Raw genomic sequence first — 68,581 nt, forward strand, 5'->3', positions numbered from 1 at the left:
CCATCTCTCTGCCAAGGAGCTGGTGCGTCACTGCCGCCGCTACACGCGCGGCGCGGCAGAGACGGAGAGGCTGATCCAGGAGCTCCTGGATCAGTTCTGGGACCTGCAAAACAATCTGGGCGTCGTCCTCATCCACCGTGAGAGGATGGAGGCAATTTGGAGCGTGCAGCGTCGTCACCTGAGCTGCATCCAGGATCCTCCGGGAGTGGCGCTCTACAGGGGGAGCTGACCAAGGGAGGGATCCGGCTCCCCGTCTACCGCTGCGCCCGAGGATCCACTTCACTGGAGTTCTTCCACCTTCACCTGAACGGCTTCATACCTGGTGAGAAACAAAAGGGGAAACAAACGGCTGTTTAGTTTTTTTCTTGTTACTAGTGTTGTGTTGTTGTGAGATGTTGAAGTTGAGATTGTTTTCCAAATAGTGGAATTTTTTTGTCTCTCCCTGTCTCCAGGCACGTCAGCCAGTGCCCTGCACTTTCAGGTGTACTTGCTGGAGGGCCTGGTACGATGGAATGAAGACCGCGGCAGAGCTTCAGTGGAAGGAGTCCAGAGGCTGGTCCCGCGCAGCTACGATGCCCGGCGGCAGAATTACCTCAATCGGCTGACCCAGAAGTACATGGGTAGGACGCTGGTGGAGACATACACCCAGCCTGGAGAGTACACAGGTAGTGGACTGGAAGTCACAGCATCACACCCCGAGTGATGAGTACATGAGTGAAAACATGTAAACTCATGTCGCCTTGTGTTTCTTTCAGGTGAGCTGATTGGGGTGGAGTACCTGTTTTCTCAGACGGGTGCCGTGCTGGAGGATTTGGGCCGGGATCCAGATGCTCCCAACGGCCTGGATGAGGCTGACGTGGAGGTTGTGGATGAGGAGGAACAGGATGAGGGATTTGAGGAGCTGCAGGACATCCAGTTCCTGCAGGACCAGCAGGCTGCTGCTGCTGCTGCTGCTGATGATGATGCTTCTTCAGATGACACCGACCCCGTCTCACGGGAAGAATCCGCCGTGGAGACGGGAATGGATGTCGCAGAGGGTGACGGCCCTGTAAGTGTAACACATTACACATAACCTAGCATTTTATTGTGTCTTTTTGGTTACGATGTGGATATTTATTCTTTTGCATTTACAGGATGCACTTGGCCCAGATGGACGTAGCGGGTACCAACACGTCACCGCTCTGGCCCACGCCCTAGTAGAGCTGTGTCATCACACGTATGTGACGCAGCTAAAGGCCAGAGAGATCGTCGCCTTGTGGGAGAAGCTGCTGGATCATGACAAGGCACCAGTTGCCCCCCCGCGCCAGTTGGTGACAGGCCACTTTAGGAGCTTGCGGTCCAGCAGCATTGCCGGCATGGACAGCGTGCAGCGGTAAGATTTAAATCATAGATATGAGTCATAGATATTAAATGTGTCTCCTCATGTCTGTTCTGTCCTTGAACACTGGGTTCTGGTTGTGTGCAGTTCCTTTCTAGGCAAAGCTGCTCAGTCCCCTAAAGTCAGCAGGCTGGTGGAGGCCATCATCATGGAGCTGTGTGACGTCCACAGTGAGGGACGTTCACTGGGCGGGGTCCAGGACAGTAGTAGTCCTGAGGGACTGCAACACTATCCGGGACGTTGTAGTCAGCTGCCCCACGCTGATGGCCAGCACCTCCATCCACCTCTACAATGTCAACCAGAAGACGCAATGTATGTATGTCAACCAGAAGAAGTGGTAGGATCCATCTCACCTCACTGGAACTGTAGACGAGGCAGCAGATGATTGAAACCTGTCATGATAAGGGATGTTTGTTTTTACCCAGGCACACAGAGAGGAGCAAGGGAATGAGCACCACCTTCCTCCTCAGTACTGTCCTCAGACCAGGCGGACCTGCTGCTGGTACACAGGATGTCCCATCACAGTCTCTGAAGGGGAACCCTGTGCTACCTCAGAGGCCGTTGCAGCACCCACAACCTGAAGACCCCTCAGGGCTGGCAACCACACACCGTGGGCCCTGTATGACCTGATCGTCTTTCCTGCCATGACCTCTGCAGCCTCCACCACCGTCACTGCTCCTTCTGACACAATCACCACTACCACCCACCATGCCATCTCCATCACCTGCTGCTGCTGCTGCTGCTGCTCCTGCCGCTGCCGCTGCTGCTGCGCCTGCTGCTCCTGCACCCGCTTCTGCTGCCGTTGTTCCTCGCTCCACAGCCTGGCAGAGGAGGATTAGAGAGGAGGAGCTGCGTCGTCAGCGAGAGAGGAGTCTCCCTCTTAAAGAGAGGAAGATCTTTCAGCATGTCCGCTGTCGCTGCTGTGGTCAGCCCAAGAACAAACGGTATGGCCACAGCCGTTACAGGGGAGAGTTCTTCTGTGCCACATCGGAGGGTCGCTCTGTGGATGACAGGTTGAAAGAGAAGAGACGACTGGACCCGAAATGTAGGTCTTTAGATGATTATATTTGCCTGTGTGAGTGGAGCGTCTGTCTGACCTCTGACCTGTTTTATTCTCTACAGACCAGCAGTCGCGCAGGTGAGGTGCATGACAATGCATGTGACTCCTTTTCATCTTTTTTCTGACTGCAGGAGACACCAACTTCACGTGCAGCATAGTGTCACCTGTATATAGTTTGTGTAATTTTGCTTATATATATATTTTGTGTGTATTTTGAAAATCTAGCTAATTTTAATAGAGTATTTTGTTACAAATTTGTAATGTACATAGTTTAATTTTACTGTTGACAATGTTCTCAAGCTTCAAATTCAATTGATGTTTTTGTTACATAAAAATCTTTTCAAAGGATCAGTTCAGTGTTGACATCTTTTCTTTGTAATTACATAATGTATAATTTATAAATCTGATGTGAACCAGGTGAATGATGATGATCGCACATGATCGTATTGATCCATCAGGCCAGATCTAGTGAGAGTGTAGAACATTTGATCTGATCTGTGTGTTCCTCACTGACAGCTGTGTGACAGCTGATCATGAGTCAGAGCCACCAGGAAGACACTCGCCCAATCACCAGCTCCCAATCACGTTCCCTTTATTCCAGGAAGACGATCGTTCAGGGTAAAAGGCCCATCTCCTGCCGACGGCCCCAGGTGGTCTAGGCGGCTCACGATACCCATTGTATGTCCTGTAGGTGTGACTCTGTGGGGGGCAGGTAGGAGCTCCATGAAGGCTGCCTGGATGAGGCTGAAGTGTCAGGCTGCACCAACTTTAGGGAACTCCACAAAGAAGAAATGGAAGACTTAGGAAGGCGAGATTTCACTGGATTCTAAGTGAAAGAGCTAAACACAGACAGTTGACAGCACAAAATTTCTTCAATGTCATTCATCACATGCTAAACTATTCTTTACAGAACCTCCTCTCAGAAAAACTAAGAGAGAGTGTATAAAGGAGCCTTGTATTGTATTTATTTATTGTTATTATTATGTATTTTTTGTTACTTCCCTATTGTGATTAACTTGCTTCTGTTTTCACTTATACACATCAAGGGCATCTTCTGAGGATGAGTCACTGTCCTTTTCTTCAAAATCTCTGGTCTTGTCCTCCTCATGGTCACCATGAGGAGGATACAAAGTGTAATAAAACAAAGTTTTAACTTTGTCAAATTTTGTTGCTTCAAATTAAAAACTTACTGTGACGTCAACTCGTTCGACTCATGGGAAGGTTCAGATTCACTGTGAAGAAAATGATTTCCAAGCTATCTTTCCTTCACGATTGCACCAAAAGTCAAATACATTCATTTTAAGATAGTTTATCAGCCCTTAGCTACACTGTGAATGCTTTGCCTCTGAAATGATTTAGATCTCTTATTATTCATTACATGGGCATTGTTCTGATTGCAGTCCCTTCCATTAAACAGCTACAACTGCAGCTTTGTGCTCCTACTGTGATCCTTCCTGTAGATTTGCTTTTGAGAACATTTGTCGTAATTTTGTAACATATTACCGTAAGGGACCAAAGAGTGTGTGGATAAATCATTCAACTTTTGGTCAGACATTAAGGTCAATACTAATGAGAGAGTTCAGACTTTGAAGCTTTTCTTCTTGCGGGTTTGCGCATCTGGTGGGTTTGAATCACACATGGTTCATCTAGAAATATTTTGAAAATTTGCACTGCGCTTTATCATAAGTTATTGTCCTGTTAGTAAAGCCACACAACCGTTCTAGTGCAGTGTATTTATTATGTTAAGAGCTACATGTCTGAAAATTCATGAGAGGTTGATGGTTGCAAAAAACACACAATCTACTGCTCCGAGGCAATCGCTTATGTTTGTCATTTTCTATATTATCAAAGCATACAGCTAATTTATGATACTGTCATTGTCACTTTATTTGCGTGCTATGACATGCATAGGATACATACTAAGAGATTCATAGTGATACTTATGAAAACGGTGAAGAAAATTCAAGCCATGGATTCAGGTAGGTCCACTCAAGTCCCTGTGCCCTTTGTTGTCACCTGCTGCTGTCCAGAATGGTTGACATCTGGCCCAGTTACTACGCGGGAACTTGCAGGTAACTTCACCGGGGAGAAAGTTGAATAAGAATAAGAAAACCTTTAATAGTCCCGCAGTGGGGAAATTACTTCTCATAACAGCAGTACAGATAAGCGAGAGTACAGCTACAGAACAGTTTGTGTTGGCACAGTACAAAGCAGTACAGTACAGTTGGAGCGAGTATGAGGTCATTGCAGGGTTATTGCACAGTAATGGGTATAAGATTTGTACCGGTTAGAATATATATGATCGTTCACAGATTTACACAAATATTGTGCAGAGCAGGTTGCTATATAAACCACTGATGCAGTGGGTGAGTGACTGTAGTGGGACGTAGTCAACAGTTCTGATTGTACAGTCTGACAGCAGCAGGTAGAAAGGATCTACAATGTCTCTCCTTTACACAGCGAGGGTGAATCAGTCTGCTACTGAAGCTGCTCTCCAGAGCAGACAGTGAGTCCTCCAGTGGGTGAGAGTCCTGGTCCATGATGGATGCGAGTTTAGCCAGGACCCTTCTCTCACCCACCTCCTGCACCGTGTCCAGGGTGCAGCCCAGGACAGAGCTGGACTTGTTGATGATCCTGTCCAGTCTCTTCCTGTCCCTCACTGTGATGCTGCTGCTCCAGCAGACCACACCGTACAGGATGGCCGATGCATGAACTATGCACATTTGGCTAAGGTAAAGACTTTGTAGTTTATAGCAACACAAATTAAATTATTTATCAATTAAGAGTCCTTCTTGCAAGCAAGTCCAATTAACTGAATGCCCAATTAAATCCTGTACTTATTTACAAGCAATATCATTCATGTGTCTACTGCTCAGATTAGACTGTGCAGGCAATGAGACACAAAATAACAGCACCTCTTGGTGCACTTCCTTTGTAGAAAGCAAGCACAATTTACTCTTCACACACCACACAAAGCACTGCTCATTGATGGTTACTCCCACACACAATCCCCTGACTCGCGGTGTACCACCAGAACCATATCTGTTATTTTTAATCACCGAATGCTCTTCAGCTTATCATTTTGTTAAAATAAAAAAAAAAATTATAAACTCATATTTTAAGCATGCATGTGCTTAATATAAGCATGTGCTTAAAACTTTTAGCTTTATTTTATTATCTTGTTTTGTTATCTACAGCACTCGGTGAATATGTTCTTACATAGCCAAGGAAGGGGCTATTTTCAGTTCTAAAAACTTTTAGCTTTATTTTATTATCTTCTTTTATTATCTACAGCACTTGGTGAATATGTTCTTACATAGCCAAGGAAGGGGCTATTTTCAGTTCTATTTCACTGTTTACACATTGTCAGTGAGTATCAGTCATCTACTACTTTTGATTGTTCCAAGTCATCAGTGATTGGCTGAAGTCACTTTGAATGTATTGGTGGTGGGAAAACGTGGGTGGGGAAAAATTTGCATAGACCAAACGAGACGCGTCTCGTTACGCGTCTCGAAAAAAACCGAGACGCGTCTCGTAACGCGTCACAACCTGACAAAACGCGTTACGAGACGCGTCACAACCTGACAAAGCGCGTTTTAAAAACGCCGTTCTTGTGACCCTCTTGGCTTGCCATACTTCAGCACGCACAGTCTGATATTCGCGGTTAGTTGTATAAGCCAGAGTACAGCGCTGACGAGAAGGATGGGGGTTTTCTCGTGGGTTCTCTTCAGGTTCTCTGGCTTTCTTCCACAGTCCAAAAGCATGCATTAGGTTGATTGGCCTCTCTCCATTGCCCGTAGGTGTGAGTGTGTGTGTGTGTGTGTGAATGGTTGTCTGTCTCTGTGTTGCCCTGCGATGGACTGGCGACAGGGTGTACCCTGCCTCTCGCCCACAGCCAGCTGGGTTAGAAAATGGATGGATGGATGGATCGTGTGCCGCCTGAGTGTGTGTGTGTGTCTCTCCCCCACCCTCACCCTACCGCTTCCCCCCCACCCTCATTTCTGCGTGAGGTTCCAGGTGGCAGTTGTTGGAGGAGGAGCTATGAGTGAGTCTTTTGTTCCGTGACCTGCAGTCCTCCAATCCTGAGCGCCTGACGTAAGGCCTGATTTAAATAATTTCCCATGAGCCCCGTGAGCTCCTGTGCGCAAAGACAGGACAAGATTGCAGTAAATCTGGGTAGGAATGTGTCCTGACGAACAGATCTCTCAAAACATGACCCATGGCTGCGTAGACCAATATTTCTTGGCCTGTTAAAGCCACTAGTTGCTTGGCACTTAAAACGTTTAGCAATACTGCGCCACCACAACACAGAGTGTTCATGGACATAGCCCCTATAAGTAGGGGTGAGTTGCAGTGAGATGTTGTGTTACTTCGGTAGCACATATACTAAAATTGGAACGATACAGAGAAGATTAGCATGGCCCCTGCGCAAGGATGACACGCAAATTCGTGAAGCGTTCCTCATTTTAAATAATATTTTAAATATTTTCGGGTCAACTTCTGGTTACGGCTCTTATTTTGAAATACAGACCACACGAGGAGAGACGCGAAACATCGATGTGATTGGATGAACGCGATCAGGTACCGAGTGTAACGTAAGACCAGAAGAACGTGACTTTCGGTGGGCAGCTGGACGGTTTCTCTAGCGATTCGTAAAATTGCCAATGTATAAAAACAGTTAAAACACGACCGCAACCAGTGTTTAAGATTAGTAGCTTTACAAGTATTGTTGTTTTAACTATAGTCATGTAATAGACGGAGACTCCACACGCAACACAGGGCGATGATCCATTAGCAAAAGAATCAGATTTTATCTGGTTACACCGTGAAAGACACACAATAACTTTATAATTTCCATCTCTGACACTTAAAACATTTTACGTGTACTTTGATGAACTCCTCTTCTACCTGTCTTAAAAGTGGGTGTTATTGTTTTGTTGGATACAAAGTGTAATAAAACAAAGTTTTAACTTTGTCAAATTTTGTTGCTTCAAATTAAAAACTTACTGTGACGTCAACTCGTTCGACTCATGGGAAGGTTCAGATTCACTGTGAAGAAAATGATTTCCAAGCTATCTTTCCTTCACGATTGCACCAAAAGTCAAATACATTCATTTTAAGATAGTTTATCAGCCCTTAGCTACACTGTGAATGCTTTGCCTCTGAAATGATTTAAATCTCTTATTATTCATTACATGGGCAACTTGTGGTGGTTGTACTCCCTCACCTAAATTATTTGACCAATTACTTAAAATCGTTGAACGTGATGGTTAAACATAAGTTCATGGTTTTATGACTTATTATATTTTACTTTTATCTGTATTTCCATATTTGATTATCCCTTGTTGTGCCTAACAACCCTGTTTGTAAAATAAATAAACCTCACAAACGTATCTGTAGAGTTTAGTGATTTACATGAGTTAGTCACATTTTTAAATGTATTTTACAATAAACAACGTGCAGAGAAACAGTTCAAAACATGGTAGCAGCCTGTGCCACCAACATTATCAGACTGAAAAGACAAAAGCTCCACCACCTCGTATTCTTCTCAGTGTTTCACCTTGTAACACAGTCACAGCTAATTATAGTCACTTGTTTAACTCTGGTCTGTTTCTAGCATGTGTGATGTCACAGAAAGACAATAAACAACAATTAAAACAACAACAATAGCCAGTGTTTAGGTTTAGCAGCTTTAGGGTAGTACTATAGTCTAATTTTAACCCTGTTTTAAGTTTAACCGTAAAAGTAAAGTTTTAACAAAGACTTTCAAGAATTCAAAGTCATTCGTAAAATAAATTAGAGTCAAAGAAAGACATTTGCACAGAAGTAAAATCACGTTAACAGTATCTGAGATTAAAATAACGTTCAAATAGGAGAAAAGGGGAATATTGTCCAACTCTAAGGAGATCCAGTTGTGAAAAGTTAAATAAACTTAAACATAAACTTATGAAAAAAAGCATTTACAAGGCAGGCTTTCAGACCAATGAACAAAACCTGTCTCATTTATTTGCTTCAGCTTAGTATTTTATCAGTTCTCTATTGTCACTTGAATAGTAGTAGCTAATTACACCACCTCTTGTTATAATAAGTATTAATACAGTAGCTGCAGCTGCACACATGGCGGGTCCTGGATGCAGCTGAGGTGGCACATCTGCGTAGTTCATATGCTTTCCATACTGGCTGCGGTCAACAACGGGATAGACTCGGTCGGGCCAAGCGTTTGTTGTTGGAAAAGGCAAAATGTTTTTTATACAACTGACATATTTTCAGACGTGAACTTCACAACATAGATTTGTTTTTAATTTATTTCTTTGAATAATGTGTACATAAGTATTTCAGGTATTTATAATGTATTGATCAATTCAATTTAAAACACTTTGTCTCTATTATTTATCCATGAAGGCCAATTAAGGAAAAGCATCCAGGAAAATTAATATTACTAATAAGATCAATTAAAAGCGTCATTGTACAGGACAGCATTCACATAGATAACTACTGCTGGGAATACAGTGTTTCCCCTATTTGGGTCCTGCATCAGGGAGTCTGTGTCCTGATGGGAGCCACTGGAACATGGGACTTAGGATGTGAGGGGTCCCGACAGATTTCTTTCTTTGCAGGCTAATGGAATTAAACCAGGAGGTGACGGAGAAAGCGAGCACACTCAATAACAAAGTAGTAGAAGGAGGCTAAGAGCCGCACAGTTGGCTTCTGTAAATTAAGACGTTGTACTGTAGCTTCAAGTCTGCTTGTACAAATCTCATCAGGACTTCCAGAAAAACAAAGAACATTTAAAGAAGAACAAATGTTGTACAAAAACTTGAAATGTAACTACAGACAAGTCAAAGCTACAATAGAGGAGTGGAACTACTGGTACTATTGTACATTTAGCTACAGTACAGTTATGCCACTTCTTCAGTAGACGTGTCTGTGTAAATGTCTTCAATAAACCTAAACCCATTCTTGGTCAAATCTTAGAGCTTTTGTTTGAAGCAGAATCAAATCGACAAAATTAATGTCAAAACCAAAGTGACTGCGTGAAAAATGCAGCATGTCAAACTCAAGTCAAACCTCAAATTCACACTATGAAGAAACATATTGCTAATAAGACATTTTCTGTAGTATTACCTAATGAATACATCTCATGTTATTACCAACATCAGAATCACAACTGTTTTTTTGTTCCTGTTCTCGGGAACAAACTTCATCCGCTGTCACGTTATTTTTCTTTATCACAGCTCAGATTCAGATGTATTGCAGCCAACGTTTTCTCCACCAAGTATTGAGTTTGTTCCCTTCCATTATCAAACAGTGAAACACACGCTTGGCGTGTAATAATGCAAGCTGCAGAGTAGATCCATGTCCGTCTATAACCAGCAAATCCCAAGTAGGTGGCAGCTCACAGCCCACAACTTTAGGGAGTGCCTTCATCTGCGCTGCGAGGTTCTGTAGGGCGCAGTCTCTGGAAGAAGAGAAAGGACACACGCAGCATCTTAAATGTTCCAAAGTAAGTCTTCACAACATGATGGCTGAGACTGACCTTTTGCTTTCTTGCTGACCTGTAGCTGAGGAGGAAAATCCGTGAGGGGAAGTCCAGCTACAGGAGGAAGAAGGAGGAGCAGCTGCAGCAGAACAATGTCAGTGAGGTGTGGAGGAGCCTGAAAACCATGTCAGGCTTCAAAGCTCCACATCCACAGGCTGAGGGGGACCCGAACTGGGTCAACGAGCTGAACTCATACTTTAATAGGTTTGACCAAGCACCCACTCACACCTCCCAGCAGCTGCCTCCAAACCTTTTGTCACCTCATACCACAGGATTACCAGCCCCCACAGCCCTTCACACCTTTACACAAAGCCCTCTACCCTCAGCCCTGACGACTGGCGACTCATACCAACAACACCCCCTCACTTCACACCACACTGAGACACTCCCTCAACCCCTATCCTTCTCCAGCACCCAGGTGAGAAGTGAGCTCAGGAAGATCAAGGCCAGGAAAGCAGCTGGACCAGACGGCATCAGCTCCAGACTCCTCAAGTCCTGCGCAGGCGAATTGTGTGGAGTTATGGAGCATGTCCTCAACCTGAGCCTCAAGCTGAGGGTGGTACCACAGCTCTGGAAGACCTCCTGCGTGGTACCAGTGCCCAAGACACCGCACGCCAAAGACCCCAGCAGCTTCAGACCAGTGGCTCTGACATCACCCCTGATGAAGACACCGGAGAGACTGGTCCTGGGTCACCTCCGCTCTGCGGTGGGAACCTACCTGGACCCGCTGCAGTTCGCCTACCGACACGGCATAGGAGCAGACGACGCCGTCATCTTCCTCCTACATCGAGCTCTTTCTCACCTAGAGAAGCCCGGCAGCACTGTGAGGATCATGTTCTTTGACTTCTCCAGTGCCTTCAACACCATCCAGCCGGTGCCTTGCATTCTGCAAGGAGGAGGAGATCCCCACTGCTCCCAGCTGCTTCTCAGCCAATATGAGATCCAGTTTGGGCAGTACCGGGGACAGACCTTCAAGTGGCTCCTGAGTCACGACGTGGGCTACGCTGTGGCCCTGCTGGCCTCACACCAGAAGGAGCGGGAGAGTGGTGACACATCCAGCTCACCACTTATGGCCAACAAGGTGCTGTGGAGTACAACACAGAAATATCTCACTCATCCTAGTACAGTAAAAGTAGAGCCATCATTAGAACTATTATACGGATCCCAACTCACACAGGTCAATCAGAGCAATCATCAAGAAATTCCTATTTCTGTCGTAATACACATATTCTGTTCTCCCGCTACACAGGATGCCCTCACCACCTACAGCAAGCTGTTCCCAGAGGTGATGTCAGCCGTGGAGGGACGCCGTGTCACGGAGGGTTCCACGTCTGTCCGGAGCCAAGACAAGAAGTTGGTGAGGTTCGGCCCCCACGGAGCCATGACCTACGCCTCCATGAACGAGGCCACGGGGAAATAGGGTGTGACGTAAGCCTGTGCACAGACAACAAACACCATGTGCTGATGAAATAGTGACATTGAGTCTTTCTGGAACAACCGCGCACACAGTTGTTAGTGATGTTGTTGTTACTGTAGCTACGTGCAGTGGCTGAGGAAGAAGAAGTGCATCCCAGGCAGCAACCTGCATGCTTTAAAGACCTACATACTGGGCCGGGACCAGGAGAAGAACCAGCATCCCTTCCAGCAGCCCCAGTGCCCACCATCTGACAGTAGGTGTTCTGCTCCCAGTTTGCTTTCCTGCTGCCTGCATGCGTGTCTCTGAAAGCTTATTTCTTTGTCTGTTTTTGTGTGAAACAGCTGCTGACGAGCCCTCAGAGGAGACTCAGCGTGAGTTCACTCACACACACAAACACACACGCACACACACAGTGGTTACAACCCTTTAACAAATGTGAATGATCCTATGGTGAATGTGTTTGGACCTGATAATAGCTGTTCTTCTGTTATTCAGAAGCCTCCAATGGATTAATGGTGTAAAACTGTATGTAATCGATCGTTATAAGGTCACTATGAGGTAAGGTTGATGTTTGCTGGACCCTGTAGAGTCCACCGCTTCTGCTTCTAGCTGGTAGTCAGCTGTAGATCATAAAGCCTAACCACCCAAGCTTAGACACTCATGCCTCGCTTTTGTGTCTTTGCATGAGTTTGATTACTTTTATTTATTTTTGCAGAGGTCCCATCTTCAGCCTCCACTCCTGCAGCAGTCGATGACCTGGACCTGCCTTCCAGTGGTGACAGCGGCGTCGCCGTGCAGCACAGGACCAGAGCTCCAGCCGCAGCTGAGGGCTGTCCTAAACCCTTAGGGCCAGTTACTGGCTCAGAGGTGAGTGCCCCCCCTCCCTCTGCAGGGCAGCTCTCCCACTGTGCTTCACATTGTTCAGTTTGTGCTGACCTTTTGTCTGTTCCTGTGGTGAAGCTGCTGCCTCACAGCTGGAGGCAGACTCTGCCGGAGGAGCAGCAGGACTGGGTGGGCCGGGCTCTGTTCACCAGGAACGCCAGGGGCCAGCATGTCCTCACCACCGACCCTTCGCCTCTGGTGGTACCCTCCCGGAGCCCGGCCGCTCTACACCCAGCCCCCTGAATCGTCCCACGGCTTCTTCCAGAGGCCGTTCTTCCTGTGGATGCCCTACAAGATGTGGGCGTGCAGGCTTGTGTGCCCCAGCTGTGACACGAAGCTGACCGGCGCAGGACTCTACAAGACGGTGCGCAGGGTACTGGACAGGGACGGCTGGTACTTTATGGGCACAGAGTACCTGGAATGTCGTTCCTGTGGGAAGAAGATCGCCACCTGGGCCCAAGACATCATCAATCAGTTGGACCTGAGTCACCAGGATCAATTCCCAGCTGTACTCACCTACAAGTAAGTGCTGAGCCTGTGAGACGCCTACATATAAACGTAAAGAGGCGTGTCGGGTCAGGATTTCAACCGTTGACTTGTTGTGCTCCCTTTCAGGCTGTCCTGCCACAAGTCTGTGATCTTGCAGATGAGACAGCAGACTTTGGGCAACAGTGCGACCTGCCTCCGCAAACAGCTGGTGGAGGACCACACAGAGACCTGGATGTCCTGCACTGCAACGTACCTCGGGGTGCTGGAGAAGCTGGGCGTAGCGGGTGCAGCAGTCCAGCCGGTGACTGTCCCACCCCTGCACCCGGTGCCCACCGTGGGCTGGCTCCTCTCTGTCTTTGTCAGGGACGCCCTGTCTAGGCTGGAGGCAACCAAGGCCAGGGTCACGTCTATCTTCGGCAAAATCCTGAAGATGGAATCTACCAAGAAGGTCAATCTGGGTCATAACGGATCAGCAGAGAACACTGGTGATTTATTTATTCATCAGTGCTGATTACATTTTCTTTCTGCCTATTGTCACACGTCCAGATGACCTCCAAGCTGGCTGGCAAAGCTGCGGGCACTGCAGCGTGGGTGACAAACGTGGGCAACGAGTACGGACAGGTATGTGTGTGTGGGGTGGGCATCAGTTTCTTTCCCCTCACCGTGTATGAAATGCATCACTGACCTTTTTGTTCTCTGCTCTCCACCGCTGCCAGGTGCTCATGTCCGTCCTCACGGCTGCCAAAGGGGATGGGCTTTTGCCCTTGGCCGCAGGGCTGATGCGGCGGTACCGAGAAGCCCAGGTGGCCCCTCCAGCGGTGCTGTACGTGGACCGTGACTGCTGCTCCCTCGCTGGCCGGAAGCACGCGGCGGCCATGTTCTCCGAGTGGGACCGGCTGGTGGTGAGGCTGGACGTGTGGCACCTTATGCAACGCTTTGCCAGAGGTGTCACCACTGAGAGCCACCAGCTGTACCCTCAGTTCATGGCGCGGCTGTCCTACGCCATCTACCTGTGGGACCAGGACGACCTGGCTCTGCTGGAGAAGGCCAAGCGCGCAGAGGAGGGCAGAGATTCCTACATCCATCTCTCTGCCAAGGAGCTGGTGCGTCACTGCCGCCGCTACACGCGCGGCGCGGCAGAGACGGAGAGGCTGATCCAGGAGCTCCTGGATCAGTTCTGGGACCTGCAAAACAATCTGGGCGTCGTCCTCATCCACCGTGAGAGGATGGAGGCGATTTGGAGCGTGCAGCGTCGTCACCTGAGCTGCATCCAGGATCCTCCGGGAGTGGCGCTCTACAGGGGGAGCTGACCAAGGGAGGGATCCGGCTCCCCGTCTACCGCTGCGCCCGAGGATCCACTTCACTGGAGTTCTTCCACCTTCACCTGAACGGCTTCATACCTGGTGAGAAACAAAAGGGGAAACAAACGGCTGTTTAGTTTTTTTCTTGTTACTAGTGTTGTGTTGTTGTGAGATGTTGAAGTTGAGATTGTTTTCCAAATAGTGGAATTTTTTTGTCTCTCCCTGTCTCCAGGCACGTCAGCCAGTGCCCTGCACTTTCAGGTGTACTTGCTGGAGGGCCTGGTACGATGGAATGAAGACCGCGGCAGAGCTTCAGTGGAAGGAGTCCAGAGGCTGGTCCCGCGCAGCTACGATGCCCGGCGGCAGAATTACCTCAATCGGCTGACCCAGAAGTACATGGGTAATTTATTCTTTTGCATTTACATGATGCACTTGGCCCAGATGGACGTAGCGGGTACCAACACGTCACCGCTCTGGCCCACGCCCTAGTAGAGCTGTGTCATCACACGTATGTGACGCAGCTAAAGGCCAGAGAGATCGTCGCCTTGTGGGAGAAGCTGCTGGATCATGACAAGGCACCAGTTGCCCCCCCGCGCCAGTTGGTGACAGGCCACTTTAGGAGCTTGCGGTCCAGCAGCATTGCCGGCATGGACAGCGTGCAGCGGTAAGATTTAAATCATAGATATGAGTCATAGATATTAAATGTGTCTCCTCATGTCTGTTCTGTCCTTGAACACTGGGTTCTGGTTGTGTGCAGTTCCTTTCTAGGCAAAGCTGCTCAGTCCCCTAAAGTCAGCAGGCTGGTGGAGGCCATCATCATGGAGCTGTGTGACGTCCACAGTGAGGGACGTTCACTGGGCGGGGTCCAGGACAGTAGTAGTCCTGAGGGACTGCAACACTATCCGGGACGTTGTAGTCAGCTGCCCCACGCTGATGGCCAGCACCTCCATCCACCTCTACAATGTCAACCAGAAGACGCAATGTATGTATGTCAACCAGAAGAAGTGGTAGGATCCATCTCACCTCACTGGAACTGTAGACGAGGCAGCAGATGATTGAAACCTGTCATGATAAGGGATGTTTGTTTTTACCCAGGCACACAGAGAGGAGCAAGGGAATGAGCACCACCTTCCTCCTCAGTACTGTCCTCAGACCAGGCGGACCTGCTGCTGGTACACAGGATGTCCCATCACAGTCTCTGAAGGGGAACCCTGTGCTACCTCAGAGGCCGTTGCAGCACCCACAACCTGAAGACCCCTCAGGGCTGGCAACCACACACCGTGGGCCCTGTATGACCTGATCGTCTTTCCTGCCATGACCTCTGCAGCCTCCACCACCGTCACTGCTCCTTCTGACACAATCACCACTACCACCCACCATGCCATCTCCATCACCTGCTGCTGCTGCTGCTGCTGCTCCTGCCGCTGCCGCTGACGCTGCTGCTGCGCCTGCTGCTCCTGCACCTGCTTCTGCTGCCGTTTTTCCTCGCTCCACAGCCTGGCAGAGGAGGATTAGAGAGGAGGAGCTGCGTCGTCAGCGAGAGAGGAGTCTCCCTCTTAAAGAGAGGAAGATCTTTCAGCATGTCCGCTGTCGCTGCTGTGGTCAGCCCAAGAACAAACGGTATGGCCACAGCCGTTACAGGGGAGAGTTCTTCTGTGCCACATCGGAGGGTCGCTCTGTGGATGACAGGTTGAAAGAGAAGAGACGACTGGACCCGAAATGTAGGTCTTTAGATGATTATATTTGCCTGTGTGAGTGGAGCGTCTGTCTGACCTCTGACCTGTTTTATTCTCTACAGACCAGCAGTCGCGCAGGTGAGGTGCATGACAATGCATGTGACTCCTTTTCATCTTTTTTCTGACTGCAGGAGACACCAACTTCACGTGCAGCATAGTGTCACCTGTATATAGTTTGTGTAATTTTGCTTATATATATATTTTGTGTGTATTTTGAAAATCTAGCTAATTTTAATAGAGTATTTTGTTACAAATTTGTAATGTACATAGTTTAATTTTACTGTTGACAATGTTCTCAAGCTTCAAATTCAATTGATGTTTTTGTTACATAAAAATCTTTTCAAAGGATCAGTTCAGTGTTGACATCTTTTCTTTGTAATTACATAATGTATAATTTATAAATCTGATGTGAACCAGGTGAATGATGATGATCGCACATGATCGTATTGATCCATCAGGCCAGATCTAGTGAGAGTGTAGAACATTTGATCTGATCTGTGTGTTCCTCACTGACAGCTGTGTGACAGCTGATCATGAGTCAGAGCCACCAGGAAGACACTCGCCCAATCACCAGCTCCCAATCACGTTCCCTTTATTCCAGGAAGACGATCGTTCAGGGTAAAAGGCCCATCTCCTGCCGACGGCCCCAGGTGGTCTAGGCGGCTCACGATACCCATTGTATGTCCTGTAGGTGTGACTCTGTGGGGGGCAGGTAGGAGCTCCATGAAGGCTGCCTGGATGAGGCTGAAGTGTCAGGCTGCACCAACTTTAGGGAACTCCACAAAGAAGAAATGGAAGACTTAGGAAGGCGAGATTTCACTGGATTCTAAGTGAAAGAGCTAAACACAGACAGTTGACAGCACAAAATTTCTTCAATGTCATTCATCACATGCTAAACTATTCTTTACAGAACCTCCTCTCAGAAAAACTAAGAGAGAGTGTATAAAGGAGCCTTGTATTGTATTTATTTATTGTTATTATTATGTATTTTTTGTTACTTCCCTATTGTGATTAACTTGCTTCTGTTTTCACTTATACACATCAAGGGCATCTTCTGAGGATGAGTCACTGTCCTTTTCTTCAAAATCTCTGGTCTTGTCCTCCTCATGGTCACCATGAGGAGGATACAAAGTGTAATAAAACAAAGTTTTAACTTTGTCAAATTTTGTTGCTTCAAATTAAAAACTTACTGTGACGTCAACTCGTTCGACTCATGGGAAGGTTCAGATTCACTGTGAAGAAAATGATTTCCAAGCTATCTTTCCTTCACGATTGCACCAAAAGTCAAATACATTCATTTTAAGATAGTTTATCAGCCCTTAGCTACACTGTGAATGCTTTGCCTCTGAAATGATTTAGATCTCTTATTATTCATTACATGGGCATTGTTCTGATTGCAGTCCCTTCCATTAAACAGCTACAACTGCAGCTTTGTGCTCCTACTGTGATCCTTCCTGTAGATTTGCTTTTGAGAACATTTGTCGTAATTTTGTAACATATTACCGTAAGGGACCAAAGAGTGTGTGGATAAATCATTCAACTTTTGGTCAGACATTAAGGTCAATACTAATGAGAGAGTTCAGACTTTGAAGCTTTTCTTCTTGCGGGTTTGCGCATCTGGTGGGTTTGAATCACACATGGTTCATCTAGAAATATTTTGAAAATTTGCACTGCGCTTTATCATAAGTTATTGTCCTGTTAGTAAAGCCACACAACCGTTCTAGTGCAGTGTATTTATTATGTTAAGAGCTACATGTCTGAAAATTCATGAGAGGTTGATGGTTGCAAAAAACACACAATCTACTGCTCCGAGGCAATCGCTTATGTTTGTCATTTTCTATATTATCAAAGCATACAGCTAATTTATGATACTGTCATTGTCACTTTATTTGCGTGCTATGACATGCATAGGATACATACTAAGAGATTCATAGTGATACTTATGAAAACGGTGAAGAAAATTCAAGCCATGGATTCAGGTAGGTCCACTCAAGTCCCTGTGCCCTTTGTTGTCACCTGCTGCTGTCCAGAATGGTTGACATCTGGCCCAGTTACCACGCGGGAACTTGCAGGTAACTTCACCGGGGCGAAAGTTGAATAAGAATAAGAAAACCTTTAATAGTCCCGCAGTGGAGAAATTACTTCTCATAACAGCAGTACAGATAAGCGAGAGTACAGCTACAGAACAGTTTGTGTTGGCACAGTACAAAGCAGTACAGTACAGTTGGAGCGAGTATGAGGTCATTGCAGGGTTATTGCACAGTAATGGGTATAAGATTTGTACCGGTTAGAATATATATGATCGTTCACAGATTTACACAAATATTGTGCAGAGCAGGTTGCTATATAAACCACTGATGCAGTGGGTGAGTGACTGTAGTGGGACGTAGTCAACAGTTCTGATTGTACAGTCTGACAGCAGCAGGTAGAAAGGATCTACAATGTCTCTCCTTTACACAGCGAGGGTGAATCAGTCTGCTACTGAAGCTGCTCTCCAGAGCAGACAGTGAGTCCTCCAGTGGGTGAGAGTCCTGGTCCATGATGGATGCGAGTTTAGCCAGGACCCTTCTCTCACCCACCTCCTGCACCGTGTCCAGGGTGCAGCCCAGGACAGAGCTGGACTTGTTGATGATCCTGTCCAGTCTCTTCCTGTCCCTCACTGTGATGCTGCTGCTCCAGCAGACCACACCGTACAGGATGGCCGATGCATGAACTATGCACATTTGGCTAAGGTAAAGACTTTGTAGTTTATAGCAACACAAATTAAATTATTTATCAATTAAGAGTCCTTCTTGCAAGCAAGTCCAATTAACTGAATGCCCAATTAAATCCTGTACTTATTTACAAGCAATATCATTCATGTGTCTACTGCTCAGATTAGACTGTGCAGGCAATGAGACACAAAATAACAGCACCTCTTGGTGCACTTCCTTTGTAGAAAGCAAGCACAATTTACTCTTCACACACCACACAAAGCACTGCTCATTGATGGTTACTCCCACACACAATCCCCTGACTCGCGGTGTACCACCAGAACCATATCTGTTATTTTTAATCACCGAATGCTCTTCAGCTTATCATTTTGTTAAAATAAAAAAAAAAATTGTAAACTCATATTTTAAGCATGCATGTGCTTAATATAAGCATGTGCTTAAAACTTTTAGCTTTATTTTATTATCTTGTTTTGTTATCTACAGCACTCGGTGAATATGTTCTTACATAGCCAAGGAAGGGGCTATTTTCAGTTCTAAAAACTTTTAGCTTTATTTTATTATCTTCTTTTATTATCTACAGCACTTGGTGAATATGTTCTTACATAGCCAAGGAAGGGGCTATTTTCAGTTCTATTTCACTGTTTACACATTGTCAGTGAGTATCAGTCATCTACTACTTTTGACTGTTCCAAGTCATCAGTGATTGGCTGAAGTCACTTTGAATGTATTGGTGGTGGGAAAACGTTGGTGGGGAAAAATTTGCATAGACCAAACGAGACGCATCTCGTTACGCGTCTCGAAAAAAACCGAGACGCGTCTCGTAACGCGTCACAACCTGACAAAACGCGTTACGAGACGCGTCACAACCTGACAAAACGCGTTTTAAAAACGCCGTTCTTGTGACCCTCTTGGCTTGCCATACTTCAGCACGCACAGTCTGATATTCGCGGTTAGTTGTATAAGCCAGAGTACAGCGCTGACGAGAAGGATGGGGGTTTTCTCGTGGGTTCTCTTCAGGTTCTCTGGCTTTCTTCCACAGTCCAAAAGCATGCATTAGGTTGATTGGCCTCTCTCCATTGCCCGTAGGTGTGAGTGTGTGTGTGTGTGTGAATGGTTGTCTGTCTCTGTGTTGCCCTGCGATGGACTGGCGACAGGGTGTACCCTGCCTCTCGCCCACAGCCAGCTGGGTTAGAAAATGGATGGATGGATGGATCGTGTGCCGCCTGAGTGTGTGTGTGTGTGTCTCTCCCCCACCCTCACCCTACCGCTTCCCCCCCACCCTCATTTCTGCGTGAGGTTCCAGGTGGCAGTTGTTGGAGGAGGAGCTATGAGTGAGTCTTTTGTTCCGTGACCTGCAGTCCTCCAATCCTGAGCGCCTGACGTAAGGCCTGATTTAAATAATTTCCCATGAGCCCCGTGAGCTCCTGTGCGCAAAGACAGGACAAGATTGCAGTAAATCTGGGTAGGAATGTGTCCTGACGAACAGATCTCTCAAAACATGACCCATGGCTGCGTAGACCAATATTTCTTGGCCTGTTAAAGCCACTAGTTGCTTGGCACTTAAAACGTTTAGCAATACTGCGCCACCACAACACAGAGTGTTCATGGACATAGCCCCTATAAGTAGGGGTGAGTTGCAGTGAGATGTTGTGTTACTTCGGTAGCACATATACTAAAATTGGAACGATACAGAGAAGATTAGCATGGCCCCTGCGCAAGGATGACACGCAAATTCGTGAAGCGTTCCTCATTTTAAATAATATTTTAAATATTTTCGGGTCAACTTCTGGTTACGGCTCTTATTTTGAAATACAGACCACACGAGGAGAGACGCGAAACATCGATGTGATTGGATGAACGCGATCAGGTACCGAGTGTAACGTAAGACCAGAAGAACGTGACTTTCGGTGGGCAGCTGGACGGTTTCTCTAGCGATTCGTAAAATTGCCAATGTATAAAAACAGTTAAAACACGACCGCAACCAGTGTTTAAGATTAGTAGCTTTACAAGTATTGTTGTTTTAACTATAGTCATGTAATAGACGGAGACTCCACACGCAACACAGGGCGATGATCCATTAGCAAAAGAATCAGATTTTATCTGGTTACACCGTGAAAGACACACAATAACTTTATAATTTCCATCTCTGACACTTAAAACATTTTACGTGTACTTTGATGAACTCCTCTTCTACCTGTCTTAAAAGTGGGTGTTATTGTTTTGTTGGATACAAAGTGTAATAAAACAAAGTTTTAACTTTGTCAAATTTTGTTGCTTCAAATTAAAAACTTACTGTGACGTCAACTCGTTCGACTCATGGGAAGGTTCAGATTCACTGTGAAGAAAATGATTTCCAAGCTATCTTTCCTTCACGATTGCACCAAAAGTCAAATACATTCATTTTAAGATAGTTTATCAGCCCTTAGCTACACTGTGAATGCTTTGCCTCTGAAATGATTTAAATCTCTTATTATTCATTACATGGGCAACTTGTGGTGGTTGTACTCCCTCACCTAAATTATTTGACCAATTACTTAAAATCGTTGAACGTGATGGTTAAACATAAGTTCATGGTTTTATGACTTATTATATTTTACTTTTATCTGTATTTCCATATTTGATTATCCCTTGTTGTGCCTAACAACCCTGTTTGTAAAATAAATAAACGTCACAAACGTATCTGTAGAGTTTAGTGATTTACATGAGTTAGTCACATTTTTAAATGTATTTTACAATAAACAACGTGCAGAGAAACAGTTCAAAACATGGTAGCAGCCTGTGCCACCAACATTATCAGACTGAAAAGACAAAAGCTCCACCACCTCGTATTCTTCTCAGTGTTTCACCTTGTAACACAGTCACAGCTAATTATAGTCACTTGTTTAACTCTGGTCTGTTTCTAGCATGTGTGATGTCACAGAAAGACAATAAACAACAATTAAAACAACAACAATAGCCAGTGTTTAGGTTTAGCAGCTTTAGGGTAGTACTATAGTCTAATTTTAACCCTGTTTTAAGTTTAACCGTAAAAGTAAAGTTTTAACAAAGACTTTCAAGAATTCAAAGTCATTCGTAAAATAAATTAGAGTCAAAGAAAGACATTTGCACAGAAGTAAAATCACGTTAACAGTATCTGAGATTAAAATAACGTTCAAATAGGAGAAAAGGGGAATATTGTCCAACTCTAAGGAGATCCAGTTGTGAAAAGTTAAATAAACTTAAACATAGCTTAGTATTTTATCAGTTCTCTATTGTCACTTGAATAGTAGTAGCTAATTACACCACCTCTTGTTATAATAAGTATTAATACAGTAGCTGCAGCTGCACACATGGCGGGTCCTGGATGCAGCTGAGGTGGCACATCTGCGTAGTTCATATGCTTTCCATACTGGCTGCGGTCAACAACGGGATAGACTCGGTCGGGCCAAGCGTTTGTTGTTGGAAAAGGCAAAATGTTTTTTATACAACTGACATATTTTCAGACGTGAACTTCACAACATAGATTTGTTTTTAATTTATTTCTTTGAATAATGTGTACATAAGTATTTCAGGTATTTATAATGTATTGATCAATTCAATTTAAAACACTTTGTCTCTATTATTTATCCATGAAGGCCAATTAAGGAAAAGCATCCAGGAAAATTAATATTACTAATAAGATCAATTAAAAACGTCATTGTACAGGACAGCATTCACATAGATAACTACTGCTGGGAATACAGTGTTTCCCCTATTTGGGTCCTGCATCAGGGAGTCTGTGTCCTGATGGGAGCCACTGGAACATGGGACTTAGGATGTGAGGGGTCCCGACAGATTTCTTTCTTTGCAGGCTAATGGAATTAAACCAGGAGGTGACGGAGAAAGCGAGCACACTCAATAACAAAGTAGTAGAAGGAGGCTAAGAGCCGCACAGTTGGCTTCTGTAAATTAAGACGTTGTACTGTAGCTTCAAGTCTGCTTGTACAAATCTCATCAGGACTTCCAGAAAAACAAAGAACATTTAAAGAAGAACAAATGTTGTACAAAAACTTGAAATGTAACTACAGACAAGTCAAAGCTACAATAGAGGAGTGGAACTACTGGTACTATTGTACATTTAGCTACAGTACAGTTATGCCACTTCTTCAGTAGACGTGTCTGTGTAAATGTCTTCAATAAACCTAAACCCATTCTTGGTCAAATCTTAGAGCTTTTGTTTGAAGCAGAATCAAATCGACAAAATTAATGTCAAAACCAAAGTGACTGCGTGAAAAATGCAGCAAGTCAAACCTCAAATTCACACTATGAAGAAACATATTGCTAATAAGACATTTTCTGTAGTATTACCTAATGAATACATCTCATGTTATTACCAACATCAGAATCACAACTGTTTTTTTGTTCCTGTTCTCGGGAACAAACTTCATCCGCTGTCACGTTATTTTTCTTTATCACAGCTCAGATTCAGATGTATTGCAGCCAACGTTTTCTCCACCAAGTATTGAGTTTGTTCCCTTCCATTATCAAACAGTGAAACACACGCTTGGCGTGTAATAATGCAAGCTGCAGAGTAGATCCATGTCCGTCTATAACCAGCAAATCCCAAGTAGGTGGCAGCTCACAGCCCACAACTTTAGGGAGTGCCTTCATCTGCGCTGCGAGGTTCTGTAGGGCGCAGTCTCTGGAAGAAGAGAAAGGACACACGCAGCATCTTAAATGTTCCAAAGTAAGTCTTCACAACATGATGGCTGAGACTGACCTTTTGCTTTCTTGCTGACCTGTAGCTGAGGAGGAAAATCCGTGAGGGGAAGTCCAGCTACAGGAGGAAGAAGGAGGAGCAGCTGCAGCAGAACAATGTCAGTGAGGTGTGGAGGAGCCTGAAAACCATGTCAGGCTTCAAAGCTCCACATCCACAGGCTGAGGGGGACCCGAACTGGGTCAACGAGCTGAACTCATACTTTAATAGGTTTGACCAAGCACCCACTCACACCTCCCAGCAGCTGCCTCCAAACCTTTTGTCACCTCATACCACAGGATTACCAGCCCCCACAGCCCTTCACACCTTTACACAAAGCCCTCTACCCTCAGCCCTGACGACTGGCGACTCATACCAACAACACCCCCTCACTTCACACCACACTGAGACACTCCCTCAACCCCTATCCTTCTCCAGCACCCAGGTGAGAAGTGAGCTCAGGAAGATCAAGGCCAGGAAAGCAGCTGGACCAGACGGCATCAGCTCCAGACTCCTCAAGTCCTGCGCAGGCGAATTGTGTGGAGTTATGGAGCATGTCCTCAACCTGAGCCTCAAGCTGAGGGTGGTACCACAGCTCTGGAAGACCTCCTGCGTGGTACCAGTGCCCAAGACACCGCACGCCAAAGACCCCAGCAGCTTCAGACCAGTGGCTCTGACATCACCCCTGATGAAGACACCGGAGAGACTGGTCCTGGGTCACCTCCGCTCTGCGGTGGGAACCTACCTGGACCCGCTGCAGTTCGCCTACCGACACGGCATAGGAGCAGACGACGCCGTCATCTTCCTCCTACATCGAGCTCTTTCTCACCTAGAGAAGCCCGGCAGCACTGTGAGGATCATGTTCTTTGACTTCTCCAGTGCCTTCAACACCATCCAGCCGGTGCCTTGCATTCTGCAAGGAGGAGGAGATCCCCACTGCTCCCAGCTGCTTCTCAGCCAATATGAGATCCAGTTTGGGCAGTACCGGGGACAGACCTTCAAGTGGCTCCTGAGTCACGACGTGGGCTACGCTGTGGCCCTGCTGGCCTCACACCAGAAGGAGCGGGAGAGTGGTGACACATCCAGCTCACCACTTATGGCCAACAAGGTGCTGTGGAGTACAACACAGAAATATCTCACTCATCCTAGTACAGTAAAAGTAGAGCCATCATTAGAACTATTATACGGATCCCAACTCACACAGGTCAATCAGAGCAATCATCAAGAAATTCCTATTTCTGTCGTAATACACATATTCTGTTCTCCCGCTACACAGGATGCCCTCACCACCTACAGCAAGCTGTTCCCAGAGGTGATGTCAGCCGTGGAGGGACGCCGTGTCACGGAGGGTTCCACGTCTGTCCGGAGCCAAGACAAGAAGTTGGTGAGGTTCGGCCCCCACGGAGCCATGACCTACGCCTCCATGAACGAGGCCACGGGGAAATAGGGTGTGACGTAAGCCTGTGCACAGACAACAAACACCATGTGCTGATGAAATAGTGACATTGAGTCTTTCTGGAACAACCGCGCACACAGTTGTTAGTGATGTTGTTGTTACTGTAGCTACGTGCAGTGGCTGAGGAAGAAGAAGTGCATCCCAGGCAGCAACCTGCATGCTTTAAAGACCTACATACTGGGCCGGGACCAGGAGAAGAACCAGCATCCCTTCCAGCAGCCCCAGTGCCCACCATCTGACAGTAGGTGTTCTGCTCCCAGTTTGCTTTCCTGCTGCCTGCATGCGTGTCTCTGAAAGCTTATTTCTTTGTCTGTTTTTGTGTGAAACAGCTGCTGACGAGCCCTCAGAGGAGACTCAGCGTGAGTTCACTCACACACACAAACACACACGCACACACACAGTGGTTACAACCCTTTAACAAATGTGAATGATCCTATGGTGAATGTGTTTGGACCTGATAATAGCTGTTCTTCTGTTATTCAGAAGCCTCCAATGGATTAATGGTGTAAAACTGTATGTAATCGATCGTTATAAGGTCACTATGAGGTAAGGTTGATGTTTGCTGGACCCTGTAGAGTCCACCGCTTCTGCTTCTAGCTGGTAGTCAGCTGTAGATCATAAAGCCTAACCACCCAAGCTTAGACACTCATGCCTCGCTTTTGTGTCTTTGCATGAGTTTGATTACTTTTATTTATTTTTGCAGAGGTCCCATCTTCAGCCTCCACTCCTGCAGCAGTCGATGACCTGGACCTGCCTTCCAGTGGTGACAGCGGCGTCGCCGTGCAGCACAGGACCAGAGCTCCAGCCGCAGCTGAGGGCTGTCCTAAACCCTTAGGGCCAGTTACTGGCTCAGAGGTGAGTGCCCCCCCTCCCTCTGCAGGGCAGCTCTCCCACTGTGCTTCACATTGTTCAGTTTGTGCTGACCTTTTGTCTGTTCCTGTGGTGAAGCTGCTGCCTCACAGCTGGAGGCAGACTCTGCCGGAGGAGCAGCAGGACTGGGTGGGCCGGGCTCTGTTCACCAGGAACGCCAGGGGCCAGCATGTCCTCACCACCGACCCTTCGCCTCTGGTGGTACCCTCCCGGAGCCCGGCCGCTCTACACCCAGCCCCCTGAATCGTCCCACGGCTTCTTCCAGAGGCCGTTCTTCCTGTGGATGCCCTACAAGATGTGGGCGTGCAGGCTTGTGTGCCCCAGCTGTGACACGAAGCTGACCGGCGCAGGACTCTACAAGACGGTGCGCAGGGTACTGGACAGGGACGGCTGGTACTTTATGGGCACAGAGTACCTGGAATGTCGTTCCTGTGGGAAGAAGATCGCCACCTGGGCCCAAGACATCATCAATCAGTTGGACCTGAGTCACCAGGATCAATTCCCAGCTGTACTCACCTACAAGTAAGTGCTGAGCCTGTGAGACGCCTACATATAAACGTAAAGAGGCGTGTCGGGTCAGGATTTCAACCGTTGACTTGTTGTGCTCCCTTTCAGGCTGTCCTGCCACAAGTCTGTGATCTTGCAGATGAGACAGCAGACTTTGGGCAACAGTGCGACCTGCCTCCGCAAACAGCTGGTGGAGGACCACACAGAGACCTGGATGTCCTGCACTGCAACGTACCTCGGGGTGCTGGAGAAGCTGGGCGTAGCGGGTGCAGCAGTCCAGCCGGTGACTGTCCCACCCCTGCACCCGGTGCCCACCGTGGGCTGGCTCCTCTCTGTCTTTGTCAGGGACGCCCTGTCTAGGCTGGAGGCAACCAAGGCCAGGGTCACGTCTATCTTCGGCAAAATCCTGAAGATGGAATCTACCAAGAAGGTCAATCTGGGTCATAACGGATCAGCAGAGAACACTGGTGATTTATTTATTCATCAGTGCTGATTACATTTTCTTTCTGCCTATTGTCACACGTCCAGATGACCTCCAAGCTGGCTGGCAAAGCTGCGGGCACTGCAGCGTGGGTGACAAACGTGGGCAACGAGTACGGACAGGTATGTGTGTGTGGGGTGGGCATCAGTTTCTTTCCCCTCACCGTGTATGAAATGCATCACTGACCTTTTTGTTCTCTGCTCTCCACCGCTGCCAGGTGCTCATGTCCGTCCTCACGGCTGCCAAAGGGGATGGGCTTTTGCCCTTGGCCGCAGGGCTGATGCGGCGGTACCGAGAAGCCCAGGTGGCCCCTCCAGCGGTGCTGTACGTGGACCGTGACTGCTGCTCCCTCGCTGGCCGGAAGCACGCGGCGGCCATGTTCTCCGAGTGGGACCGGCTGGTGGTGAGGCTGGACGTGTGGCACCTTATGCAACGCTTTGCCAGAGGTGTCACCACTGAGAGCCACCAGCTGTACCCTCAGTTCATGGCGCGGCTGTCCTACGCCATCTACCTGTGGGACCAGGACGACCTGGCTCTGCTGGAGAAGGCCAAGCGCGCAGAGGAGGGCAGAGATTCCTACATCCATCTCTCTGCCAAGGAGCTGGTGCGTCACTGCCGCCGCTACACGCGCGGCGCGGCAGAGACGGAGAGGCTGATCCAGGAGCTCCTGGATCAGTTCTGGGACCTGCAAAACAATCTGGGCGTCGTCCTCATCCACCGTGAGAGGATGGAGGCGATTTGGAGCGTGCAGCGTCGTCACCTGAGCTGCATCCAGGATCCTCCGGGAGTGGCGCTCTACAGGGGGAGCTGACCAAGGGAGGGATCCGGCTCCCCGTCTACCGCTGCGCCCGAGGATCCACTTCACTGGAGTTCTTCCACCTTCACCTGAACGGCTTCATACCTGGTGAGAAACAAAAGGGGAAACAAACGGCTGTTTAGTTTTTTTCTTGTTACTAGTGTTGTGTTGTTGTGAGATGTTGAAGTTGAGATTGTTTTCCAAATAGTGGAATTTTTTTGTCTCTCCCTGTCTCCAGGCACGTCAGCCAGTGCCCTGCACTTTCAGGTGTACTTGCTGGAGGGCCTGGTACGATGGAATGAAGACCGCGGCAGAGCTTCAGTGGAAGGAGTCCAGAGGCTGGTCCCGCGCAGCTACGATGCCCGGCGGCAGAATTACCTCAATCGGCTGACCCAGAAGTACATGGGTAATTTATTCTTTTGCATTTACATGATGCACTTGGCCCAGATGGACGTAGCGGGTACCAACACGTCACCGCTCTGGCCCACGCCCTAGTAGAGCTGTGTCATCACACGTATGTGACGCAGCTAAAGGCCAGAGAGATCGTCGCCTTGTGGGAGAAGCTGCTGGATCATGACAAGGCACCAGTTGCCCCCCCGCGCCAGTTGGTGACAGGCCACTTTAGGAGCTTGCGGTCCAGCAGCATTGCCGGCATGGACAGCGTGCAGCGGTAAGATTTAAATCATAGATATGAGTCATAGATATTAAATGTGTCTCCTCATGTCTGTTCTGTCCTTGAACACTGGGTTCTGGTTGTGTGCAGTTCCTTTCTAGGCAAAGCTGCTCAGTCCCCTAAAGTCAGCAGGCTGGTGGAGGCCATCATCATGGAGCTGTGTGACGTCCACAGTGAGGGACGTTCACTGGGCGGGGTCCAGGACAGTAGTAGTCCTGAGGGACTGCAACACTATCCGGGACGTTGTAGTCAGCTGCCCCACGCTGATGGCCAGCACCTCCATCCACCTCTACAATGTCAACCAGAAGACGCAATGTATGTATGTCAACCAGAAGAAGTGGTAGGATCCATCTCACCTCACTGGAACTGTAGACGAGGCAGCAGATGATTGAAACCTGTCATGATAAGGGATGTTTGTTTTTACCCAGGCACACAGAGAGGAGCAAGGGAATGAGCACCACCTTCCTCCTCAGTACTGTCCTCAGACCAGGCGGACCTGCTGCTGGTACACAGGATGTCCCATCACAGTCTCTGAAGGGGAACCCTGTGCTACCTCAGAGGCCGTTGCAGCACCCACAACCTGAAGACCCCTCAGGGCTGGCAACCACACACCGTGGGCCCTGTATGACCTGATCGTCTTTCCTGCCATGACCTCTGCAGCCTCCACCACCGTCACTGCTCCTTCTGACACAATCACCACTACCACCCACCATGCCATCTCCATCACCTGCTGCTGCTGCTGCTGCTGCTCCTGCCGCTGCCGCTGACGCTGCTGCTGCGCCTGCTGCTCCTGCACCTGCTTCTGCTGCCGTTTTTCCTCGCTCCACAGCCTGGCAGAGGAGGATTAGAGAGGAGGAGCTGCGTCGTCAGCGAGAGAGGAGTCTCCCTCTTAAAGAGAGGAAGATCTTTCAGCATGTCCGCTGTCGCTGCTGTGGTCAGCCCAAGAACAAACGGTATGGCCACAGCCGTTACAGGGGAGAGTTCTTCTGTGCCACATCGGAGGGTCGCTCTGTGGATGACAGGTTGAAAGAGAAGAGACGACTGGACCCGAAATGTAGGTCTTTAGATGATTATATTTGCCTGTGTGAGTGGAGCGTCTGTCTGACCTCTGACCTGTTTTATTCTCTACAGACCAGCAGTCGCGCAGGTGAGGTGCATGACAATGCATGTGACTCCTTTTCATCTTTTTTCTGACTGCAGGAGACACCAACTTCACGTGCAGCATAGTGTCACCTGTATATAGTTTGTGTAATTTTGCTTATATATATATTTTGTGTGTATTTTGAAAATCTAGCTAATTTTAATAGAGTATTTTGTTACAAATTTGTAATGTACATAGTTTAATTTTACTGTTGACAATGTTCTCAAGCTTCAAATTCAATTGATGTTTTTGTTACATAAAAATCTTTTCAAAGGATCAGTTCAGTGTTGACATCTTTTCTTTGTAATTACATAATGTATAATTTATAAATCTGATGTGAACCAGGTGAATGATGATGATCGCACATGATCGTATTGATCCATCAGGCCAGATCTAGTGAGAGTGTAGAACATTTGATCTGATCTGTGTGTTCCTCACTGACAGCTGTGTGACAGCTGATCATGAGTCAGAGCCACCAGGAAGACACTCGCCCAATCACCAGCTCCCAATCACGTTCCCTTTATTCCAGGAAGACGATCGTTCAGGGTAAAAGGCCCATCTCCTGCCGACGGCCCCAGGTGGTCTAGGCGGCTCACGATACCCATTGTATGTCCTGTAGGTGTGACTCTGTGGGGGGCAGGTAGGAGCTCCATGAAGGCTGCCTGGATGAGGCTGAAGTGTCAGGCTGCACCAACTTTAGGGAACTCCACAAAGAAGAAATGGAAGACTTAGGAAGGCGAGATTTCACTGGATTCTAAGTGAAAGAGCTAAACACAGACAGTTGACAGCACAAAATTTCTTCAATGTCATTCATCACATGCTAAACTATTCTTTACAGAACCTCCTCTCAGAAAAACTAAGAGAGAGTGTATAAAGGAGCCTTGTATTGTATTTATTTATTGTTATTATTATGTATTTTTTGTTACTTCCCTATTGTGATTAACTTGCTTCTGTTTTCACTTATACACATCAAGGGCATCTTCTGAGGATGAGTCACTGTCCTTTTCTTCAAAATCTCTGGTCTTGTCCTCCTCATGGTCACCATGAGGAGGATACAAAGTGTAATAAAACAAAGTTTTAACTTTGTCAAATTTTGTTGCTTCAAATTAAAAACTTACTGTGACGTCAACTCGTTCGACTCATGGGAAGGTTCAGATTCACTGTGAAGAAAATGATTTCCAAGCTATCTTTCCTTCACGATTGCACCAAAAGTCAAATACATTCATTTTAAGATAGTTTATCAGCCCTTAGCTACACTGTGAATGCTTTGCCTCTGAAATGATTTAGATCTCTTATTATTCATTACATGGGCATTGTTCTGATTGCAGTCCCTTCCATTAAACAGCTACAACTGCAGCTTTGTGCTCCTACTGTGATCCTTCCTGTAGATTTGCTTTTGAGAACATTTGTCGTAATTTTGTAACATATTACCGTAAGGGACCAAAGAGTGTGTGGATAAATCATTCAACTTTTGGTCAGACATTAAGGTCAATACTAATGAGAGAGTTCAGACTTTGAAGCTTTTCTTCTTGCGGGTTTGCGCATCTGGTGGGTTTGAATCACACATGGTTCATCTAGAAATATTTTGAAAATTTGCACTGCGCTTTATCATAAGTTATTGTCCTGTTAGTAAAGCCACACAACCGTTCTAGTGCAGTGTATTTATTATGTTAAGAGCTACATGTCTGAAAATTCATGAGAGGTTGATGGTTGCAAAAAACACACAATCTACTGCTCCGAGGCAATCGCTTATGTTTGTCATTTTCTATATTATCAAAGCATACAGCTAATTTATGATACTGTCATTGTCACTTTATTTGCGTGCTATGACATGCATAGGATACATACTAAGAGATTCATAGTGATACTTATGAAAACGGTGAAGAAAATTCAAGCCATGGATTCAGGTAGGTCCACTCAAGTCCCTGTGCCCTTTGTTGTCACCTGCTGCTGTCCAGAATGGTTGACATCTGGCCCAGTTACCACGCGGGAACTTGCAGGTAACTTCACCGGGGCGAAAGTTGAATAAGAATAAGAAAACCTTTAATAGTCCCGCAGTGGAGAAATTACTTCTCATAACAGCAGTACAGATAAGCGAGAGTACAGCTACAGAACAGTTTGTGTTGGCACAGTACAAAGCAGTACAGTACAGTTGGAGCGAGTATGAGGTCATTGCAGGGTTATTGCACAGTAATGGGTATAAGATTTGTACCGGTTAGAATATATATGATCGTTCACAGATTTACACAAATATTGTGCAGAGCAGGTTGCTATATAAACCACTGATGCAGTGGGTGAGTGACTGTAGTGGGACGTAGTCAACAGTTCTGATTGTACAGTCTGACAGCAGCAGGTAGAAAGGATCTACAATGTCTCTCCTTTACACAGCGAGGGTGAATCAGTCTGCTACTGAAGCTGCTCTCCAGAGCAGACAGTGAGTCCTCCAGTGGGTGAGAGTCCTGGTCCATGATGGATGCGAGTTTAGCCAGGACCCTTCTCTCACCCACCTCCTGCACCGTGTCCAGGGTGCAGCCCAGGACAGAGCTGGACTTGTTGATGATCCTGTCCAGTCTCTTCCTGTCCCTCACTGTGATGCTGCTGCTCCAGCAGACCACACCGTACAGGATGGCCGATGCATGAACTATGCACATTTGGCTAAGGTAAAGACTTTGTAGTTTATAGCAACACAAATTAAATTATTTATCAATTAAGAGTCCTTCTTGCAAGCAAGTCCAATTAACTGAATGCCCAATTAAATCCTGTACTTATTTACAAGCAATATCATTCATGTGTCTACTGCTCAGATTAGACTGTGCAGGCAATGAGACACAAAATAACAGCACCTCTTGGTGCACTTCCTTTGTAGAAAGCAAGCACAATTTACTCTTCACACACCACACAAAGCACTGCTCATTGATGGTTACTCCCACACACAATCCCCTGACTCGCGGTGTACCACCAGAACCATATCTGTTATTTTTAATCACCGAATGCTCTTCAGCTTATCATTTTGTTAAAATAAAAAAAAAAATTGTAAACTCATATTTTAAGCATGCATGTGCTTAATATAAGCATGTGCTTAAAACTTTTAGCTTTATTTTATTATCTTGTTTTGTTATCTACAGCACTCGGTGAATATGTTCTTACATAGCCAAGGAAGGGGCTATTTTCAGTTCTAAAAACTTTTAGCTTTATTTTATTATCTTCTTTTATTATCTACAGCACTTGGTGAATATGTTCTTACATAGCCAAGGAAGGGGCTATTTTCAGTTCTATTTCACTGTTTACACATTGTCAGTGAGTATCAGTCATCTACTACTTTTGACTGTTCCAAGTCATCAGTGATTGGCTGAAGTCACTTTGAATGTATTGGTGGTGGGAAAACGTTGGTGGGGAAAAATTTGCATAGACCAAACGAGACGCATCTCGTTACGCGTCTCGAAAAAAACCGAGACGCGTCTCGTAACGCGTCACAACCTGACAAAACGCGTTACGAGACGCGTCACAACCTGACAAAACGCGTTTTAAAAACGCCGTTCTTGTGACCCTCTTGGCTTGCCATACTTCAGCACGCACAGTCTGATATTCGCGGTTAGTTGTATAAGCCAGAGTACAGCGCTGACGAGAAGGATGGGGGTTTTCTCGTGGGTTCTCTTCAGGTTCTCTGGCTTTCTTCCACAGTCCAAAAGCATGCATTAGGTTGATTGGCCTCTCTCCATTGCCCGTAGGTGTGAGTGTGTGTGTGTGTGTGAATGGTTGTCTGTCTCTGTGTTGCCCTGCGATGGACTGGCGACAGGGTGTACCCTGCCTCTCGCCCACAGCCAGCTGGGTTAGAAAATGGATGGATGGATGGATCGTGTGCCGCCTGAGTGTGTGTGTGTGTGTCTCTCCCCCACCCTCACCCTACCGCTTCCCCCCCACCCTCATTTCTGCGTGAGGTTCCAGGTGGCAGTTGTTGGAGGAGGAGCTATGAGTGAGTCTTTTGTTCCGTGACCTGCAGTCCTCCAATCCTGAGCGCCTGACGTAAGGCCTGATTTAAATAATTTCCCATGAGCCCCGTGAGCTCCTGTGCGCAAAGACAGGACAAGATTGCAGTAAATCTGGGTAGGAATGTGTCCTGACGAACAGATCTCTCAAAACATGACCCATGGCTGCGTAGACCAATATTTCTTGGCCTGTTAAAGCCACTAGTTGCTTGGCACTTAAAACGTTTAGCAATACTGCGCCACCACAACACAGAGTGTTCATGGACATAGCCCCTATAAGTAGGGGTGAGTTGCAGTGAGATGTTGTGTTACTTCGGTAGCACATATACTAAAATTGGAACGATACAGAGAAGATTAGCATGGCCCCTGCGCAAGGATGACACGCAAATTCGTGAAGCGTTCCTCATTTTAAATAATATTTTAAATATTTTCGGGTCAACTTCTGGTTACGGCTCTTATTTTGAAATACAGACCACACGAGGAGAGACGCGAAACATCGATGTGATTGGATGAACGCGATCAGGTACCGAGTGTAACGTAAGACCAGAAGAACGTGACTTTCGGTGGGCAGCTGGACGGTTTCTCTAGCGATTCGTAAAATTGCCAATGTATAAAAACAGTTAAAACACGACCGCAACCAGTGTTTAAGATTAGTAGCTTTACAAGTATTGTTGTTTTAACTATAGTCATGTAATAGACGGAGACTCCACACGCAACACAGGGCGATGATCCATTAGCAAAAGAATCAGATTTTATCTGGTTACACCGTGAAAGACACACAATAACTTTATAATTTCCATCTCTGACACTTAAAACATTTTACGTGTACTTTGATGAACTCCTCTTCTACCTGTCTTAAAAGTGGGTGTTATTGTTTTGTTGGATACAAAGTGTAATAAAACAAAGTTTTAACTTTGTCAAATTTTGTTGCTTCAAATTAAAAACTTACTGTGACGTCAACTCGTTCGACTCATGGGAAGGTTCAGATTCACTGTGAAGAAAATGATTTCCAAGCTATCTTTCCTTCACGATTGCACCAAAAGTCAAATACATTCATTTTAAGATAGTTTATCAGCCCTTAGCTACACTGTGAATGCTTTGCCTCTGAAATGATTTAAATCTCTTATTATTCATTACATGGGCAACTTGTGGTGGTTGTACTCCCTCACCTAAATTATTTGACCAATTACTTAAAATCGTTGAACGTGATGGTTAAACATAAGTTCATGGTTTTATGACTTATTATATTTTACTTTTATCTGTATTTCCATATTTGATTATCCCTTGTTGTGCCTAACAACCCTGTTTGTAAAATAAATAAACGTCACAAACGTATCTGTAGAGTTTAGTGATTTACATGAGTTAGTCACATTTTTAAATGTATTTTACAATAAACAACGTGCAGAGAAACAGTTCAAAACATGGTAGCAGCCTGTGCCACCAACATTATCAGACTGAAAAGACAAAAGCTCCACCACCTCGTATTCTTCTCAGTGTTTCACCTTGTAACACAGTCACAGCTAATTATAGTCACTTGTTTAACTCTGGTCTGTTTCTAGCATGTGTGATGTCACAGAAAGACAATAAACAACAATTAAAACAACAACAATAGCCAGTGTTTAGGGTTAGCAGCTTTAGGGTAGTACTATAGTCTAATTTTAACCCTGTTTTAAGTTTAACCGTAAAAGTAAAGTTTTAACAAAGACTTTCAAGAATTCAAAGTCATTCGTAAAATAAATTAGAGTCAAAGAAAGACATTTGCACAGAAGTAAAATCACGTTAACAGTATCTGAGATTAAAATAACGTTCAAATAGGAGAAAAGGGGAATATTGTCCAACTCTAAGGAGATCCAGTTGTGAAAAGTTAAATAAACTTAAACATAAACTTATGAAAAAAAGCATTTACAAGGCAGGCTTTCAGACCAATGAACAAAACCTGTCTCATTTATTTGCTTCAGCTTAGTATTTTATCAGTTCTCTATTGTCACTTGATCAGTAGTAGCTAATTACACCACCTCTTGTTATAATAAGTATTAATACAGTAGCTGCAGCTGCACACATGGCGGGTCCTGGATGCAGCTGAGGTGGCACATCTGCGTAGTTCATATGCTTTCCATACTGGCTGCGGTCAACAACGGGATAGACTCGGTCGGGCCAAGCGTTTGTTGTTGGAACAGGCAAAATGTTTTTTATACAACTGACATATTTTCAGACGTGAACTTCACAACATAGATTTGTTTTTAATTTATTTCTTTGAATAATGTGTACATAAGTATTTCAGGTATTTATAATGTATTGATCAATTCAATTTAAAACACTTTGTCTCTATTATTTATCCATGAAGGCCAATTAAGGAAAAGCATCCAGGAAAATTAATATTACTAATAAGATCAATTAAAAGCGTCATTGTACAGGACAGCAATCACATAGATAACTATTGCTGGGAATACAGTGTTTCCCCTATTTGGGTCCTGCATCAGGGAGTCTGTGTCCTGATGGGAGCCACTGGAACATGGGACTTAGGATGTGAGGGGTCCCGACAGATTTCTTTCTTTGCAGGCTAATGGAATTAAATGTCTCAATGTGCTCAATGTCTCTGTTACACGGCTTCATTTTGACAGTGCAATGTCGTGGCATACACCACCTGGTGTTCACAAACACAGCCAGACCCCCTCCCTTCCTCTTACCGCTGTTCTCCGTTCTGTCCGCACGTAGCAGATGAAAATTGCCCAGTGCGACAGTCGAGTCCGGGATGAGTGACGTCAGCCAGGTCTCCGTGAACAGCAGGACGCTGCTCGTTCTGTACTCCGGCTGGTACCGTTTGAGCGCCGCGAGCTCGTCGATCTTGTTGGGGAGAGATCTCACGTTCCCCATGATGACGGAGGGGACAGCGGGCCCGAAGCGTCTCGTTTTCTCCCGTTGTAGATTTCCAGCGCGGCGCCCACGTCGGGACTTCACCAGCACCTCAGCGGTGATCTCGTGTCTGTCTCTGGGCAGAACTACGGCGCTGCGCAGCGCGATCACCTGCTCCGCGGAGTAAACAATGCGCGCTCTGACCCCGCCGCAAATCGTAGCTTTAAAACAGCATTTGTACTGCGCCAAACTTAGAAAAACTGTGTAAAAGCTGTGTACAGGTTGTGTACACTAATGCTACTAACAAAACACTAGAAAGATAATCTTGAGTAGGGGAAGAAAGTTATAAATAGAAGTAAGAGGACAGGAGCTGTTGTGACCAGCAGCCAGCTCGACCGGCGCCGGAGAAAAAAAGAAATATAGTACTGTCGCTTTTAAGATGATCACATTTTAACCCAAACTATTGTATGAAATTTAACAGCTTTAAAAGTCACGTGAATTTTAAAACAAACTTATTCTATGGGCACACAGCCCATGGAAATCAAGGAGGTTCAGTTATTTCGACAATTTTATTGATTTTCGGAACTAGAGACTTGATGTCGTGTTCGTGTTTTCTTCTGCATGCTTTTAACATCGTAATGTCCAACGCACCTTGTTCGTGTTGTTCCGTGTAATTCTAATTTAAACTATTGGTTGATTACTATTTTTGTTTCAGGTGCCCCAACCAACCTTCTTATCAAGCCTCTCTTCCACCGCTACCACCTCTTAGCAAGCCTCTGGTGGGACGGGTTCATCCTCTGTGCTGAGACTTAATTATGATATGCCACAGCAACGTCAGCCCCAAGTATTGGCTGAGGTGGAGTCAACTTTAGCAGCCGTGATGCAGCATCGTAATGCACAGTACGTAAGTCTTGTTTGTGTGTGTATGTACTTGTAACAGTATATTGTTCATATGTTGCGTTTGTTTCTAGAAAGTCTGTCATTTACCAGTTTGAAACGGCACTGGGTTCATTCCATTAACTGGCGTAGGACCACGTGGTGTCACATGCTTTTATTGCCAGATCTAACCTAAGCCATGCACATGTTGGATTATTTGTTGCACATGCAGCCCAGCTCCAGTCAGTCTGTGAAGATGTCATGGTCAGTTCTTTACAGGTCTGTGTGGTAGTTGGTTGTTTAGGCTATAGACTTGTTCACATTTGTGTCACGGTGGACATGAGTGAAAGACTCAACGCTGATAATATTTCATCTTCTATATTTGCATAAATCAAATTTAAACCTTGTTTTTTTTCACCCAATGGTTGGTGTCAGCACAACAGAGCTAAGATTTGACATTTACTTGGTTTATTCTAGTTCATTAACTCTGAAAACATTTAAAAATCACACTCCTGCTGTGGACCCGTTTTTGTGGGGAGTACCAAGATCATAAGGCGCATAAACCAACCTCATGTTAAGCCAACACCTCCGTCTCTTGCAGAGGAGCTCAGCAATGGGGAAATCTACAGGTCAGCAAGAAAGCAAAAGCTCAGTCCCAGCCATCATGTTGTGAAGACTTACTTTGGAACATTTAAGATGCTGCGTGTGTCCTTTCTTTTCTTCCAGATACTGCGCCCTACAGAACCTCGCAGCGCAGATGAAGGCACTCCCTAAAGTTGTGGGCTGTGAGCTGCCACCTACTCGGGATTTGCTGGTTATAGACGGACATGGATCTACTCTGCAGCTTGCATTATTACACGCCAAGTGTGTGTTTCACTGTTTGATAAAGGGAAGGGAACAAACTCAATACTTGGTGGAGAAAACGTTGGCTGCAATACATCTGAATCTGAACTGTGATAAAGAAAAATAACGTGACAGCGGATGAAGTTTGTTCCCGAGAACAGGAAAAAAAAACAGTTGTGATTCTGATGTTGGTAATAACATGAGATGTATTCATTAGGTAATACTACAGAAAATGTCTTATTACCAATATGTTTCTTCATAGTGTGAATTTGAGGTTTGACTTGGAGTTTTGACATGCTGCATTTTTCACGCAGTCACTTTGGTTTTGACATTAATTTTGTCGATTTGATTCTGCTTCAAACAAAAGCTTTAAGATTTGACCAAGAATGGGTTTAGGTTTATTGAAGACATTTACACAGACACGTCTACTGAAGAAGAGGCATAACTGTACTGTGGCTAAATGTACAATAGTACCAGTAGTTCCACTCCTCTATTGTAGCTTTGACTTGTCTGTAGTTACATTTCAAGTTTTCATACAACATTTGTTCTTCTTTAAATGTTCTTTGTTTTTCTGGAAGTCCTGATGAGATTTGTACAAGCAGACTTGAAGCTACAGTACAACGTCTTAATTTACGGAAGCCAACTGTGCGGCTCTTCTACTACTTTGTTATTGAGTGTGCTCGCTTTCTCCGTCACCTCCTGGTTTAATTCCATTAGCCTGCAAAGAAAGAAATCTGTCGGGACCCCTCACATCCTAAGTCCCATGTTCCAGTGGCTCCCATCAGGACACAGACTCCCTGATGCAGGACCCAAATAGGAGAAACCCTGTAATCCCAGCAGTAGTTATCCATCAGAATGCTGTCCTGTACAATGACGCTTTTAATTGATCTTATTAGTAATATTAATTTTCCTGGATGCTTGCTTTACCTTAATGGCCTTCAGGGATAAATAATAGAGATAAAGTGTTTTGAATTGAATTGATCAATACATTATAAATACCTGAAATACTTATGTACATATTATTCAAAGAAATAAATTAAAAACAAATCTATGTTGTGAAGTTCACATGTGAAAATATGTCAGTTGTATAAAAAACATTTTGCCGTTTTCGCTCACGCACGTCAGCGCGTGCGTCAGTCAATGTCATGGTAACAACAAACGCTTGGCCCGACCGAGTCTATATAAGGCGCGCAGTCACGGGGGTTCCCCGTTTGCAGTTGGACACTGACGTTTAGAGACGCAAGCAACGACAGATGGGTAGTGAATTCCGTGTAAATTTCAATATTTATCACTTAAATGGCCTGAATTGTTTGGAATGAATAAAGGACATATGTACGATACATCTATTGTATGTGTATTTATGTGTTTATTGACAACGTAACTTGTCATTTTGGTCAAAATTTAAAAATATTCATATTTTTAAAATGGCGACTGCACCGACTGTAAACTCCCGCAGCGCTCCAGCCCTTTTCGGTATCTGCAGCCTTAAATATTATCGCCTAAGGTTATTTAATTTAGTTAAATCTACCGTATAGACACGTTGTTGGACTTTGCTAACGGATCATTCTGTTGCCAGTTTAGCAATTAAATCTGTGCAAGTGTGATCTGGAAATGCAGGCACAATATTACAGTTTTTCTCAGTCGCTTTAGTTCAATTCTTAGAACAGAATTGAAGTTTGCAAATATGTGTGTGCATTTCTCAAAACAATTTGTACAAACAGCCAAACACTGGATGTCTTGCAACAGCCTGTAACTTGCTCAAAATCTTTAGTTCATCTCTTCATCGCATTGCCATCAGAATGTCAAGTCCTTGTGTCATTGTCTATGAACAAGACAGTCAAATTACTTAATCATGTTGTCAATAAAACTGTGTACTTTACAGTCTTTCTCAGTCGCTTTCGTACAATTCTCAGATCAGAGTGAAATTCTCAAAACTATTTGTTCAATCTTCACATCAAGCAGTTTCTCTTTTTTCTCTTTTTTTCACTTTGAACCAGTTGCAAATGCTTTGGTACATCCATTCAAATGATTCTGCGCAATTCCCAGCTCTTTGCTACATTATCAATTGTTTATGTCATGTTGATCAAAATGTATTATATAGTTCACTGCGCAATAGTCTTACTCCTCAAAACATCTAGTCATTAGTTCATCGTATAAATCATTAACTGCAAAATGGTTGACCGAGTTGTCATAATGTGACAAATATATTTCTGTACATCTCCATTATATGTTTCTTTCTAAATCTGTCCTGATTTGGTAAATTGCTCTCAGGTGACTTGACTTTCTCTAACAAAGGTGCATCTCCTTAACCGTCAACTGGCAAGTATATATATGGGTGAAGCACAACACTATGTTCTATGTCTGACAATGGTGTGCTTACACATCACAAACTCTCTACAGAGATCTCATCCCTGAAGAAGAGAGGGGTCGGAGTGGAGATCACCCGCCAAAGTATGTGATAGTTTGGGACAATGTGAGTTTTCGTCACTCCAACATCATTAGGCATCAGGATGGAAAGTTGTAACACAGATGACTGGACAGATCTGGATTTTTGTTCAAAGACATCATAATCATACATCATTTTGGGGTCTGTACGATCTACGATATCGTAGAGCCAATATACGATAGAGTTGACACTGGCGTCCATCATGTTTTGATGTTGTTTAGATTGTGCGCACGTCACCAGAAACTGTTGTCACGCCTACCTGGTTGGCTCCTCTACTCTGTCAATCACATTATAAGCGCTGCTGATTGGTTCAGTTACCTGCTCAGGTTTATATGCACACTTGTACCGTTTGTCCAGTATTGCGATAAGGGCGAAAATAAGGAAGTGTGTTCAGAACCGAAGCAAATTACTGGATGAAAAGAATCTGGTAAGGAAATCAAGCGGCTTTACCTGGTGTTAGACGCTACGATTCAAGCTAAAGTGAAGCTAAAGCCGCTGCTGCGCGGTGTTCATTCGGTGTCGGACATTACATGTCTAAAAAAAACCCTGTCAAAGAAAACACGCACTACGTGAAGTCTCTAGCTCAAAAAGAAAAAAGTAAATAATTGTTTAATTCGAATAACTAATTCTGTTATTTCTTTAGATTGTGTGCACATATAATAGTTTTGTTTTTAAAGGGAGTGTGTTTGCCAGTAATATGGACAGCAGTAATATTATTATATGGCAATGTGTACACAAAGCATTTAGCTAGCGATTAGCTTAGCGTCCGTCGTTCATCAGATCATAACTTGCCACGCGTATTGGTGGCGTATGCTATGCTATTCTTTGGCGCATGTCCTTAGATCCTTTTTCAGAATAGTGGCTTTTATTTGAGGAGTTTATTTGTGTTGCAAAAATTATTGTAGCGGTAGAGCCACAAATTTGTCCCGTGCTGGTGTAATGAAGTTTTTTGTGTTGTTTTTTTTTTTTTTGTAAATGGTTTATGTCATTTTAAGATTAAATTATCTTTTTGTTTTAATCGCTTAATAATTTAAATTTGTATTTGTGAAATTTATCTGTTGGATTTTTTTTTTTATTTCGTCCACTCTAATACTTTCCGTACTGCACACCGCACTTTTTGAACTTTTTTTGTTTCCGTACTACCTGCTCTTTCTGTCCTGTCTCATGTTGCCGCATGCACCGATGAGGGTAGGTTGTGTGGAGAAAGGCGCTTGATTTATTTTTACATTTTCTTGCAGAAATCAGTTTGTGTTCCTGTTTTTGCTGTGCATTATTTGCTGCTCATTATATTACATTACTCGTCGTTCTCGTAATAATTTGTTTAGATTTGTTGGGTAATTTTTGGTTTTGCCTACGAGGATTAGCTTGGTGACCTGAGCTCCTCGTGTTGGCATGTTAGCAAATTTGTGTTTTGTTGTATTGTAGCAATTTTGTTTATCTGTCAATTTATTCAGGGGAGCTGTGGAGTGCAGACACAGAAACCTACATCTACATGCAGGTATGGGTTTTGTTATTTCATTGTTTTAGACTATGCTCACCACCTTGTTTAAGCACCTCATCTTTATGCTTGTATGGCTGCCGTGTGGCGCCAACTTTGTAAATTATGTTTAGCAAGTTTTGCTGGCTGGGCTCTCACGTTGCCGCATACACCGATGAGGGGGAGCTGTGCAGTGCAGACACGGAAACATACATCTACATGTTTGTTATTTGTTTCCTGCAGGCCAATAAAACGAGAAGATAAAAGTCCAAGCTGGCTTCAGTAGTTTCGTACGGTCAGGGGGAGAGGCTGCAATGAAGAGCGTTACACTAACGGGTGATTGTTTCATATTTTCGTCTGTTTTTGATGCACGTGACCGACATTTATAGCGTTGTAGCCCGGACTTTGCTGTTTATTATAGACACGCCTAAAATCAGATTAATTTATATTGAATTAATGGGTAACCTCCCCATTTTCTTTTGCTATTTCATCCTCACTTATCAGGTTCACTGAAGAAATGGAACTGATGGTCACACAGATTTATGGAGGCAGACATCCAAACCTAGATTGGACCTCCAGGAGAGACGAGTGTGGCCACTGGGACGTGCGCATTTATGGACTTAAAGGTGAATATTGTGCAGTGTTGCCAGATGGGGAAATAAGAATAAGAAAACCTTTAATAGTCCCGCAGTGGGGAAATTACTTCTCACAACAGCAGTACAGATGAGCGAGAATACAGGTACAGAACAGTTTGTGTTGGCACAGTACAAAGCAGTACAGTACAGTTGGAGCGAGTATGAGGTCATTGCAGGGTTATTGCACAGTAATGGGTATAAGATTTGTACCGGTTAGAATATATATGATCGTTCACAGATTTACACAAATATTGTGCAGAGCAGGTTGCTATATAAACCACTGATGCAGTGGGTGAGTGACTGTAGTGGGACGTAGTCAACAGTTCTGATTGTACAGTCTGACAGCAGCAGGTAGAAAGGATCTACAATGTCTCTCCTTTACACAGCGAGGGTGAATCAGTCTGCTACTGAAGCTGCTCTCCAGAGCAGACAGTGAGTCCTCCAGTGGGTGAGAGTCCTGGTCCATGATGGATGCGAGTTTAGCCAGGACCCTTCTCTCACCCACCTCCTGCACCGTGTCCAGGGTGCAGCCCAGGACAGAGCTGGACTTGTTGATGATCCTGTCCAGTCTCTTCCTGTCCCTCACTGTGATGCTGCTGCTCCAGCAGACCACACCGTACAGGATGGCCGATGCATGAACTATGCACATTTGGCTAAGGTAAAGACTTTGTAGTTTATAGCAACACAAATTAAATTATTTATCAATTAAGAGTCCTTCTTGCAAGCAAGTCCAATTAACTGAATGCCCAATTAAATCCTGTACTTATTTACAAGCAATATCATTCATGTGTCTACTGCTCAGATTAGACTGTGCAGGCAATGAGACACAAAATAACAGCACCTCTTGGTGCACTTCCTTTGTAGAAAGCAAGCACAATTTACTCTTCACACACCACACAAAGCACTGCTCATTGATGGTTACTCCCACACACAATCCCCTGACTCGCGGTGTACCACCAGAACCATATCTGTTATTTTTAATCACCGAATGCTCTTCAGCTTATCATTTTGTTAAAATAAAAAAAAAAATTGTAAACTCATATTTTAAGCATGCATGTGCTTAATATAAGCATGTGCTTAAAACTTTTAGCTTTATTTTATTATCTTGTTTTGTTATCTACAGCACTCGGTGAATATGTTCTTACATAGCCAAGGAAGGGGCTATTTTCAGTTCTAAAAACTTTTAGCTTTATTTTATTATCTTCTTTTATTATCTACAGCACTTGGTGAATATGTTCTTACATAGCCAAGGAAGGGGCTATTTTCAGTTCTATTTCACTGTTTACACATTGTCAGTGAGTATCAGTCATCTACTACTTTTGACTGTTCCAAGTCATCAGTGATTGGCTGAAGTCACTTTGAATGTATTGGTGGTGGGAAAACGTTGGTGGGGAAAAATTTGCATAGACCAAACGAGACGCATCTCGTTACGCGTCTCGAAAAAAACCGAGACGCGTCTCGTAACGCGTCACAACCTGACAAAACGCGTTACGAGACGCGTCACAACCTGACAAAACGCGTTTTAAAAACGCCGTTCTTGTGACCCTCTTGGCTTGCCATACTTCAGCACGCACAGTCTGATATTCGCGGTTAGTTGTATAAGCCAGAGTACAGCGCTGACGAGAAGGATGGGGGTTTTCTCGTGGGTTCTCTTCAGGTTCTCTGGCTTTCTTCCACAGTCCAAAAGCATGCATTAGGTTGATTGGCCTCTCTCCATTGCCCGTAGGTGTGAGTGTGTGTGTGTGTGTGAATGGTTTGTCTGTCTCTGTGTTGCCCTGCGATGGACTGGCGACAGGGTGTACCCTGCCTCTCGCCCACAGCCAGCTGGGTTAGAAAATGGATGGATGGATGGATCGTGTGCCGCCTGAGTGTGTGTGTGTGTGTCTCTCCCCCACCCTCACCCTACCGCTTCCCCCCCACCCTCATTTCTGCGTGAGGTTCCAGGTGGCAGTTGTTGGAGGAGGAGCTATGAGTGAGTCTTTTGTTCCGTGACCTGCAGTCCTCCAATCCTGAGCGCCTGACGTAAGGCCTGATTTAAATAATTTCCCATGAGCCCCGTGAGCTCCTGTGCGCAAAGACAGGACAAGATTGCAGTAAATCTGGGGTAGGAATGTGTCCTGACGAACAGATCTCTCAAAACATGACCCATGGCTGCGTAGACCAATATTTCTTGGCCTGTTAAAGCCACTAGTTGCTTGGCACTTAAAACGTTTTAGCAATACTGCGCCACCACAACACAGAGTGTTCATGGACATAGCCCCTATAAGTAGGGGTGAGTTGCAGTGAGATGTTGTGTTACTTCGGTAGCACATATACTAAAATTGGAACGATACAGAGAAGATTAGCATGGCCCCTGCGCAAGGATGACACGCAAATTCGTGAAGCGTTCCTCATTTTAAATAATATTTTAAATATTTTCGGGTCAACTTCTGGTTACGGCTCTTATTTTGAAATACAGACCACACGAGGAGAGACGCGAAACATCGATTGTGATTGGTATGAACGCGATCAGGTACCGAGTGTAACGTAAGACCAGAAGAACGTGACTTTCGGTGGGCAGCTGGACGGTTTCTCTAGCGATTCGTAAAATTGCCAATGTATAAAAACAGTTAAAACACGACCGCAACCAGTGTTTAAGATTAGTAGCTTTACAAGTATTGTTGTTTTAACTATAGTCATGTAATAGACGGAGACTCCACACGCAACACAGGGCGATGATCCATTAGCAAAAGAATCAGATTTTATCTGGTTACACCGTGAAAGACACACAATAACTTTATTAATTTCCATCTCTGACACTTAAAAACATTTACGTGTACTTTGATGAACTCCTCTTCTACCTGTCTTAAAAGTGGGTGTTATTGTTTTGTTGGATACAAAGTGTAATAAAACAAAGTTTTAACTTTGTCAAATTTTGTTGCTTCAAATTAAAAACTTACTGTGACGTCAACTCGTTCGACTCATGGGAAGGTTCAGATTCACTGTGAAGAAAATGATTTCCAAGCTATCTTTCCTTCACGATTGCACCCAAAAGTCAAATACATTCATTTTAAGATAGTTTATCAGCCCTTAGCTACACTGTGAATGCTTTGCCTCTGAAATGATTTAAATCTCTTATTATTCATTACATGGGCAACTTGTGGTGGTTGTACTCCCTCACCTAAATTATTTGACCAATTACTTAAAATCGTTGAACGTGATGGTTAAACATAAGTTCATGGTTTTATGACTTATTATATTTTACTTTTATCTGTATTTCCATATTTGATTATCCCTTGTTGTGCCTAACAACCCTGTTTGTAAAATAAATAAACGTCACACAACGTATCTGTAGAGTTTAGTGATTTACATGAGTTAGTCACATTTTTAAATGTATTTTACAATAACAACGTGCAGAGAAACAGTTCAAAACATGGTAGCAGCCTGTGCCACCAACATTATCAGACTGAAAAGACAAAAGCTCCACCACCTCGTATTCTTCTCAGTGTTTCACCTTGTAACACAGTCACAGCTAATTATAGTCACTTGTTTAACTCTGGTCTGTTTCTAGCATGTGTGATGTCACAGAAAGACAATAAACAACAATTAAAACAACAACAATAGCCAGTGTTTAGGGTTAGCAGCTTTAGGGTAGTACTATAGTCTAATTTTAACCCTGTTTTAAGTTTAACCGTAAAAGTAAAGTTTTAACAAAGACTTTCAAGAATTCAAAGTCATTCGTAAAATAAATTAGAGTCAAAGAAAGACATTTGCACAGAAGTAAAATCACGTTAACAGTATCTGAGATTAAAATAACGTTTCAAATAGGAGAAAAGGGGAATATTGTCCAACTCTAAGGAGATCCAGTTGTGAAAAGTTAAATAAACTTAAACATAAACTTATGAAAAAAAGCATTTACAAGGCAGGCTTTCAGACCAATGAACAAAACCTGTCTCATTTATTTGCTTCAGCTTAGTATTTTATCAGTTCTCTATTGTCACTTGATCAGTAGTAGCTAATTACACCACCTCTTGTTATAATAAGTATTAATACAGTAGCTGCAGCTGCACACATGGCGGGTCCTGGATGCAGCTGAGGTTGGCACATCTGCGTAGTTCATATGCTTTCCATACTGGCTGCGGTCAACAACGGGATAGACTCGGTCGGGCCAAGCGTTTGTTGTTGGAACAGGCAAATGTTTTTTATACAACTGACATATTTTCAGACGTGAACTTCACAACATAGATTTGTTTTTTAATTTATTTCTTTGAATAATGTGTACATAAGTATTTCAGGTATTTATAATGTATTGATCAATTCAATTTAAAACACTTTGTCTCTATTATTTATCCATGAAGGCCAATTAAGGAAAAGCATCCAGGAAAATTAATATTACTAATAAGATCAATTAAAAGCCGTCATTGTACAGGACAGCAATCACATAGATAACTATTGCTGGGAATACAGTGTTTCCCCTATTTGGGTCCTGCATCAGGGAGTCTGTGTCCTGATGGGAGCCACTGGAACATGGGACTTAGGATGTGAGGGGTCCCGACAGATTTCTTTCTTTGCAGGCTAATGGAATTAAATGTCTCAATGTGCTCAATGTCTCTGTTACACGGCTTCATTTTGACAGTGCAATGTCGTGGCATACACCACCTGGTGTTCACAAACACAGCCAGACCCCCTCCCTTCCTCTTACCGCTGTTCTCCGTTCTGTCCGCACGTAGCAGATGAAAATTGCCCAGTGCGACAGTCGAGTCCGGGATGAGTGACGTCAGCCAGGTCTCCGTGACCAGCAGGACGCTGCTCGTTCTGTACTCCGGCTGGTACCGTTTGAGCGCCGCGAGCTCGTCGATCTTGTTGGGGAGAGATCTCACGTTCCCCATGATGACGGAGGGGACAGCGGGCCCGAAGCGTCTCGTTTTCTCCCGTTGTAGATTTCCAGCGCGGCGCCCACGTCGGGACTTCACCAGCACCTCAGCGGTGATCTCGTGTCTGTCTCTGGGCAGAACTACGGCGCTGCGCAGCGCAATCACCTGCTCCGCGGTGTAAACAATGCGCGCTCTGACCCCGCCGCAAATCGTAGCTTTAAAACAGCGTTTGTACTGCGCCAAACTTAGAAAAACTGTGTAAAAGCTGTGTACAGGTTGTGTACACTAATGCTACTAACAAAACACTAGAAAGATAATCTTGAGTAGGGGAAGAAAGTTATAAATAGAAGTAAGAGGACAGGAGCTGTTGTGACCAGCAGCCAGCTCGACCGGCGCCGGAGAAAAAAAGAAATATAGTACTGTCGCTTTTAAGATGATCACATTTTAACCCAAACTATTGTATGAAATTTAACAGCTTTAAAAGTCACGTGAATTTTAAAACAAACTTATTCTATGGGCACACAGCCATGGAAATCAAGGAGGTTCAGTTATTTCGACAATTTTATTGATTTTCGGAACTAGAGACTTGATGTCGTGTTCCGTGTTTTCTTCTGCATGCTTTAACATCGTAATGTCCAACGCACCTTGTTCCGTGTTGTTCCGTGTAATTCTAATTTAAACTATTGGTTGATTACTATTTTTGTTTCAGGTGCCCCAACCAACCTTCTTATCAAGCCTCTCTTCCACCGCTACCACCTCTTAGCAAGCCTCTGGTGGGACGGGTTCATCCTCTGTGCTGAGACTTAATTATGATATGCCACAGCAACGTCAGCCCCAAGTATTGGCTGAGGTGGAGTCAACTTTAGCAGCCGTGATGCAGCATCGTAATGCACAGTACGTAAGTCTTGTTTGTGTGTGTATGTACTTGTAACAGTATATTGTTCATATGTTGCGTTTGTTTTCTAGAAAGTCTGTCATTTACCAGTTTGAAACGGCACTGGGTTCATTCCATTAACTGGCGTAGGACCACGTGGTGTCACATGCTTTTATTGCCAGATCTACCTAAGCCATGCACATGTTGGATTATTTGTTGCACATGCAGCCCAGCTCCAGTCAGTCTGTGAAGATGTCATGGTCAGTTCTTTACAGGTCTGTGTGGTAGTTGGTTTGTTTAGGCTATAGACTTGTTCACATTTGTGTCACGGTGGACATGAGTGAAAGACTCAACGCTGATAATATTTCATCTTCTATATTTGCATAAATCAAATTTAAAACCCTTGTTTTTTTTCACCCCAATGGTTGGTGTCAGCACAACAGAGCTAAGATTTGACATTTACTTGGTTTATTTTCTAGTTCATTAACTCTGAAAACATTTAAAAATCACACTCCTGCTGTGGACCCGTTTTTGTGGGGAGTACCAAGATCATAAGGCGCATAAACCAACCTCATGTTAAGCCAACACCTCCGTCTCTTGCAGAGGAGCTCAGCAATGGGGAAATCTACAGGTCAGCAAGAAAGCAAAAAGCTCAGTCCCAGCCATCATGTTGTGAAGACTTACTTTGGAACATTTAAGATGCTGCGTTGTGTCCTTTCTTTCTTCCAGATACTGCGCCCTACAGAACCTCGCAGCGCAGATGAAGGCACTCCCTAAAAGTTGTGGGCTGTGAGCTGCCACCTACTCGGGATTTGCTGGTTATAGACGGACATGGATCTTACTCTGCAGCTTGCATTATTACACGCCAAGTGTGTGTTTCACTGTTTGATAAAGGGAAGGGAACAAACTCAATACTTGGTGGAGAGAAAACGTTGGCTGCAATACATCTGAATCTGAACTGTGATAAAGAAAAATAACGTGACAGCGGATGAAGTTTGTTCCCGAGAACAGGAAAAAAAAACAGTTGTGATTCTGATGTTGGTAATAACATGAGATGTATTCATTAGGTAATACTACAGAAAATGTCTTATTACCAATATGTTTCTTCATAGTGTGAATTTGAGGTTTGACTTGGAGTTTTGACAAGCTGCATTTTTCACGCAGTCACTTTGGTTTTGACATTAATTTTGTCGATTTGATTCTGCTTCAAACAAAAGCTCTAAGATTTGACCAAGAATGGGTTTAGGTTTATTGAAGACATTTACACAGACACGTCTACTGAAGAAGAGGCATAACTGTACTGTGGCTAAATGTACAATAGTACCAGTAGTTCCACTCCTCTATTGTAGCTTTGACTTGTCTGTAGTTACATTTCAAGTTTTCATACAACATTTGTTCTTCTTTAAATGTTCTTTGTTTTTCTGGAAGTCCTGATGAGATTTGTACAAGCAGACTTGAAGCTACAGTACAACGTCTTAATTTACGGAAGCCAACTGTGCGGCTCTTCTACTACTTTGTTATTGAGTGTGCTCGCTTTCTCCGTCACCTCCTGGTTTAATTCCATTAGCCTGCAAAGAAAGAAATCTGTCGGGACCCCTCACATCCTAAGTCCCATGTTCCAGTGGCTCCCATCAGGACACAGACTCCCTGATGCAGGACCCAAATAGGAGAAACCCTGTAATCCCAGCAGTAGTTATCCATCAGAATGCTGTCCTGTACAATGACGCTTTTAATTGATCTTATTAGTAATATTAATTTTCCTGGATGCTTGCTTTACCTTAATGGCCTTCAGGGATAAATAATAGAGATAAAGTGTTTTGAATTGAATTGATCAATACATTATAAATACCTGAAATACTTATGTACATATTATTCAAAGAAATAAATTAAAAACAAATCTATGTTGTGAAGTTCACATGTGAAAATATGTCAGTTGTATAAAAAACATTTTGCCGTTTTCGCTCACGCACGTCAGCGCGTGCGTCAGTCACTGTCATGGTAACACAAACGCTTGGCCCGACCGAGTCTATATAAGGCGCGCAGTCACGGGGGTTCCCCGTTTGCAGTTGGACACCGACGTTTAGAGACGCAAGCAACGGCAGATGGGTAGTGAATTCCGTGTAAATTTTAATATTTATCACTTAAATGGCCTAAATTGTTTGGAATGAATAAAGGATATATGTACGATACATCTATTGTATGTGTATTTATGTGTTTATTGACAACGTAACTTGTCATTTTGGTCAAAAGTTTAAAATATTCATATTTTTAAAATGGCGACTGCACCGACTGTAAACTCCCGCAGCGCTCCTGCCCTTTTCGGTAGTTGCAGCCTTAAATATTATCGCCTAAGGTTATTTAATTTAGTTAAATCTACCGTATAGACACGTTGTTGGACTTTGCTAACGGATCATTCTGTTGCCAGTTTAGCAATTAAATCTGTGCAAGTGTGATCTGGAAATGCAGGCACAATATTACAGTTTTTCTCAGTCGCTTTAGTTCAATTCTTAGAACAGAATTGAAGTTTGCAAATATGTGTGTGCATTTCTCAAAACAATTTGTACAAACAGCCAAACACTGGATTCCTTGCAACAGCCTGTAACTTGCTCAAAATCTTTAGTTCATCTCTTCATCGCATTGCCATCAGAATGTCAAGTCCTTGTGTCATTGTCTATGAACAAGACAGTCAAATTACTTAATCATGTTGTCAATAAAACTGTGTACTTTACAGTCTTTCTCAGTCGCTTTCGTACAATTCTCAGATCAGAGTGAAATTCTCAAAACTATTTGTTCAATCTTCACATCAAGCAGTTTCTCTTTTTTCTCTTTTTTTCACTTTGAACCAGTTGCAAATGCTTTGGTACATCCATTCAAATGATTCTGCGCAATTCCCAGCTCTTTGCTACATTATCAATTGTTTATGTCATGTTGATCAAAATGTATTATATAGTTCACTGCGCAATAGTCTTACTCCTCAAAACATCTAGTCATTAGTTCATCGTATAAATCATTAACTGCAAAATGGTTGACCGAGTTGTCATAATGTGACAAATATATTTCTGTACATCTCCATTATATGTTTCTTTCTAAATCTGTCCTGATTTGGTAAATTGCTCTCAGGTGACTTGACTTTCTCTAACAAAGGTGCATCTCCTTAACCATCAACTGGCAAGTATATATATGGGTGAAGCACAACACAATGTTCTATGTCTGACAATGGTGTGCTTACACATCACAAACTCTCTACAGAGATCTCATCCCTGAAGAAGAGAGGGGTCGGAGTGGAGATCACCCGCCAAAGTATGTGATAGTTTGGGACAATGTGAGTTTTCGTCACTCCAACATCATTAGGCATCAGGATGGAAAGTTGTAACACAGATGACTGGACAGATCTGGATTTTTGTTCAAAGACATCATAATCATACATCATTTTGGGGTCTGTACGATCTACGATATCGTAGAGCCAATATACGATAGAGTTGACACTGGCGTCCATCATGTTTTGATGTTGTTTAGATTGTGCGCACGTCACCAGAAACTGTTGTCACGCCTACCTGGTTGGCTCCTCTACTCTGTCAATCACATTATAAGCGCTGCTGATTGGTTCAGTTACCTGCTCAGGTTTATATGCACACTTGTACCGTTTGTCCAGTATTGCGATAAGGGCGAAAATAAGGAAGTGTGTTCAGAACCGAAGCAAATTACTGGATGAAAAGAATCTGGTAAGGAAATCAAGCGGCTTTACCTGGTGTTAGACGCTACGATTCAAGCTAAAGTGAAGCTAAAGCCGCTGCTGCGCGGTGTTCATTCGGTGTCGGACATTACATGTCTAAAAAAACCCTGTCAAAGAAAACACGCACTACGTGAAGTCTCTAGCTCAAAAAGAAAAAGTAAATAATTGTTTAATTCGAATAACTAATTCTGTTATTTCTTTAGATTGTGTGCACATATAATAGTTTTGTTTTTAAAGGGAGTGTGTTTGCCAGTAATATGGACAGCAGTAATATTATTATATGGCAATGTGTACACAAAGCATTTAGCTAGCGATTAGCTTAGCGTCCGTCGTTCATCAGATCATAACTTGCCACGCGTATTGGTGGCGTATGCTATGCTATTCTTTGGCGCATGTCCTTAGATCCTTTTTCAGAATAGTGGCTTTTATTTGAGGAGTTTATTTGTGTTGCAAAAATTATTGTAGCGGTAGAGCCACAAATTTGTCCCGTGCTGGTGTAATGAAGTTTTTTGTGTTGTTTTTTTTTTTTTGTAAATGGTTTATGTCATTTTAAGATTAAATTATCTTTTTGTTTTAATCGCTTAATAATTTAAATTTGTATTTGTGAATTTTATCTGTTGGATTTTTTTTTTTATTTCGTCCACTCTAATACTTTCCGTACTGCACACCGCACTTTTTGAACTTTTTTTGTTTCCGTACTACCTGCTCTTTCTGTCCTGTCTCATGTTGCCGCATGCACCGATGAGGGTAGGTTGTGTGGAGAAAGGCGCTTGATTTATTTTTACATTTTCTTGCAGAAATCAGTTTGTGTTGCTGTTTTTGCTGTGCATTATTTGCTGCTCATTATATTACATTACTCGTCGTTCTCGTAATAATTTGTTTAGATTTGTTGGGTAATTTTTGGTTTTGCCTACGAGGATTAGCTTGGTGACCTGAGCTCCTCGTGTTGGCATGTTAGCAAATTTGTGTTTTGTTGTATTGTAGCAATTTTGTTTATCTGTCAATTTATTCAGGGGAGCTGTGGAGTGCAGACACAGAAACCTACATCTACATGCAGGTATGGGTTTTGTTATTTCATTGTTTTAGACTATGCTCACCACCTTGTTTAAGCACCTCATCTTTATGCTTGTATGGCTGCCGTGTGGCGCCAACTTTGTAAATTATGTTTAGCAAGTTTTGCTGGCTGGGCTCTCACGTTGCCGCATGCACCGATGAGGGGGAGCTGTGCAGTGCAGACACGGAAACATACATCTACATGTTTGTTATTTGTTTCCTGCAGGCCAATAAAACGAGAAGATAAAAGTCCAAGCTGGCTTCAGTAGTTTCGTACGGTCAGGGAGAGAGGCTGCAATGAAGAGCGTTACACTAACGGGTGATTGTTTCATATTTTCGTCTGTTTTTGATGCACGTGACCGACATTTATAGCGTTGTAGCCCGGACTTTGCTGTTTATTATAGACACGCCTAAAATCAGATTAATTTATATTGAATTAATGGGTAACCTCCCCATTTTCTTTTGCTATTTCATCCTCACTTATCAGGTTCACTGAAGAAATGGAACTGATGGTCACACAGATTTATGGAGGCAGACATCCAAACCTAGATTGGACCTCCAGGAGAGACGAGTGTGGCCACTGGGACGTGCGCATTTATGGACTTAAAGGTGAATATTGTGCAGTGTTGCCAGATGGGGAAATAAGAATAAGAAAACCTTTAATAGTCCCGCAGTGGGGAAATTACTTCTCACAACAGCAGTACAGATGAGCGAGAATACAGGTACAGAACAGTTTGTGTTGGCACAGTACAAAGCAGTACAGTACAGTTAGAGTGAGTATGAGGTCATTGCAGGGTTATTGCACGGTAATGGGTATAAGATCTGTACCGGTAACATTATACATGATTGTTCACAGATTTACACAAATATTGTGCAGAGCAGGTTGCTATATAAACCACTGATGCAGTGGGTGAGTGACTGTAGTGGGACGTGGTCAACAGTTCTGATTATACAGTCTGACAGCAGCAGGTAGGAAGGATCTACGATATCTCTCCTTCACACAGCGAGGGTGGATCAGTCTGCTACTGAAGCTGCTCTCCAGAGCAGACAGTGAGTCCTCCAGTGGGTGAGAGTCCTGGTCCATGATGGATGTCAGTTTAGCCAGGACCCGTCTCTCACCCACCTCCTGTACCGTGTCCAGAGTGCAGCCCAGGACAGAGCTGGACCTCTTGATGATCCTGTCCAGTCTCTTCCTGTCCCTCACTGTGATGCTGCTGCCCCAGCAGACCACACCGTACAGGATGGCTGATGCCACCACAGAGTCATAGAAGGTCTTCAGGAGTGGCCCCCTCACTCCAAAAGACCGCAGTCTCCTCAGCAGGTAGAGTCTGCTCTGACCCTTCCTGTACAGTGCATCCGTGTTATGAGTCCAGTCCAGTTTTTTGTTCAGATGCACACCCAGGTACTTGTACGAGTCCACTCTCTCAATGTCCCTTCCCTGGATGTGCATCGGTGGGATGACAGCAGGCTGATGTCTGCGGAAATCCACCACCATCTCCTTCGTTTTCCCTGCATTGATCAGGAGGTGGTTCTGCTGGCACCAGTCCACAAAGTTCTGAGTGAGTCCTCTGATCTGTGATCAGTCCGACGGTCGCAGAGTCATCAGAGAACTTCTGCAGAACACAGCTGTCCGTGTTGTGTCTGAAGTCTGAAGTGTAGAGGGTGAAGAGGAAGGGGGCCAGTACAGTCCCCTGTGGGGACTCCTCCAGTTTGTGTTTCAGAAGCACCGGCTGGATGGTGTTGAAGGCACTGGAGAAGTCAAAGAACATGATCCTCACAGTGCTGCCGGGCTTCTCTAGGTGAGAAAGAGCTCACTTCTCACCTGGGTGCTGGAGAAGGATAGGGGTTGAGGGAGTGTCTCAGTGTGGTGTGAAGTGAGGGGGTGTTGTTGGTATGAGTCGCCAGTCGTCAGGGCTGAGGGTAGAGGGCTTTGTGTAAAGGTGTGAAGGGCTGTGGGGGCTGGTAATCCAGTGGTATGAGGTGACAAAAGGTTTGGAGGCAGCTGCTGGGAGGTGTGAGTGGGTGCTTGGTCTGAGTTCAGCTCGTTGACCCAGCTCGGGTCCCCCTCAGCCTGTGGGTGTGGAGCTTTGAAGCCTGACATGGTTTTCAGGCTCCTCCACACCTCACTGACATTGTTCTGCTGCAGCTGCTCCTCCATCTTCCTCCTGTAGCTGGACTTCCCCTCACGGATTTTCCTCCTCAGCTCCTCCCTGTCCCCTGATTTAAATGCTCTCTTCTTCTCCTTTAGCAGAGCTTTAATATCAGAGGTGACCCACGGCTTGTTGTTGGTGAAACACCGAACCCGCCTGGTGGGAACGGTGTTTTCACAGCAGAAGTTGATGTAATCCGTTACACAGTCTGTTATTGCGTTAATGTCCTCCCCATGTGGGTCGCAGAGCTCCGTCCACACAGTGGTGTTTAAAACAGTCCCTGAGAGCCTCCCCGCTCTCAGCTGTCCACCTCTTCACTGTGCGGGGCACCACCGGCTGCCTGTGTACAACAGGTTTATACACAGGCAGGAGATGCAGGATGTTGTGGTCAGCTCTGCCCAGTGGTGGGAGGGAGGATGCAGCGTAGGCCTCTTTGGTGTTGGCATAGAGTAAGTCCAGGGTTTTGTTGTCTCTGGTGGGGCAGGTCACATACTTGGGTGTATGTAGGCAGAGCAGCTGAAGGAGGTGCATGGTTAAAGTCCCCAGAGATCAGGAAGAGGGCCTGTGGGTGCTGTGTTTGCAGCCTGCTGGTGACTGAGAGCAGGGTCTCAGAAGCTGTGTCAGCGTTAGCGGAGGGTGGGACGTACACAGCAATTAATATAACTCGTGTGAACTCCCGTGGCAGGTAGAATGGCCTCATGCCCACCGCTAACAGCTCAATGTCTCTGTTACACGGCTTCATTTTGACAGTGCAATGTCGTGGCATACACCACCTGGTGTTCACAAACACAGCCAGACCCCCTCCCTTCCTCTTACCGCTGTTCTCCGTTCTGTCCGCACGTAGCAGATGAAAATTGCCCAGTGCGACAGTCGAGTCCGGGATGAGTGACGTCAGCCAGGTCTCCGTGAACAGCAGGACGCTGCTCGTTCTGTACTCCGGCTGGTACCGTTTGAGCGCCGCGAGCTCGTCGATCTTGTTGGGGAGAGATCTCACGTTCCCCATGATGACGGAGGGGACAGCGGGCCCGAAGCGTCTCGTTTTCTCCCGTTGTAGATTTCCAGCGCGGCGCCCACGTCGGGACTTCACCAGCACCTCAGCGGTGATCTCGTGTCTGTCTCTGGGCAGAACTACGGCGCTGCGCAGCGCGATCACCTGCTCCGCGGTGTAAACAATGCGCGCTCTGACCCCGCCGCAAATCGTAGCTTTAAAACAGCGTTTGTACTGCGCCAAACTTAGAAAAACTGTGTAAAAGCTGTGTACAGGTTGTGTACACTAATGCTACTAACAAAACACTAGAAAGATAAACTTGAGTAGGTGAAGAAAGTTATAAATAGAAGTAAGAGGACAGGAGCTGTTGTGACCAGCAGCCAGCTCGACCGGCGCCGGAGAAAAAAAGAAATATAGTACTGTCGCTTTTAAGATGATCACATTTTAACCCAAACTATTGTATGAAATTTAACAGCTTTAAAAGTCACGTGAATTTTAAAACAAACTTATTCTATGGGCACACAGCCTATGGAAATCAAGGAGGTTCAGTTATTTCGACAATTTTATTGATTTTCGGAACTAGAGACTTGATGTCGTGTCCGTGTTTTCTTCTGCATGCTTTTAACATCGTAATGTCCAACGCACCTTGTTCGTGTTGTTCCGTGTAATTCTAATTTAAACTATTGGTTGATTACTATTTTTGTTTCAGGTGCCCCAACCAACCTTCTTATCAAGCCTCTCTTCCACCGCTACCACCTCTTAGCAAGCCTCTGGTGGGACGGGTTCATCCTCTGTGCTGAGACTTAATTATGATATGCCACAGCAACGTCAGCCCCAAGTATTGGCTGAGGTGGAGTCAACTTTAGCAGCAGTGATGCAGCATCATAATGCACAGTACGTAAGTCTTGTTTGTGTGTGTATGTACTTGTAACAGTATATTGTTCATATGTTGCGTTGTTTCTAGAAAGTCTGTCATTTACCAGTTTGAAACGGCACTGGGTTCATTCCATTAACTGGCGTTGGACCACGTGGTGTCACATGCTTTTATTGCCAGATCTAACCTAAGCCATGCACATGTTGGATTATTTGTTGCACATGCAGCCCAGCTCCAGTCAGTCTGTGAAGATGTCATGGTCAGTTCTTTACAGGTCTGTGTGGTAGTTGGTTGTTTAGGCTATAGACTTGTTCACATTTGTGTCACGGTGGACATGAGTGAAAGACTCAACGCTGATAATATTTCATCTTCTATATTTGCATAAATCAAATTTAAACCTTGTTTTTTTTCACCCAATGGTTGGTGTCAGCACAACAGAGCTAAGATTTGACATTTACTTGGTTTATTCTAGTTCATTAACTCTGAAAACATTTAAAAATCACACTCCCGCTGTGGACCCGTTTTTGTGGGGAGTACCAAGATCATAAGGCGCATAAACCAACCTCATGTTAAGCCAACACCTCCGTCTCTTGCAGAGGAGCTCAGCAATGGGGAAATCTACAGGTCAGCAAGAAAGCAAAAGCTCAGTCCCAGCCATCATGTTGTGAAGACTTACTTTGGAACATTTAAGATGCTGCGTGTGTCCTTTCTTTTCTTCCAGATACTGCGCCCTACAGAACCTCGCAGCGCAGATGAAGGCACTCCCTAAAGTTGTGGGCTGTGAGCTGCCACCTACTCGGGATTTGCTGGTTATAGACGGACATGGATCTACTCTGCAGCTTGCATTATTACACGCCAAGTGTGTGTTTCACTGTTTGATAAAGGGAAGGGAACAAACTCAATACTTGGTGGAGAAAACGTTGGCTGCAATACATCTGAATCTGAACTGTGATAAAGAAAAATAACGTGACAGCGGATGAAGTTTGTTCCCGAGAACAGGAAAAAAAAAACAGTTGTGATTCTGATGTTGGTAATAACATGAGATGTATTCATTAGGTAATACTACAGAAAATGTCTTATTACCAATATGTTTCTTCATAGTGTGAATTTGAGGTTTGACTTGGAGTTTTGACATGCTGCATTTTTCACGCAGTCACTTTGGTTTTGACATTAATTTTGTCGATTTGATTCTGCTTCAAACAAAAGCTCTAAGATTTGACCAAGAATGGGTTTAGGTTTATTGAAGACATTTACACAGACACGTCTACTGAAGAAGAGGCATAACTGTACTGTGGCTAAATGTACAATAGTACCAGTAGTTCCACTCCTCTATTGTAGCTTTGACTTGTCTGTAGTTACATTTCAAGTTTTCATACAACATTTGTTCTTCTTTAAATGTTCTTTGTTTTTCTGGAAGTCCTGATGAGATTTGTACAAGCAGACTTGAAGCTACAGTACAACGTCTTAATTTACGGAAGCCAACTGTGCGGCTCTTCTACTACTTTGTTATTGAGTGTGCTCGCTTTCTCCGTCACCTCCCGGTTTAATTCCATTAGCCTGCAAAGAAAGAAATCTGTCGGGACCCCTCACATCCTAAGTCCCATGTTCCAGTGGCTCCCATCAGGACACAGACTCCCTGATGCAGGACCCAAATAGGAGAAATCCTGTAATCCCAGCAGTAGTTATCCATCAGAATGCTGTCCTGTACAATGACGCTTTTAATTGATCTTATTAGTAATATTAATTTTCCTGGATGCTTGCTTTACCTTAATGGCCTTCAGGGATAAATAATAGAGATAAAGTGTTTTGAATTGAATTGATCAATACATTATAAATACCTGAAATACTTATGTACATATTATTCAAAGAAATAAATTAAAAACAAATCTATGTTGTGAAGTTCACATGTGAAAATATGTCCGTTGTATAAAAAAACATTTTGCCGTTTTCGCTCACGCACGTCAGCGCGTGCGTCAGTCAATGTCATGGTAACAACAAACGCTTGGCCCGACCGAGTCTATATAAGGCGCGCAGTCACGGGGGTTCCCCGTTTGCAGTTGGACACTGACGTTTAGAGACGCAAGCAACGACAGATGGGTAGTGAATTCCGTGTAAATTTCAATATTTATCACTTAAATGGCCTGAATTGTTTGGAATGAATAAAGGACATATGTACGATACATCTATTGTATGTGTATTTATGTGTTTATTGACAACGTAACTTGTCATTTTGGTCAAAATTTAAAAATATTCATATTTTTAAAATGGCGACTGCACCGACTGTAAACTCCCGCAGCGCTCCAGCCCTTTTCGGTATCTGCAGCCTTAAATATTATCGCCTAAGGTTATTTAATTTAGTTCAATGTAAATCTACCTATAGACACATGGCCATTGTTGGACTTCGCTAACGGATCATTCTGTTGCAATTAAAGTGTCGGGAGTGGAGCAGTGGTTAGCGCCGAAAGCTAAGTAGCGCCCCTGCCAGGATGCTATCAAGCAGGGAGATAAACATATTTGCCTGTTTCCGCTCACGCACGTCAGCGCGTGCGTCAGTCAATGTCATGGTAACAACAAACGCTTGGCCCGACCGAGTCTATATAAGGCGCGCAGTCACGGGGGTTCCCCGTTTGCAGTTGGACACCGACGTTTAGAGACGCAAGCAACGGCAGATGGGTAGTGAATTCCGTGTAAATTTTAATATTTATCACTTAAATGGCCTAAATTGTTTGGAATGAATAAAGGATATATGTACGATACATCTATTGTATGTGTATTTATGTGTTTATTGACAACGTAACTTGTCATTTTGGTCAAAGTTTAAAATATTCATATTTTTAAAATGGCGACTGCACCGACTGTAAACTCCCCGCAGCGCTCCTGCCCTTTTCGGTAGTTGCAAGCCTTAAATATTATCGCCTAAGGTTATTTAATTTAGTTAAATCTACCGTAGAGACACGTTGTTGGACTTTGCTAACGGATCATTCTGTTGCCAGTTTAGCAATTAAATCTGTGCAAGTGTGATCTGGAAATGCAGGCACAATATTACAGTTTTTCTCAGTCGCTTTAGTTCAATTCTTAGAACAGAATTGAAGTTTGCAAATATGTGTGTGCATTTCTCAAAACAATTTGTACAAACAGCCAAACACTGGATTCCTTGCAACAGCCTGTAACTTGCTCAAAATCTTTAGTTCATCTCTTCATCGCATTGCCATCAGAATGTCAAGAGTCCTTGTGTCATTGTCTATGAACAAGACAGTCCAAATTACTTAATCATGTTGTCAATAAAACTGTGTACTTTACAGTCTTTCTCAGTCGCTTTCGTACAATTCTCAGATCAGAGTGAAATTCTCAAAACTATTTGTTCAATCTTCACATCAAGCAGTTTCTCTTTTTTCTCTTTTTTTCACTTGTTGAACCAGTTGGCACATGCTTTGGTACATCCATTCAAATGATTCTGCGCAATTCCCAGCTCTTTGCTACATTATCAATTGTTTAGTCATGTTGATCAAAATGTATTATATAGTTCACTGCGCAATAGTCTTACTCCTCAAAACATCTAGTCAATTAGTTCATCGTATAAATCATTAATGCAAAATGGTTGGACCCGAGTTTGTCATAATGTGACAAATATATTTCTGTACATCTCCATTATATGTTTCTTTCTAAATCTGTCCTGATTTGGTAAATTGCTCTCAGGTGACTTGACTTTCTCTAAAAAGGTGCATCTCCTTAACCATCAACTGGCAAGTATATATATGGGTGAAGCACAACACAATGTTCTATGTCTGACAATGGTGTGCTTACACATCACAAACTCTCTACAGAGATCTCATCCCTGAAGAAGAGAGGGGGTCGGAGTGAGATCACCCGCCAAAGTATGTGATAGTTTGGGACAATGTGAGTTTTCGTCACTCCAACATCATTAGGCATCAGGATGGAAAGTTGTAACACAGATGACTGGACAGATCTGGATTTTTGTTCAAAGACATCATAATCATACATCATTTTGGGGTCTGTACGATCTACGATATCGTAGAGCCAATATACGATAGAGTTGACACTGGCGTCCATCATGTTTTGATGTTGTTTAGATTGTGCGCACGTCACCAGAAACTGTTGTCACGCCTACCTGGTTGGCTCCTCTACACTCTGTCAATCACATTATAAGCGCTGCTGATTGGTTCAGTTACCTGCTCAGGTTTATATGCAAACACTTGTACCGTTTGTCCAGTATTGCGATAAGGGCGAAAATAAGGAAGTGTGTTCAGAACCGAAGCAAATTACTGGATGAAAAGAATCTGGTAAGGAAATCAAGCGGCTTTACCTGGTGTTAGACGCTACGATTCAAGCTAAAGTGAAGCTAAACCGCTGCTGCGCGGTGTTCATTCGGTGTCGGACATTACATGTCTAAAAAAACCCTGTCAAAGAAAAACACGCACTACGTGAAGTCTCTAGCTCAAAAAGAAAAAAGTAAATAATTGTTTAATTCGAATAACTAATTCTGTTATTTCTTTAGATTGTGTGCACATATAATAGTTTTGTTTTTAAAGGGAGTGTGTTTGCCAGTAATATGGACAGCAGTAATATTATTATATGGCAATGTGTACACAAAGCATTTAGCTAGCGATTAGCTTAGCGTCCGTCGTTCATCAGATCATAACTTGCCACGCGTATTGGTGGCGTATGCTATGCTATTCTTTGGCGCATGTCCTTAGATCCTTTTTCAGAATAGTGGCTTTTATTTGAGGAGTTTATTTGTGTTGCAAAAATTATTGTAGCGGTAGAGCCACAAATTTGTCCCGTGCTGGTGTAATGAAGTTTTTTGTGTCTTTTTTTTTGTAAATGGTTGATATCATTTTGAGATTAAATTATTATTATTATTATGCCTATGTAGCGGTCCTTAACCTGGCACAGAGTGCAGAGTCACCAGTGAATTCATCACTGCCAACCATTAGACTCAATGAGCTTATCAGAGCAGGGCAGGCTGATGTAGCCATTAGTGCAATAATCAAACTCAAGGAGTCAAGAGAAATCTTGACTAATGATGACAGGAGGAGAGCGAGTGGCCGTGTTAAAAGACTTATGCACGAGTGGAGAAAACTGCGGATGGAGGGAGACGTGCTATACAGGATATCTGGTGAACGAAAACAGCTTGTTCTACCTGCTGAGTATCGACGTTTGGTTTTAAGACACCTTCACAACAACATGGATCATTTGGGGTCAGAAAGAGTTATTGGACTAGCCAGAGACCGGTTCTATTGGCCTTTCATGAAAAAAGATATTGAGGCCTATGTCACTCAGCAATGTCCCTGTATCAAACAAAAGAAGCCAGTGGTCCATGTCAGAGCACCTATGGGGAACATTGCAACTAGTGCACCCTTAGAGTTGGTTTCGATAGACTACATGCATTTAGAGCAGAGCAGGGGTGGATACGAGTACATCTTAGTAGTCATTGACCATTTCACAAGATTTTCCCAAGCGTACCCCACGCAAAACAAGTCAGGTAAAACAGCCGCAGAGAGAATATTCACAGACTTTATACCTCGCGTTGGATTCCCAACCAGACTGCATCATGATCAGGGTCGGGAATTCGAAAATGCCCTGTTCAGGACTTTACAACAGCTGGCAGGAGTCTCTCACTCCAGAACCACCCCGTACCATCCACAGGGAAATCCAGCGGAGGTTTAACCCCACGTTACTCCAAATGCTGAGGACACTGGAGCAGGAACAGAAGAACAACTGGAAGGAGCTCTTGCCACAGGTAGTGCATGCATATAATATATGCACCAGACATGAGGCTACAGGGTTCTCACCCCATTATCTGATGTTTAGGCGTCACCCTCGCCTCCCTATCGGCCTAGTGTTTGACCTTCCCATTGACAAGACAAATGGAACACCACAAACCTACACAGAGAAATGGGCTGCAAGAATAAAGAAGGCCTACCGCATAGCAACAACAAACAGTCAACAATCCAGTCCACGAGGCAAGGGATACTATGACCGTAACATAAAGGGGGTTGTACTGACACCCAGTGACAGAGTTCTGGTACACAATATGAGTGAGAGGGGAGGGCCAGGAAAGCTCAGACCCTATTGGGAACAAACAGTGCATGTAGTGATAGAACAAGTGAATGACAACCCTATTTACAAGGTGCGGCCAGAGAAAGGTGGGAATACTGTGCGGACTCTTCATCGGAATCTCCTCCATCTTGTCAATGACTTGCCTGTAGATGAAGCTCAGCCACCCGAGGAAGGAACAACAACAAAAGGCAGAGAAAAGAATAAGAGGGTAACTCAGGAACACAGAGCACAATTTCAGAGTAGCAGTCCCTCCGATTTTGATGAGGATGATGGCCCTCGAACACATTACTGGTTAAGGAAACAAGGACAGACTGGACCACAGAGAGCCACCATGCCTGTCTCGTTCCCACTGTCAACCGAACAGACAGGACTGACCCCAATTGCAACAGAACCCAGGGCACGGCCTGGATTCACATTAGGGGAGAATGCACTAAACCAGGACCAGTTTGGCAGACATGATTGTGGACGGAGAGAGAGATGGAACAGGATGAGAGTGGGTATGAACAGGTAACCCACTATGATGATGGACAGATGGTGGAACAGGACCAAGCCTCTGGCAATGACAGTTTCAAACATGAAGCCTTTCAGAGGGAACCGGTAAGAAGATCAACTCGGCCCAAAAGACTTCCTCAGACACTGACATATGATTCTCTTGGTCATCCGTCCTACCAGCCACAGGGATGGGTCAACACCATTGGGCAGTATGAAGTACAAACTATACCACTGATGACATCAGCCCTAGTGCCACACTGTATATTCTTCCAGGCACCTTCATACAAGTCTTTTCCCTATGTCGTTCCTGCATTTGTATGTTAATACAGGTACAAATTAGCCGTGTAAATTAGTTTTTTTGGTATTTAGCTTTTTAGTATGTGGATATGTCGGGAGACCTTTTTTTTTTGGGGGGGGGGGGAGTGTGACCCATACATAATGTGGTCACATTCTTATTTGATGTGCGAGATGGTCCATGTCATAACACTTAAAATTAATTTTATGGAGTTTACATCGCTCCTCCTTTCGTGGTGATGCTAATGTCCTGTCCAGGCCAGTGGGGGGCAGGAGAGGAGCATTTGCGACTTAGGCACCACTGTTGTACGGCAGCTCGCTCGCTTCCCGTCATTCTGATGAGAGCGACCAAACTGAGAGTGATTGTTCTCTCTGTTTGTACTGTTTTGCAGGACATAAACATCTAGCTGCTGGTCCCGCCACTCGGGACCTGCAACAGTGATCATGATTATTGGGCCTTTCTTCGTCTGCTCCAAAAATTAGAATGGAACCAGATGTTTAGCTGATGCAGTTTGAGGGTCTATGAGCTTGGGCCTTAGCTTGAGAGGGGCAGGAGACCAGGTTCTCTCGACACTCTGCATTGTATGATTTAAATGGAGACAACCACCATTTTTTTCAGATGGGACGTGTCTATTAACTAGTATTCAACCACTGTATGAAGTTTAAGCAAAAGCAGCACATCCTTTTTAATTAACCAGGCCTTCTCACATACATCTTTCATCAGTGAGGTTTCTAGCAGACTAAGTTACATCACTATGATTGTTATATTTTGCAAAAATGAGCAAATCAGGCGATTTTAACCTACTAGTGGCAGTTCTTACATATACATGTCACGGTTTATGTTAATTTCCGGTTTTATGTTGAAAGGACTTCCTGTTTCACCTCAGCTGTTTTCTGTCATTCTGTTCCTGTCGCCGCTCCGGCGGTTCACATCTCCGTTCCTGCCGCCACTCCGACGGCTCCAGCCCAAGCTCCAGACGCCGCAGTCACGGTTAACCACACGGACCCAGTCACAGAGAGCCAGTCCGCGCCGCTCCCAGCGCCTCAAACAACGGACAGTCGCAGGTCCCCCGGACGACATCGCCAAAGGCGCGGTTCCAGAACCCCGGGTCCCGAGACCTCGGTCGTGGTGACCGAGCAGCTCTCTTCCCCGGCAGAGGATTCCCTTGGTTCCCCGACTGACTGTGTCTCTCTGATAGCAGGTATCCCAGACAGCGTCGCCAGGCGGGTCCACCTCCACTGCTCTCCTCCGGTTGCGTTCCTCTTCGCCCACCTGATGAGTACTGCTGATTCGGTGACAGACCAGGGCACAAGGGACCGATTATTCAAGGAGGCAGCTGCCCTCATCCTGAGGGAACCCACCCTGCGTGAGGCCCTGCAACTCCCAGGCCTGCAGCCAGCAGCCACACCAGGTCCTACTCCTCAGGTAGGTCAGTCGAGCCACGCTCAGTCTCCAGCCCCAGTTCAGTCGTGCTCTGCTCAGGCTCCAGCCCCAGTTCAGTCGTGCTCTGCTCAGGCTCCAGCCCCAGCTCAGCCTTGTCGCGTCCAGGTCCCAGCTCAGCCTTGTCGCGTCCAGGTCCCAGCTCAGCCTTGTCGCGTCCAGGTCCCAGCTCAGCCTTGTCGCGTCCAGGTCCCAGCTCAGCCTTGTCGCGTCCAGGTCCCAGTCCAGTCGAGTCGCGTCCAGGTCCCAGTCCAGTCGAGTCGCGTCCAGGTCCCAGTCCAGTCGAGTCGCGTTCAGGCCTTGTCCCAACCAGAGGGAACCACCCATCAAACAAGTGCTATTCACACCCGATCAGGCCCGGCGTCTACTTCCTCGAGCTCGGCAGCTGCAAGCAGCCATGCCGGCTCCAGACAGGACGCCGTCTCAGTCCCTGCCGGCTCCAGTGAGGAGCCCGAGAGCAGCACTGCCGGCTCCAGTGAGGAGCCCGAGAGCAGCACTGCCGGCTCCAGTGAGGAGCCCGAGAGCAGCACTGCCGGCTCCAGTGAGGAGCCCGAGAGCAGCACTGCCGTTCTAGTTCCCGTTCCTGTCGGCTCCCGCGAGGACGCTGTTCGTGTCCCTGTCAGCCTCGGAGGGGCAGTCCCCGCCAACCTCCAGGAGGAGGTCGCGCCAGCTGGAGTTTCTGCCGCAGTCCCCGCCGACCTCCAGGAGGAGGCCGCGCCGGTCGCAGTTCCCGCCGCGGTTCCCGACGATCTCCAGGAGGAGGTCGCGCCTGCCACAGTTCCCGCCGACCTCCAGGAGGAGGTCACGCCTGTTGCCGTTTCCGCTGCAGTTCCTGTCGTCCTCCAGGAGGGGGTCGTTCCTGTTGCCGTTCCTGCTACAGTTCCTGATGGTCCTGCAGAGACTTTTGTTTCTGTTCCTTTGTGCGCAGGAGCCGTTCCGGGGGGTGCCGGAGGTTCCTGCGGAGATCCCTCTGCACCGGCCACACTCGCAGAGGCAGCTCCTGGTGGTCTGACGTCTGCCACGTTGACCCCGGTCCCTGGTGATCTGGCACAGATCACACCTGCCTCAGCTCCTTGTGGTCCGACCACGTCTGCCTCAGCTCTTGGTGATCTGGTACAGATCACATCTGCCTCAGCTCCTGGTGGCTCGGCTCCGGCCACGTCTCCACGTCTGTCCTCGTCTCTGGTACCTGCCTCGTCTCTGGTTCCGGCCTCGCCTCCACGTCTGTCCTCGTCTCTGGTTCGTCTGCCGTACTGGTGGCCTCGCCCTCGTCACCTCCTGCCGGTTGGGTGGCGCTGCCTCCTGCGGCGACATCCGCCTCGGCTTCGCCGTCGTCGGGGCCGCTCACCTCGGGAACGTCCCCTCCTGCCACGACGATGGCGCGGTCTCTGCCGTCATCGTCTGCCGCGACTCTGGGGTCCTTGGATCACCTCCGTCGGGAGGAGGCTGGACTCCGCCAGCCTTGCGCTTGGGCATGGGGAGTGCCGTCTTGGCCTGGCGGCCGTGCAACCTACCCTCTCCTCGCCACCATCCCCCGTGAAAGGACAGTTTGGACCTTGTTTTTTGTGTTACGGACTCCACTTCCTGCCCTATTTCATGTTCTTGTTGTCGTTGTTTCTGTTTTAACCCTCCTCCGGTCCTCCCTCCGCCCACCCTGCTTGTTTGCCTTGTCAGGGAGGGATTCGGTCCCTCCTCCTGAGACCACCCTCCGCCCGCCCTGGTTTGGGGGGGGGCTTCGTGGGCGCCGTGGTAGACTCCCTAGGGGGAGGGGTACTGTCACGGTTTATGTTAAGTTCCGGTTTTATGTTGAAAGGACTTCCTGTTTCACCTCAGCTGTTTTCTGTCATCCCGGTTTTACCACGCACACCTGTCAGTAATCAGTAATCACACCCAGTAGTTAAGCACCACCTCAGCCAGCAGTCAGACGCCAGATTGTTGTATCCTTGCACCACTATCCAGCGTTCTAGTCTTGTTCTCTCATGTTGTTGATCTTGCCTGCTTTTGACCGCCGATTCCTGCCTGACCCTCCTCTGTACCTTCGTCTGGATTGTGACGCTTGCCTGACCGTCTGACCAGTGAGTTTGTCTAGCCCTTTTCTGTACCGTCGCCGAGTCTATCCGTGTACCGAACCACTGCCTGCCCCCTGGACCTGACCTCGCCTGTTCCTCACTGTACCTCATGCTGAGACATCCTGTGTATGACCCGGACTGATTGACGACGTTTGTACAATAAAACCCTGCTTAATTCACCAAGTCCGAGAGTGTGCTGTGCATTTGGGTCCTCAGCCGTGTGTTCGTGACAATACACATACTGTATACCCCTTATTAAAAGTGAAAATGGCGGGAGAACCCCTCAATAAAGGGCAACTACTGTACAAACAAAAAAATAAATAAAAATAAAGAAGTTCATCTACTTTAATAAACCAGGTTTTCTCACATACACTTTTTTAAAGGAACAGAAGTAAAAGCAGCGTCGTGAGAAATCCTCAAGCATGAGGAGGGAAATCTGCCACCTCCAGCATGTAAATATTAAACCGTGACTTATATCTTTCTAGCTGACTGAAAAAGTGAAATGTTTTTATCATTTTTTTCAGTTGGTATCAAAGATTAATGTTTTTTGTTTGCAATTAATCTCTGACACATTAAGCATAATGGGGAATATAAACCTCATAACAGATTAAGCCTAGTAAGTAGTAGTTGAAGCCTATTTGTGTTCATCTATACAGTCATTATCACTCTGAAAATGACTGTGGATCAAATCCTGCAGCAAGTGCAGCAAAACACTCACTCGCCACTCCTGATTGGCTGAATTTCCACACTCGGTGGTGCGAGAAGCAGCACACCAGTGCTTCAGGGCAGCTGAGATTGGGTTGTGTGTCTTTGTCAAATATTACGTCTGAGTCTGAGCTAAAGGCATTGATATTCAAACTGATGCTTTGATTAGTGTAAAGAACCTGTGGACTGTGTTAGAGGAACCTGTGTGTTCTAAACCTAAAAGTAATTTACATTTCCTTTTACCCATTTACATGAATATTTGGCTTTAGTGTTTTCATGTGAACCTTTATTAGGAACATGTATAGTCTGATTTAGTGACAACTACAGAAGCTCTGTCATAATAACTGCTCTGTTGGTTGAAGGTATTAGAAGGATTCACCTATTATATTATTATTATTAACTGTCTAACAAATGTAAGTGAAGATTTTGTCTGAGTTGCTGCATTGAACTGTATTTTGCTGGTATAATAACTGTCCATTGTGTTTAACACTGTGTTTAATTCGAGATAGACACAAAGTTGGACTCCCCCTTTCTGAGGTCGTCTGCAGCATCAGCATGACCATAAGGATCAGTTACTAAGACACATGGTCCGTTTAGACAATCTGATGTGTTTGTGTGTCTGTGACACTGATAGTGAGACACGTCTTTCTCTCCTTGAGAACGTTAAACTAGTTGAACCTGTAGAGGTGGACTAAAACAGCTC

The 68,581-nt window shown here is 45.0% G+C and overlaps 7 protein-coding genes, 2 long non-coding RNA genes and 4 other non-coding genes across 33 annotated transcripts in view; 12 read left to right on the top strand and 1 right to left on the bottom strand.

Annotated features, from left to right (window-relative positions):
* LOC114850111 (uncharacterized) overlaps positions 1-229 on the top strand; it is a 1,638-nt gene extending 1,409 nt beyond the window's left edge. Inside the window, exon 4 of the mRNA XM_055506637.1 lies at positions 1-229. This exon is cut by the window's left edge and continues 365 nt beyond it. Within this exon, the coding sequence (XP_055362612.1) occupies positions 1-229 (229 nt within the window).
* Positions 103-3,832, top strand: LOC114850102 (uncharacterized). Of its 4 annotated transcripts, XR_008693816.1 has the most exons (7): positions 103-322; positions 453-665; positions 756-1,048; positions 1,134-1,372; positions 1,466-1,690; positions 1,804-2,423; positions 2,501-3,832. XR_008693816.1 is itself a non-coding variant. In XM_029142079.3 (5 exons), exons 1-5 carry the CDS (start codon positions 617-619, stop codon positions 2,006-2,008), a joined length of 1,011 nt encoding a protein of 336 aa, XP_028997912.1. In that variant the 5' UTR covers positions 103-616; the 3' UTR covers positions 2,009-3,832. The 4 variants fall into 4 exon arrangements, 1 of the variants encoding a protein (XP_028997912.1); XR_005897346.2 differs by having other exon boundaries at positions 103-665; XR_008693815.1 differs by having other exon boundaries at positions 103-665; positions 2,570-3,832.
* A 2,969-nt stretch (positions 3,833-6,801) lies between these two features.
* On the top strand, positions 6,802-6,907 carry LOC114850208 (U6 spliceosomal RNA). Its single transcript, XR_003784789.1, has one exon. It is a non-coding gene; the product is annotated as a U6 spliceosomal RNA (small nuclear RNA).
* A 2,613-nt stretch (positions 6,908-9,520) lies between these two features.
* Positions 9,521-12,490, top strand: LOC129603681 (uncharacterized). 5 transcript variants are annotated; one of them, XR_008693809.1, is made up of 4 exons: positions 9,521-11,059; positions 11,228-11,648; positions 11,737-11,766; positions 12,111-12,482. XR_008693809.1 is itself a non-coding variant. In XM_055506283.1 (3 exons), exons 1-2 carry the CDS (start codon positions 10,103-10,105, stop codon positions 11,396-11,398), a joined length of 1,128 nt encoding a protein of 375 aa, XP_055362258.1. In that variant the 5' UTR covers positions 9,521-10,102; the 3' UTR covers positions 11,399-11,406; positions 11,515-12,482. The 5 variants fall into 5 exon arrangements, 2 of the variants coding, with proteins under 2 accessions (XP_055362258.1, XP_055362257.1); XR_008693811.1 differs by having other exon boundaries at positions 11,228-12,262; positions 12,356-12,490; XR_008693810.1 differs by having other exon boundaries at positions 11,737-12,482.
* Positions 12,447-14,556, top strand: LOC129602936 (uncharacterized). Its single transcript, XM_055506638.1, has 6 exons — positions 12,447-12,799; positions 12,893-13,214; positions 13,313-13,387; positions 13,483-13,984; positions 14,041-14,169; positions 14,300-14,556. Exons 1-6 carry the CDS (start codon positions 12,447-12,449, stop codon positions 14,554-14,556), a joined length of 1,638 nt encoding a protein of 545 aa, XP_055362613.1.
* Positions 14,557-20,166: 5,610 nt separating this feature from the next.
* Positions 20,167-20,272, top strand: LOC114850209 (U6 spliceosomal RNA). The gene has a single exon (XR_003784790.1). It is a non-coding gene; the product is annotated as a U6 spliceosomal RNA (small nuclear RNA).
* A 3,110-nt stretch (positions 20,273-23,382) lies between these two features.
* LOC129603682 (uncharacterized) lies at positions 23,383-25,770 on the top strand. 5 transcript variants are annotated; one of them, XR_008693812.1, is made up of 4 exons: positions 23,383-24,339; positions 24,508-24,928; positions 25,017-25,046; positions 25,391-25,762. XR_008693812.1 is itself a non-coding variant. In XM_055506285.1 (3 exons), the coding sequence occupies exons 1-2, from the start codon at positions 23,383-23,385 to the stop codon at positions 24,676-24,678; spliced, it is 1,128 nt and encodes a 375-aa protein (XP_055362260.1). In that variant the 3' UTR covers positions 24,679-24,686; positions 24,795-25,762. The 5 variants fall into 5 exon arrangements, 2 of the variants coding, with proteins under 2 accessions (XP_055362260.1, XP_055362259.1); XR_008693814.1 differs by having other exon boundaries at positions 24,508-25,542; positions 25,636-25,770; XR_008693813.1 differs by having other exon boundaries at positions 25,017-25,762.
* LOC129602937 (uncharacterized) lies at positions 25,727-27,836 on the top strand. The gene is made up of 6 exons (XM_055506639.1): positions 25,727-26,079; positions 26,173-26,494; positions 26,593-26,667; positions 26,763-27,264; positions 27,321-27,449; positions 27,580-27,836. Exons 1-6 carry the CDS (start codon positions 25,727-25,729, stop codon positions 27,834-27,836), a joined length of 1,638 nt encoding a protein of 545 aa, XP_055362614.1.
* A 5,610-nt stretch (positions 27,837-33,446) lies between these two features.
* Positions 33,447-33,552, top strand: LOC114850210 (U6 spliceosomal RNA). Its single transcript, XR_003784791.1, has one exon. It is a non-coding gene; the product is annotated as a U6 spliceosomal RNA (small nuclear RNA).
* A 3,065-nt stretch (positions 33,553-36,617) lies between these two features.
* Positions 36,618-59,247, top strand: LOC114849754 (uncharacterized). 10 transcript variants are annotated; one of them, XR_003784681.3, is made up of 12 exons: positions 40,237-40,586; positions 41,614-41,657; positions 41,880-41,972; positions 42,141-42,262; positions 47,834-48,018; positions 48,728-51,320; positions 51,515-51,720; positions 52,745-52,788; positions 53,011-53,103; positions 53,272-53,393; positions 56,632-56,816; positions 57,269-59,247. It is a non-coding gene; the product is annotated as an uncharacterized LOC114849754 (long non-coding RNA). The 10 variants fall into 10 exon arrangements; XR_008693820.1 differs by lacking the exon at positions 40,237-40,586 and adding an exon at positions 40,643-40,756; XR_008693818.1 differs by lacking the exon at positions 40,237-40,586 and adding an exon at positions 41,270-41,347.
* Positions 41,218-41,890, bottom strand: LOC129603699 (uncharacterized). Its single transcript, XR_008693839.1, has 2 exons — positions 41,846-41,890; positions 41,218-41,641 (listed from the first exon to the last, which is right to left on the bottom strand). It is a non-coding gene; the product is annotated as an uncharacterized LOC129603699 (long non-coding RNA).
* On the top strand, positions 44,564-44,669 carry LOC114850212 (U6 spliceosomal RNA). Its single transcript, XR_003784793.1, has one exon. It is a non-coding gene; the product is annotated as a U6 spliceosomal RNA (small nuclear RNA).
* Positions 59,248-61,207: 1,960 nt separating the features above from the next.
* Positions 61,208-67,352, top strand: LOC129603683 (uncharacterized). Its single transcript, XM_055506289.1, has 2 exons — positions 61,208-65,089; positions 66,033-67,352. The coding sequence occupies exon 1, from the start codon at positions 62,369-62,371 to the stop codon at positions 63,386-63,388; it is 1,020 nt and encodes a 339-aa protein (XP_055362264.1). The 5' UTR covers positions 61,208-62,368; the 3' UTR covers positions 63,389-65,089; positions 66,033-67,352.
* Positions 67,353-68,581: the final 1,229 nt, after the last annotated feature.

The sequence above is a fragment of the Betta splendens genome, chromosome 24, assembly GCF_900634795.4.
Source record: "Betta splendens chromosome 24, fBetSpl5.4, whole genome shotgun sequence".
In the NCBI taxonomy this organism is placed as follows: domain Eukaryota; kingdom Metazoa; phylum Chordata; class Actinopteri; order Anabantiformes; family Osphronemidae; genus Betta; species Betta splendens.

Bases quoted from the DNA above. Each gene is read 5' to 3' on its own strand.
- LOC129603683 (XM_055506289.1), top strand. From the start codon at position 62,369: ATGATCAGGGTCGGGAATTCGAAAATGCCCTGTTCAGGACTTTACAAC.
- LOC129603682 (XM_055506284.1), top strand. From the start codon at position 23,383: ATGTCAGGCTTCAAAGCTCCACATCCACAGGCTGAGGGGGACCCGAAC. The intron at 24,340-24,507 runs GTGCTGTGGAGT...CCCGCTACACAG, and splicing joins CACCACTTATGGCCAACAAG to GATGCCCTCACCACCTACAG.
- LOC129602937 (XM_055506639.1), top strand. From the start codon at position 25,727: ATGTCCTCACCACCGACCCTTCGCCTCTGGTGGTACCCTCCCGGAGCC. The intron at 26,668-26,762 runs GTATGTGTGTGT...CACCGCTGCCAG, and splicing joins TGGGCAACGAGTACGGACAG to GTGCTCATGTCCGTCCTCAC. The intron at 27,450-27,579 runs GTGAGAAACAAA...CCCTGTCTCCAG, and splicing joins CCTGAACGGCTTCATACCTG to GCACGTCAGCCAGTGCCCTG.
- LOC114850102 (XM_029142079.3), top strand. From the start codon at position 617: ATGGGTAGGACGCTGGTGGAGACATACACCCAGCCTGGAGAGTACACA. The intron at 1,049-1,133 runs GTAAGTGTAACA...TTGCATTTACAG, and splicing joins TCGCAGAGGGTGACGGCCCT to GATGCACTTGGCCCAGATGG. The intron at 1,373-1,465 runs GTAAGATTTAAA...GGTTGTGTGCAG, and splicing joins GGCATGGACAGCGTGCAGCG to TTCCTTTCTAGGCAAAGCTG.
- LOC129603681 (XM_055506282.1), top strand. From the start codon at position 10,103: ATGTCAGGCTTCAAAGCTCCACATCCACAGGCTGAGGGGGACCCGAAC. The intron at 11,060-11,227 runs GTGCTGTGGAGT...CCCGCTACACAG, and splicing joins CACCACTTATGGCCAACAAG to GATGCCCTCACCACCTACAG.
- LOC129602936 (XM_055506638.1), top strand. From the start codon at position 12,447: ATGTCCTCACCACCGACCCTTCGCCTCTGGTGGTACCCTCCCGGAGCC. The intron at 13,215-13,312 runs GTCAATCTGGGT...TCACACGTCCAG, and splicing joins AGATGGAATCTACCAAGAAG to ATGACCTCCAAGCTGGCTGG. The intron at 14,170-14,299 runs GTGAGAAACAAA...CCCTGTCTCCAG, and splicing joins CCTGAACGGCTTCATACCTG to GCACGTCAGCCAGTGCCCTG.